General features: G+C 35.3%; 1 protein-coding gene across 6 annotated transcripts; it reads right to left on the minus strand.

The window, feature by feature from the left end:
- Window positions 1-14,967: 14,967 nt before the first annotated feature.
- On the minus strand, window positions 14,968-60,570 carry LOC119693046. 6 transcript variants are annotated; one of them, XM_038115181.2, is made up of 8 exons: window positions 60,250-60,570; window positions 30,898-31,002; window positions 22,656-22,784; window positions 22,064-22,168; window positions 21,455-21,581; window positions 20,170-20,257; window positions 18,247-18,366; window positions 14,968-16,153 (listed from the first exon to the last, which is right to left on the minus strand). In XM_038115181.2, the coding sequence occupies exons 1-8, from the start codon at window positions 60,308-60,310 to the stop codon at window positions 15,827-15,829; spliced, it is 1,062 nt and encodes a 353-aa protein (XP_037971109.2). In that variant the 5' UTR covers window positions 60,311-60,570; the 3' UTR covers window positions 14,968-15,826. The 6 variants fall into 6 exon arrangements, with proteins under 6 accessions (XP_037971109.2, XP_037971108.2, XP_037971113.2 ...); XM_038115180.2 differs by having other exon boundaries at window positions 21,455-21,578; window positions 22,647-22,784; XM_038115185.2 differs by having other exon boundaries at window positions 18,247-18,345; window positions 21,470-21,581; window positions 22,647-22,784.
- Between the last annotated feature and the right edge of the window lie 378 nt (window positions 60,571-60,948).

The raw sequence follows: 60,948 nt of genomic DNA on the forward strand, positions 1-60,948 counted from the left end.
ACAACTGAATAGCGCCATCCAATGAACGGGCTAGTGGTTCAATCAAAAAGGAGATTAAACCAGATGCCTGCGACATATATACATATATGTTTTACTAACACTAGATAGAAAAAGATAAATTGTTACTAACACGCTATAGACTATTTTGGTCTGAAATAAATTATTTATTATTATTATATATAATAATATAAAAGATTTAGTTTAAATAAATGTATAAATATGCATGTATCCTTAGGTCTAATTTTTAGGTCTAGTTTATGGCAAGCAACCCAGCGCGGTATCGCACCGGCGCACCGCAGCAATGGGTCTCCGTCCTAAGTTAGTACCGCTTTGTGTCTCTTTACCAACAGTTTTCCGATTCAGTAATTTATAACAACGACATTTTTCTTTACTAAAATTGTATTCACAAAACGCATAATTACCAAATAATAGACATTGAAATCAAAATGTGTTTTCATAATGGAATTATTGGAATGGAATAAATTAGTTTTTGTGTGAAAAAGTAAAATATAGATTGCTCAAACTGATTACTCATTTATTTTCTGATTTCACAAAACGATTTTAAGAAAAAAGTCGAGTGTTTCTCATTATTTAAGAATATGTTTTACATTTCCTACTAACTGTGAAAATAAAAATATGAAATATGATCAAATAATATTAGAAGTTTTTGGTAGCAATATCCCGTAAAACAAAGAATATGTACATAATACCTTGGTGTTAATGCAATTTTCAACTCAAAATTACTTCTTAATATGCATAAGAAATGGTTTGAAGGATCCTTAATTAAGCTCTCAGGGTTTATAACTAAAACAAATTCCTTGAGTACATAGCCATAGGTACCTAATATAAAATATTAATTAACTTTTCAGAACAAGTACATAAGAGACGTGCAGCAGCATTTAATTAAAATCTGTGACAAATTTTAATATAACTTGTACTTCGCTTCAACTTGAATATTCAGATATAATTTTGCAATGTTTCTTAGTTTTACAGTTAAACGGATGCATGCGCTTTTTTACATGGAATAAGAAAAATATTATAATTTTGTATTGCTCGATGCTTTCTTGTGTGATTTAGACTTTGCAGACCATGTTGGCAACCATAATTTATGCGAGTTCTTCTATGTTGGCAACTTCATAATTATAATGTTGAATATATCTTCAATGACGCCGCGCCGCACGAAATACAGCTAATAAAATGCATGTCAAAAACTGCGTTCAAACAAAGTTGATAAAGTGGAATTTTTGCCACGGGAACTCTCGCCTCCCGGGAAATAAGTTCAGCTTTCACCGGAAAATGTTTGTAATAAATACCTACGATGTTTCCAAAATGGATGTCGTACACATAAAATAAAATGTTCAATGTTGTGCGATGTATAACACAACATAATTTGACTTCTGTAATACGGATTTTTATAGGACGCCTTAAACAAGGGTGGATTTATGACTTTTATTATCGTAGGCACTCTTGCATGCAGTTTGTTCTAAATCCTGAAAAGAGCCTGAACATCGGTGTTTCACGGACCATGATTTTACGTAAGAATAATAATTATTAATAATATGTAGTTAACTTTCAAATCATGGCGGCTGTAAGTGGAAACGACTATAATGTATATTGTAGTTTTTTGTCTAACTGGGTAGTAGTTCATCATAGATAGATTAGTAATAATGAGAATTTCAAAGAACAATGATTGATTTCTTACCATTACATATCGACCAGAAACATCACAACTGTATTTTTTGTTAGGCTATGAAAAAATACTGTGTGATCGAGCAAGCTTTTTTACTTTCAGAACAATTTTGTCGTTTCGGGAAGCGATGTTCAATGATGTCCATTTTTCCTTTTCCGACATTTTTCAATCTTTCTTCATTTTCTCAGGACAATTCCCACTTATTTCGCCTATTTCCTTCTAAATTGAGACTCGGGACGCCTTCTGCGAAACTGAAACTGACTTTTTATTTAAATAACTGAATGAAAAGGACAGATTAAAACCATTACAGTAATTTCATTCTGTCCTTTTTTGTTTAGAGATTTGTTTGCAATGGTGTTCCTGTGCAGGAACTTTTAGTAATTATGCCACAGAACCTGCGAAGCCTTTTTGTGGCTGATTTATGAAGCACGCCGAGTACCTAGCCTTTCAAATTTGCTTATTTTTTTCAAATACCCACTGAACTTCAAACTCACACAGGGTGTACGATGGACCAGTTTCGCGGCCGTATATTTTCGTCCGGTAGTAATCATGATTAGTGGTGCCCCTCTCCGCCGCACTCTCGCCCTTGTTAGCGTGGGTCCGCAAGGGGAACGGGGTCAAAATGGGCTCTGTTCTTTTTAGGGTTCCCACTTGATTTAAGACCGCGAAGATGTTTGTTCCAAGAGTTCTGATAGATATAATATACTACTGTTATGTACCTACCTACTAACTATTAAAATGTTGTAAATTCAGAAAGACTCCAAATTTTACTTTGGATTTTAGCTGTTTGCGCGGTTGACTCTCAAAACAATAACAAATGATGTATTGATTGTAACCAGCAAGCATTATAGGTACATAGAAATAAATGTACATAATTACTGCTAAAATAAATTTGTAATTTACATATAACAAAAAAACATGACATTGGTGCATACAACACTTGACAATACACTTGTATTGACTTTTTCGGTTTGATATAAAAAATATACTTAATTCGAAAAGGAGGCACAGATAACGGAGTGGTAGGTGAATGTGTGAATTTCATTTATAATAGCTTTTCTCTATATTTTAAGTCGGCAACCTCGACTTGCGGTTTCTTTTTATTGCTTTTTTATAGACTTAGAAAAACGGTACTGAAAACTGGAAGGCGAACGAAAATAAAACCTAGCCATAAAAGCATACCAAAGCATAGGTTCACTGCTTTTTACTTGTTCTCACTAATTCACTAGGTATAAGTAGTGCCGGGGTCTTGTAAAAATGAGATAATGTTTTCAAGAAAATTAATGTTTGATGACATGCTCTTGAAAAAACGATACCATATCATCTTAACAATTGTTTCAAGCTAGTAAGTATAGATACAAAAATCAAAACTGCTGCCTACGCATTACTTCTATTTACTTCTTTAAGTTTTATTTGTATATAGCATAGAAGTATGTATATTTATTTCAGGAGCGCTGCATTCATTATTACGTTTAAATATATCTTTTTCCGAGTAAATACGTAGTCACTCATGTATTGTATGTATATAAGGAGGTACCTACTACATATTGAAGTACTCATTCAGATCGAACCTACACACTTTACTTTTTGTTGCCTCATAAAATCCGTTTACAATGATTGGAGTCCTGGGAACAGTGTGCAGAGGTAGTTTCCGGCAGGGCAAAACAGCGGAAAACTCAGAGATGTTTCCTACTAAAGTTGGATACTTAAAAAAAAATATGTACGGAATACCTACCATTTTTTTTTTCATCTTATGAAAAGAGGGATTAGGTACTTAACAATTATAGCAGGGCAGTATTTTAACACTCGAGTTCGATACAAAGTTATACCTAGCCTATGTCCTATGTGCGTAGTTTGTTACCACTTACCGTATATACAATTTAGGTACCTATCCAAATTCCATTTTCTTCCACATGGGTCTGATCACGTCTTGGGTATATATTCTTGACCGTAATTACAGCCTTAAGTAATTAGATAAAGGAATGTTATGGTCGGATCCTTTTATATTTGATACGTGCTGTAATTAATATGACCTTTATTGCATTATTGAACTTCGGTTTTGGCTACCCAGAATAAGGCTCTGTTTTACAATGTCTGGTTAGTGGCTACCTGTAAGATAAAATACATGCTGTCAATCTCTGTTATTATAATTTTTTTGACAGTGACAGTATATGTATAATTTTATCTCACAGGTAGCCACTAACCAGACATTGTGAAATAGGGCCTTATGTGACTATTTTACTGTTAGCTAAACACTAGACTGAGACTTACTGAAGCAAATGTCATCAAGTCAAATGAATCTAGGACGCAAGGGGGCTACTCTTCTGATTGAACCACGAACCCACTCGTAGGTATCTGATAACGATTGCAATTTATATCTTTAAAATCTCTACATAACTTTGTCAAGCAAGATTACACTTAATAAATTTGATCGTCAAATGTCCTAGATTTATTATCGATATGAAACATGTGAGGTATCAGAAGTACCCAACTACCCACCTCCTATAAGATTGATACATCTACCCAGTTAGATAAGCAGACTGTGTGGCTAGTCTCATTTTAGTTGAATTTATATTTGACCATATAGCTAGTAGCTAGCCGAGCAAAAAAGCGGTAAAAGAATCCTTCAGAAGGAAATTCCTCGTGTAGAGACCTCTCATTAAAAACTTTCAGGAAAAATACTTTTAACTTATAAACTTTTTACCTTCCCCGTTATTTTGTCCTACGAGTTCACAGGGTAACTTTATTTATTAGACTCGATTAAGTTACAAATGTATTGGATAAGATTGGATACAAGTTTTAACGATGCCATCGCAAATATTTTTGACTGTTGACAATAAGAATGTTTTCTACTTCATTCACCAATAAATATATAATATTCTTTTCTATTTACTCTACACGTGGAAAGATTAATTTTAATACACAAAGAATAATTTTAATACACAAAGAATAATTTTAATACACAAAGAATAATTTTAATACACAAAGAATAATTTTAATACACAAAGAATAATTTTAATACACAAAGAATAATTTTGTCAGTGAACTTCTCGAAGACACACAGTCCTCATAAATGCTGTACTTACTAAACCGTTTTCGTTAATACTTCGACTAATCTTTGATTAATTATCGCGATAGTGGACATTAATCGTAGGTGTAATTTGACAATTATACAAATAATTTGCCTGAGCGAGCGTAGCGAGAGCGCTAATAGCCCGAGCGCCTTAAAACGAAAAGTACCTTTCATCCCTTGGGTAACAATGTACTATTCCTCTCACTTGTTTTCACTTTACCGAGAGGCCTTTATCAAACCACTTAGCAGCCATTAACTTAATTTGTCCCCGTCAAAATAAGTAGCGCTGACATGTTGAGGACAATCAAGCCGACGTTATTTTACGACGTTAACAAGCCGCAGCCATCTGTCTTGACTCTTGACTGTGACTTAGGGTGACTTACACAAGACATTTAAACGTATTTAAATCTATTGCTGGCTTGCTTTGACAGTATAGTGTCAGAGAAGCAATAGATTTTAATACGTTTAAATGTCTTGTGCAAGTCACTCTTAATATCAACTGTATTTTAATAGGAACTAAATGGAGTGTCAGTGCAAAAGAAACGTCTCTACAATGACACCCTTCTTCCAAAACTGAGCCACAAATGGTCAAATTTATTTAATTCCGCATCCAGAAAATTAAGTAATTATTCTTAATATGTATAGCAGGTTTACAAGAAAACATAAGGTTATCTGAGGGTAAAAAAATATGCCTTCACTAGCATTTGCCTCTGAAATTGCATTTCGTTCAGTACGAGCATATCCCACAGATTACTTTTATCTCGATATTGGATAACCTCATTTGCATGTGCGCTGAAAAGTGGCTGTTCTAGAGAATTCAATAAAGGCTCTCAGATGGAGTGAGTGACGTCTCCGCGAGATTCCCGTCAGCCCATTGTGGGCCAGCCTTGACCTGCATGTGGGGGGATTCCACTCAGTCTATAAAATAAGTACCTATAGGTACTTACATTCAGTCACGAGCAATGAAAAAGTTCCAGTGACAACAGCACCAAATTACTCATAAACGGAAAAGGTTAAGCTTAATGACGCTGTCTGCAATATTGAAGTATATTTTACAGTGTATTTAATATTTTGCGTTAATATTTTGTCACAATATACAAAAAAAATAAAAATAGGGGCCTTTTTTGTGTCGGCGTTTTGTAAGTGGAACTTATTCATTGTTCGCGAGTGTGTATATGTTATCGTAAACGTCTTAGTGTTTGAGCTTTAGTTAACTAAAGTTCCTATACCGAATTCAAAGTTTACTTTCGGAAACAACTGAACTAACATTAACTTAGTGGAATCGAACCTCAAGCCTCGTTTGTCGAAAGGTCAGTTACATAGAAGGGTTCGAGATGAGATTGGTTCGAGGCAATATAAGTGATCAGGGATGTGATAAATACAACCCATTTATTAACCCCTGATCGAAAATGTAGAGAACAAGGTTGCTATAGTTTGACCCGCATGGGGCGGCTTATAATAACCACACTTCATATTCATATAAAACTGAAAAACCTATAAACTTTATACTTTTTAGAATTTCAAAATTTCATAAATCAAAAGTTGATCAGAATGACAATTTGGCTCACCCTCTTTCGGCTAACAATACCTCTTTAGCAAATTGCAATAACTAGTACTTACAGTAAAGTTAAGAAGAAAAAGGAAATTTTTGAATATTTATATTTTTGCTGTCCATTTTGTGTACCTCTTTTAAGTAAATTTCGTTCAAGGTTTGTTTAGTAGAAAACTTTAACAGAGGGCCAATTTTCGCTCCTTCGTCATAACTCGAGGGCTACACACAATGTTTCACTACATTTCGAGATAATAATATGTCGTGTAAAGGCATGTGTCAAAGAGTGAGCCTAGTTTATCCCCAGGTTTGGGTTTAAATCCATACTGTTCAGGTAATAATCGTCTAAAGTTATACGGGTGACATTATTTCAGTACAGTTCCGCTTCTTTTGTGTCTGCGGTTAAGTTATATTGATTTGACCTTTCTATTGATCGTCTAATGTAAGGCCTTTCAGAATGCATTTGTAATTCCGTAAACTTACATGACTGTGTTTAGCTATCGATCGATATTTAAATTATTAGTTGGTGACACTGTGTCTTTGTTTACTTTCTCATATAAAGATGGTTGTTTTTATTGTTTACTAAACTTAGTAATCAGTTAATTTTCAGTTTCAACCGAAAAACAATATCATTTACGTACGTACTTTATACTCTTCGTTAATAAAAATACGTAAGTATATCAAGTATTTATCAAGTCAAGTCTTCTATATCGTCACAAAGGTATAAAGATGGCTTTATATCTATATATATGTTTGCATATTAAGCAAGTATATTTGATTATTTGCACGATTTTTTTTTCACAGAGCTCCTAAGCATGGTAACATTAGTAGCTTTCTAATTAATAGTATCTAGGTAATCGGAGCATCTGATGGGTAAAAACTGACCCCATAATTCTTATAGATTTTTGACAATTTAAAATAGGTTTAAAAATAAAATCGACTACTAAAATTAAATACGAATTCCAACTTTTTGACTGACATAAAGAGTCGAAACTCGTGTGTTTCACAAATACATTTGTAAACCTTCTCTTAACTTAAAATACGGTCTATGAATTTGGGGGTAAGTATAAAAGCTTTTCTTCAATCCTTTGCCGTATTTTAGCCGCAAAACTGTAAACAAAAGACGCGAGAACAAAATGTGTTATAGCAACATTATGAGGAACAATCTGTTCAGCTCCGAGCCTATTGTGAGCCGACCTTGGCCTCCCCGCGACCCCGCCGGAGAGATTTCAACCACAGCCTGGATTTAACCGTATTTAGAGACTGTAAGACTTACTGAAAGTCATATTTCTGGATATTTAGTACTTTGTAGTTAGAGGAATTAATCGAATTTGATTCGTTAATGATTGAATTCTTGAATTCAAACGAGATTATGGCATAGTCATAAGAATTGCTCATGATCATTAACAATAAAGTTTTTTCAAGCTTGATAAAAAACGACCAAACGAGAACTGTCATGCAATCGGAACGTTTTAATACAACGAGATACTTAATAATAATAATATGTGGGGACATCTCACACACGACCATCCGACCCCAAATTAGGCAGAGCCTGTGATATGGGTATCGGACAGCTGATATATCTACACAAATACATAGACAGATACATATTAAATATAAATATCTATACCCAAGACCCGAGTACAAATATCTGTCTTTAACCAAATATCTGCCCCAGCCGGGAATCGAACCCAGGACCTTTGACATAGTCTCAGGGCGACTAACCACTACGCCATTCGACCGTCAGATAGAGTGGTAGTTAGCCCAGCAGCGCTCGGAAGAGAAAGAGAGTTAGAAGAGATTTTCGTGAAATAGAGTTAACTATGTCTAAACTCCGAGTGGAAATACATACATAGAAAATGGGGTTGCTTGTTAAATATTATCGCGTGCATCTTTGCCTAGTCGGTCTGGTCGTAATAAAGTTTAGTGTTTATTTTATACAATACATAGGAATTTCAGGACAAGCGGTAACACGGTCAACTAACTAACAAACCATGTCCCTTTGATGGGTTAATAAACGGGTAATTAACAGTAGGTAGGTAGCACTGTTTAAATTCGTGACATTTTTGCATGATTCAGTGACAAATTAATTTAGTGTAGTTAAAGTTTTCACTGTTTTTAAGTTTGAAGAACGACTACTTACCACTTACACGCACTTAGATTCGTATTCAAAGTTTTTATTACAAACTTAAAATCAAATCAACATCACAATGCCTGAAATTGATGTCGTATTTCCTAACGAGACACCGTCCGCTAATGATATTCAAATGTTGAGCTTTTGCTGGCAACTGGCTAAATAGCAACGCCGATTGAAAAACGCTTTTTTTATTGGCGACCTAATTCCAGCCTTAAATTATAACGTTTGACGCACATTAATTTTAGTTATCTTATAAAACGAGTCCCATAATTACCATACATAACTCTATAAAGTTCAGAATCTTACAAAAAACAAAACGAAAATCGGTTCAGCCGTTATTTAGTTACACTACCCCAGACAAACAGACATGTTAAACTTATAACACCGTGTTTCCACTTCTGGAGTTAATAAATGTCCTTGTCCGTAACCGTAGCTGTATGATTGATTACATTGTGACGGTATGGGTGGGTCGATACCCGTCTGTGAATTATTGAGCCGATGGCCGCGGCCGCATAACACACCATGTTTATTTTAATTGCTGAATCAATATGAATTCATAGGGCCGTATTGACGCAAGGGAACGACCTCAAAGACCGGCGACCTTTAGATCCTACCTCGTGGTGGCTGGTTAGGTTATCTGTGGGGTAAACACCATGCTGGCACTCAGGGAAGTTTTGTTTAGTGACAACATGAATTTTCCAAAATGGTCCACCAACCCGCACTGTCCACCAACCCGCACTAGGCCAGCGTGGTGGACTAGGCATTTATAAACCCTTCCTTCATTGGAAGGAGACCCGTGCCCCAGCAGTGGTGACGTGATGGGTCGCGATGAACATGATTTTTATCTGACTAACTTTTACGCAGTTAGAAAAGTACTTTTAACAGGCGCGTTCTAAAAACGGCAGTATTCAACCTACTTAGGTAGGCTTGGAATTAAAATATGGAATAGAATTATCCCCAGAAACGCCTTCGAGTTTAAATGAAAAAATAAATAGAAAAGGCATTCTTGTTTACACTTCTTTAATAAATCTTAAGAATTACAGATTTGAGCGACATAGAGATAGCGTAATTATTCCATCTTAGTAATTTTTGCAGTGTGATGTGCATTAACTCGGTCATTTTCTAGCATACTAGTATCTACAACGTTGTCTCGTTCTTCTTATTGTTAATATTGATAATTAAATTATTACCCTCAAATTAAACAGTTACTTTGTTTGATAGATACACTCACGGGCAATGAAAAGATTCCACTGAGTAAAACACCAAATCACTCCTAAATGGAAAAAGCTAGCTTAATGACGCTTTCTGCAACATTGAAGTACATTTAACAGAGCATCAGGATATTACCAACTAAAAACGGTAATATTTTGTTCAAAATTTAAATCAAATGTTTGAAAAATGGGGGTCGTATGGTGTTGGAATTTTGTGAGTGAAACTATTTCATTGCCCGTGAGTGTATTTTGTTCAATATTAAAATTAAATGTTTGAAAAAATCGGGGTTGTTTGGTGTCGGCATTTTGTGAGTGGAACTATTTCATTGCCCGTCAGTGTATAACCCGCAAGAATTAACTTGAGACTTGAGGATACTTTCGTCGATGGCGAGAGAAATATGAAAGCGGGGGGGGGAGGGGGGAGTTGTGAGGCTTGCTTCAAGGCTGAGTCTCAAGTTAACTCTTGTTGAATATGCCCATTAACTATATGGCACAGCAAGAAATGATAAATAAATAAAAATGTATAGTAAATTATAATGATGACGTATATCGACGTTGTCGATCCTACGGTAGACTAGATCTAAAGTTACTGGAGTGTAACCCCCTTATTCATAAAACAGTTAGTGGACGCTTTAGCTATTGAACTGTTGTGTCACTCTCTGACAGAGAATAATTTGTTCTTTGACAGAGAGGTACAAAACATTTCAATAGCTAAAGCGTCTAGTAAGTTTTTTTATGAATACTTAAGAGGGTAAGTTTCGATCATTTACGCAAATGGAGGTGACTGCATTTAAATCTGTCATCTTCTCATATCTGTATACAGTATACATCATCTGTCATTTGTTTCATCATAGTGACCACCAGAGGAGCTTTTCCGTTTGCGTATAATATCGAAACTAACACTAGAGGTACAGTTTGTATTAAATCATTACTGATATAATATCTAATTCATTATAGATTTATTATAGGTAGGTATTTATTTACATAGATTTACTTTTGCAAGTGATTAAGGTGATCACAGAGTATTATTTATAATAATAACAGTGACGTAATTGTACGTTAGTCCATCTTAGGACGGATTGAAAAGGTAGGTTTTTCTTAGAAACATACTCTTTATAAATAAGTAATGTGTTTTACTACTACAAAATTATATTACATGAATACAGTAGAAAAAGTAAGCGGCTCATATTTTAAACATCAAAAGGCATTAAATTATTATAAAAATACCACTTTTTAATCTCTAGTATAGTTGAGTTCAATAATATTTTTGCAATCGATATTTTATGACGGCCGAATGGCGTAGTGGTTAGTGACCCTGACTACTGAGCCGATGGTCCCGGGTTCGATTCCCGGCTGGGGCAGATATTTGTTTAAACACAGATATTTGTTCTCGGGTCTTGGATGTGCCCGTAAAATGGCAATAGGCCCGCCCCCTATTACATTGGGACTAACATACACTCTGGCGAAAAGTGGGTGCAGCAATGCACCTCTGCCTACCCCGCAAGGGAGTACATTAGTACAAGGCGTGAGTGCGTGTGTGTGTGTGATATTTTATGGCTCTAAGATGAATGAAGTCACTGTTAGTCATTAGTAGTCAACTAGAAGCGAAATAAGAAAGAGTATCTGTGCATATTATATTTATTTAGGTATATTATTGAACTCGAAAATACTTTCAAGTGAGGCACTGTTGATTTATTATTGAAGTTAGACATTTGATAATACAGTATCACAAAATATAATCTTACATTTAATTCCTGAATACACTTCATAGTAGGTTAGGTACCTTACTGCACACTACTCTACACAAACCTTAATTCTAATAGAAGTAGGTATATGGGGGATAAATTATTAAGTACCTATAAGGATTTAAATTCATTATATTTGATAAAAACCTACGGTTAGGACTATGTTTTTTATAATAGTTAAATTACATAATGTTATTATACCTAATAAATTATATGAGTCCTTCAGTGATATTCAGTTGTTTGAGCCCAATTGAAGCTGCTCCCCCATCACTCTGGGCATAATCAGAAAGTACAGCAATGCACTTCTGCCTACCCGTTCAAAAAAACTCTTAACAATGTATGTTAACAGCAAAAAGTTATGCATCTTTATCAGATATTACATACCTATGTAATTTCAAAACTGCTCATGCACTTAAGTAAGAAGTAGATAGGTATCAAAGAGAGAAAAGGGACAAAGCCAAGACAATACATCCATTCTCAATAAACAATCTTAATCCAGAATCTGTATATACCACACCCAGGTTTTCAACGCATTACAATCCTTAGCACTTAAAATATGGATTCAATAAGCAGAATACTTTCAAGTTTGCGGTAAAAAGGGTAAGGAACAACTGATAATAAAAGTATATAGAGATTTTAGGTTATGATTGATTTATTAAGAACAGCATCAATAGTTTCTAAGAATATATTAGAAGTAAGGTCCAAGAATGGAAAGTTAAGTAAAATTCACATAAATACTCTCAAGTTGAAATTTTATGTTCAGATGGATAGGTACTTATGTATCCATATCATATAATACGTATGTCTTATATACTCGTATAGCACACTTAATTGCCCTTCTTCTTATATAAACGAAGATAAGTTTCTGTAAACATTATATTATTTTAGAGCCACTATAATAAATATTATAATATCGCGGGCTTCATGCCAGAGGGGCGTATCTGCATCGACCCTACTTTTCAGGAGAGCAAAAAAACATCATAACTTTGTTAATAAGTAATCAAGCTTGCTAAAATTTTGCATATACCTTAATTAATTATTCTTTGTTTTTATTAAAACTCAATTTTTATAATATATATGCTTTAAGTACACTTTATGGCCTATACGCCTATCTGACTTGACGGAAATTATTGTATTGCTATACGTTTTTTTATCATATTATGTATAGGAATAATGGGCGTATAAACAAACTTTTTTATTTGTTATCCTATTATATTATTTATATTTTATTTGGTTTACACTTAAATAATTTAATATACTGATAGCAAAATATAACCAAAAATATAACTGCTTCTTTATTTTTCGAATTTCATACGCCCTTTTGCATGGCGTAATTGAGCGGATGTTCTCAATTTTATTTAAGAGACATGATACGCCTATAAAATAAATAACAATCTATTTAAGGAACTAATTAATACATGGCAAAGCTGTAAAAAAACACAGAATAATTTATTTTTAACAATAAGAGTACAAAATAAAACAAGAATGACTGTTAAAACAACATTTACTCTAAATTAAGTGAACATAAACAAAAAAAACTCCTTAAAGAAATGTGACAGAGGGCTGAAGCTGTCTGCATTGAAAAGAAGGTGGACCTAGTGCAAGCCAGACTCTGTCTCTGTCTAACGATTTCATCATCATGACTGATAAAGAGGCACATATTCAGAGATATCTCAGTGATCAATCGGTGCAATCACCGTATACTTAGAGGAACTCTGAATATCTACCTAAAGCTTGAAGAACGGTGACTGATGAAGTCCACCCTCTGACCAACTCTGCGCCAGACCACTGCAGGGTCCAAACGGTTTCATTGCTGGAGCTAAACAATATATTTGACGTATTGGAAACTACTACAGACATTGAAGAAGCCTGCAACGACGTGGTCGATGCAATACAGAAAGATGGCACTAGGTTCTGTGCAATGTAAACCACGGGAAGGAAGTCTAGGCTTTCAGGGGAGACTCTTGGACTTACGGAGACCAAACGGCTTGTGCTGGACCATTCCGTCAGAACTAGAGGCTCTCAACAAAATCTATTCAAGGCTATTCATCGTGACCTCCAGTGCTTCAACACACAGCGGATTGAAGAAGCTATTAAACAAAACCGGGGATCGAAAGTCTTTGCTAAGCAACTTGAAGGCACGCAAGGAACCCTAATGACAAAATTGTCAACCAGCCGTAGCAAAATCGACGATTCTAAGCTGGAGATACTCGCAGCGATCAAGGACTTCTATGCTCGATTGTACGCACAGAACCCCAGATGTGTATTTGTATTGTTTTTCAAAAAGGAGACAAATTGCTCTTAAAAACCTATAGACTGATCACACTCTTGACCACGTGAATAAGATGTTTATGTACATTTATAACAGTAATCACGAGACTTGATTTGATGAATTTCACCCGCTGGACCATGCCGGATTTCGTGGGGGTTATAGCACCGTAGACCACATACACACAGTTCGGCAGATAATACAGAAGAAGGAAGAATATAATCGGCCTTTGTGCCTAGCTTTCGTAGACTACGAAGAAGCTTTTGAGATCTCGGCTGTTCTGGCATCCTTGCAGATATGTCAAATAGACTGACGATACATCGAGGCACTGAAGTGCCTAATGACACTGAAACGATTACTGTCCAAGTATAGAACTAGCCACAAGATCTATACATAGGCAAAGGGGCGTGAAGCAGGAGGACGTAATATCCCCGATACTGTTCCATAATGCATTGGAAGATGTATTTAAAACTCTGGACTGGAAAGGACAAGGCATCAATATCAACAGTGAAAGCATATTCTCATTATATTTTGTTAGCAATATGCACATACGTCTATCTGACATGGCGATAATTATTTGAATGCGATCCACTGATGTTTATACGCCGTCTATACGCCTCTCTGACATGGCGAAATTATTTAAATGCGTCCTACTGATGTTTATACGCCGTCTATACGCCTTTTTGACACGACACAAAATTATTGTTACATCGTATACGCCTTTATGGTATTTATTAATATCTCAAAATATAGTTTACTGAAAATTTCAAAAAAATTACAGAACGTGTATTACTAGTATAGGAATCGATTGGCATGAAAAACGCAAAATCGATTTTTTGCGCATACGCCCCTCTGGCATGAAGCCCGCGATATTACAACCGTTACTGTACCGTTATCCCGTAAGCATAAGCTCCCCATACGTTCAGGCAGATGTGTAATAATATTTTAGTCTTATTTATGTGAATTTTACTATGATCGAAAGCTAAGGAAATGCTAGGTAAACTACTCATGCAAAATTAATTTGAAATATGTCTTTTTTTGCGATGATACGTCGCGATGATGTAGGTATATACGATACAACACTTTCATCCTAAGTATTACAGTCACTTGCTGATGATATTATAATTTCTTGCTTTTATTTGACCCTAAGTGTACACTTCTCTATCTATCTATCATGGCGAGCTGATTTTCCGCATTTAGCCTCCAAGGTGGGCCATTATGCGTGAAATACCTATGGGGTGACTAGCTATTAAGCCACCCAAGCTCACGCCAGAAAGCCAGTAGACGAAGTGTACACTTTTACAGTGTACCAAATTATTTCGAACACCGATCATTTTAAAATATTTGCAGACATTGAAATGACACGTATTGGTCCTTTGAACCGCTTTGGCTTTTAATTATTAAAACATTAATAGGTATACCCTACAATACATTTACAGTGTGAAAATTATAATTGGTCTCGTTAATTATGAGTTGTTAGTGAGGTTAGTTCCATTTTACAACTAAGTAAGTGTGTATGAATTGACGTAGTAATATCTAAAGGTCCTTAATCTAAATTGATATAAGGCTATGAATGTTAGCCTTTTTACTGGACCAATGTTATTTATTTCTGAAATTTTCAAAATAAATATAGATAAAAGTTCATTGCTTAGAGAACATGCGCAAATATTGCTTATTACTATAAAGTCATTAATAATGCAATAAATAATTTTATACATATTTTCTTAATCTACTCACTTTTTACTACTGTATCATTAGATCATTCATTCTTATTATTTACTCTTTTAAAACCGTTGCGTGTCGTGAGGAAGCTTCTCAATTTATTTTATCTTAATTATTAAAATAGTTATTTGAGTTTATAATTACATTTCTTTAAATAAGAAACATTATTACTGTGATCAAACCATTTATGGTTTTCCACAACAGATATCAATAGCAAGGATGCTTTCAGATTTCAAGTAAGTACGAATTTAAACAAATATACTTAACTAGAGATATTTAAATAGACGTTCAAAAACAACCCGATGAACAAAAATACGTTATAGAACGATTGTCTGTCTTTTGAACAACCACCTGATCTCTTCACCGTCACCAAGTACTATCAATCCACTTCGTTAAAAGTTTTACACTAAACAATTTAGTCACCAACCCACTATACGTTCGTGATAGTCAACCGGCGGGGACTGCGCGGCCTGTTGAGATTGTTCGCTGAACCCCTGACGTGCACCTGGACTGACCCTGGCGGCATGTCGACTGCGCTGTGCAGGCTGGCGGCGCGTGACGTCCGCGGCGACGGCTGGCACACCCGCAGGTCCACGGCGCTGTGGAGGCTCGCGGCCCTGGAGGCCCGGGGCGTGGGCTGGGCAGACCTGTCCCCGGGCGTCACTAGAGCTGGCAGGTCAGCAGCTGATCGGGATCTGCGAGGGGGACTCTCTGGTATGAGCGCCATTCCGCAGACGCTTCCAACGAACACTGAGTTCTGGGGAGGAGATGGGTCATGTTAATGGTGCGGTTTTATTTAAAGACGGTGTGTGAGTAATGGGAAACATGATATTTAAATGTGAGATGGTCAGTCGTTTTTTGAACCTAATTGAACCATTGTTAAGTAAAAGTCTAGAAACATTTTTTCACCTATTATCTTTCAGATAAAGTTCTTATTTCTATCTACGCGTTTATATATACGTTGTCATAGAATTACTTATTTATGCAAATTCAGGTACAACTTTTATTTTATGGCTCCCAAAAATTTGAGTGTAAAAGCTCTCACCAAACTCCGCAGGGCGAACAAATATATTTCCATTCAAACAAGTTATTTGGCGAGACATATTTTTTTCAACGCGCACAAAATTGCCGCATGAAATAAGAAAAGTCTTTTACTTGGGAAGGGTGGACCTTTACTTGTTTTCTCGTCGTGGGGTAAATTCAAATTGTTGGGAGGTCCCGAGGGACTCGCTCGATTTGTGAAACACGGACGGGTCTATACAGCCTCATGTTTGTCAGAAATGCGACCATATTTTCAAGGTCTATTAAGCTAGAGGTAAACAATAACCAAGATAAAAGCTATATTTTGCCGAGTTACAATATTATTTCGCTTCGTTTATTACGTTTACACGTAGGTAATCACGACGCTAGTTATTGTGCCTCCGATAGCAATAAGTTATAGGCTGAATTGACGCGAATTGGAATTCAATTAATGTGATATTTCTCGTGCTTGAAGTTTGTACAGAATATTAGAAGTTGTCGTTATTTTGGCCCATTTATAGTAGGGTGGTTGCAATATTTCGGATACTATAATTCGGATGCTATTTCTTAGCAATTTTTTTAAAACTTATCTTGCTTATATTGTAAACAAGCTTTTACTGTTTACCGGCATTTACCCGAGAAAACATTTTAAGGTGAAGCGAAGCTCGGGAAAAGCTAGGAAGTAATAAGTATGATATAAAATGGTACATAGCCGCCGTCTTATCATAATTCATCACTTTTTATTACGATAAGAAAGCCACGCAATGCATTTAGCTCTTAACATGAATGCTATCATGATGCCTCTTTGTATGCTAATTTCATTATCCGCATCCATTCTACGAGATAACGCAGGCTACTGATAGCACACCACGTCACGGGAAATATCATTTACACTTTACATTGTAATTTTAGCCTTCTGCCTTCACAGTTAGGGACTGAATTCAATTTCTAGTCAGCTGTGGTAAATTCCCTTAATTCCCATTGGCTATAATAATTTATTACATAGGATACCTATTATGTGCCAGGTTTACAGCGTCTCATCTATAATAGGTAGTCTTTATTGTTATTTTAAAGTTTTTCCTATACACAAAGGGAATTTCAACTTCTACAATAATGTAAACTCGCCAGCAATGAAAAGGTTTCTAACACATTTTTTTGTTTTACATTTAATTTTGAATTTAGTTAAATTTCAGTTTTATTTGGTCATTTTCAGATACGCAATCACTTCAATATTGAAGACGGCGTCATTAAGCTAGCTTTTCCGTTTAGGAGTAATTTGCTGTATTTTTCAACGTGTAGCGAAACGAAAGTTGGCTTCAAAAGTGCTAACGTAGCCTGGGTAATCAAATAGGTACCGTACAGAAACCTGCAGAATTAAATTACCGTTTCCCAGTGCGATGACTTATCTAATGATTAGCTCTAACTAGAAAAGAATTAGTCAGCACTTAGCTAATCACCAAATAGTTTTACCAAATACATAGTAAGTAGGTACACCTTTTTCTAAGCTAGGATAAGTACTTCGAAGAATTGATGAAGTTTCGATCTTATTATGCGAGTCTCGTACTCGAATAGCTAAAACGTATTTGTATTCGAAACAATATTTCCCATTTTTCTGACTATTAATCTGAATGGCTAATTCATTCACCACGGTGACAAATTCTAGTCCAGCTCTAGTTTAGTCATAATCACTCTAATAATAATGTTAAATTTCATTAGACATCATGATCGTACATGGATGGTACATAGGTCCACTCTTCAAATGATATCGTCCCTGATTGTAAACTAGACGTATGCGTAAGTCTCTGATGATGACGTCACGCTGGCACATACCTGACGCGGTCGGTGCGCGACGTAGCCGCAGGGCTGGTAGGCAGCGAAGGAGGCGCCGCAGTCGTAAGACATGTACCCTCGGGAGAGCGACGCTCGATGCTGTATGGAGAATTTGCGTGTCTGTGAATTATGCTCGCGTCAGACGAATGTAACCAGCTCTGTATGGTTTTGAGGGTTTGGAGATAACGTTTAGTTGGAAGAGGTTGCATGCTGTTGTTTGTGGATATGTAAATAGGGATTGGTGGAAGTGGTGGTTGGCGGCGCTGTGCGTAGTTTATAGAAAATAGGAACATGCTAAGCAAGGCAGGATAATACAAACGGCGATGAGAGGTACTAAGTAAACAAAATACGGCGATACTGCTCGCGACCTATCACGTACATTCAACTGTACAGCGAAAAGCGGGTTCTGATTACCCCTTCGGGGATTACAGTCGTGAGCATATGCAATGCATGCAGCATGCACCAAAATACCTATTCTTCACGACTATTGACAGATTCCACCCTTTTTTACCACAAAATATATTTATCGTAATGTACATTTAGGTACGTTAGTTTTACATTTACAGTAGGTATCGATATAAAAACCTAATCTGTGGTGGCAACAAAGGGGAACCAAAGGTAAGTAATTGTGAAATCGTTTTCCGCCGGCCGCCCGCCCTCCGGGTAATAACCTTGTTGAGGTCGACTAAGACTCAGTACATATTGCTAATGGAAAATAATAAATAAATTTATATACCTATCTATTAATTTAAATATTTTTCCGGTAAGTGGTAGGTAGTAAATTTATTTAAATATTGTTTTCTTGGATTAGTAGTCAGCCTGCTGGCACCCCCTCTGAAAACTTCTGTACCATCTGCCTACAGAAAAAAAATACTTATTAAGCTACGAACAAGGTATGGTTATTCGTTGTTATCAAGGCAACGTAAAAATTGCTATAAATGATAGAATTTGGAAGTACTGGGGTGGGTATTAAGACCAATAACGATTGTTTATTGAATCATTAACTAGGTGTACACAGGACCGGATAATAATGCCGTAACTTACTAACTAAATTTCCCTTGCAAACAATACCAGAATGTGTACAAAGTCTACTGAACAAAGCAAACAAAATTACAATTTGAAACTCCACAACATTCTTAGATATCAAAGCGAGACAAATTACAGCGCACAAACAGCCCTTACATTCTACATACAAGTTAACTACAAAGGTACAGCCTGAGCTGGGTCCATGCAATCTAAAGGATACAAAGGTGTTTTTGAATAAAACGAATGTAACTCTACCTCAAAGGCAGGTATGTGAGTAATTCTACTTAGTGAATGGTGCCGAGAAAATGTAGCGAGTAAGAGAAAGCGGAATGCACATTAAACGTGCCGTGCCGTACCGAGGATAGAAAAGTTTAGAAATTTCGCTTATAGATATAGTTACCTACCTAACATAATTTAAAAACGACATTCAAGCTTATACTTGTTTAAAAACGATATAGGTACAAACTTAATTAAATATATTTTACTATTTATATCATATAAGTATTTAACTTTTATGTGTCTAATCATAAGTGACAATAACTGATTGCCATTGTACATTGCGGCGGGTGATAAAAGTTTCACTAGCTATCTCGCTTCGCGCAGCCTCAAGTGCGAGGAGACGCAAAACTTTTGTAACTTCTTGTCGTATGAATCTTGCGACCCGTGCTTTTGTTGATACATAGCAGTACTTCTTATGAAAACGACACGGTAAAGGCAATAAGTGGCGATATTGGCACGACACGGCACGCTCCAACTAACAAATGAACGCAGGACTTTATGATGGGGCCACACTAACGGGAAATGCCAATAATGTCTTGGTACCTACATACATTTTTCATCAATTACCTCGGTAATTATTGGAATTTCCCGTTAGTGTGGCCCCAGCATTAAACTTACGTGCGGCGGAACAGTGACTGAGCTCTCAACTAGGGCGCAACTTTGCCTGTGCTGCTGTTGGAATTTCGGTTGGTATGGCTCAAGCATTCTGTGGACAAACGCATGAAGACAACGTCAGTGGTTGAGTGACCGCAGTGACGCGCTGCCAGTGCATAAGCAGCTTCAGCAGCTAGGTAGCAGCTAGGTGGCAGCTAGTGAGGGTTCTATGAAATAATGTGGGTACGGTGGACTAAAGTTATTCTTTGTATCTTGTTTAGAAACATTAAATTTATGTTATAGAGTAAAATGTGTGTACACAATTTAATATTTAAAGTCTGATTTTTTATTTGATTCAGTTGAAATCATCAATTTTGACCTTTTAAGCTTAAAAAATAGTTTCTGAATAAACATCGTTCATAAAAAATACACGTCGATATGAGTCATACCTCATGACTACTCATGAGTGGGTTGCCTCCCACACATCAAACATGATACCTACCTGTCTATAGGTATATCTAATCCATCATCATTACAACACCATACTTTATTCATTAGAAAGAACCTGCGTGTTTGGTGAAAGAACTGAAATAGCTGTACAAGAGAGATAGCTCCCTAAAACTACGTATAGCTATCTCTTTCCTTCAACCGAAGTGATACTACTACTTCGTCATACTCCTGAATGTCACCGGCTATCGATAAAGAATGTATTACAATTGGTTCGTGCTCAGGTATCATTTGTAATGCTGTGTCTTTTCAATGACACATCGTGTCTGTTAAGGTAGGTATGTAGGTACAATTCATACATAGTAGGAGGTACAACTAAATTTATCTACGAAATGCAAAATGCTGTTGCATAGTGGAAACATTCATACGAAATCAATTTTGTATTCTTACAAAATGTATTTTCACGTGAATGCTGATTCTTCAGCTTTCAAAACCATTTTTACGTCACCCTGTACATGTGAGTGTTTTTACTGTTTGATCGCATCAGTAGATACGTTGAAGTTATTGTCCTTGAATGCAGTAAATATTGAAACCCTGTAGATATTTATAGAGCAAGAATTTTACGATAGTCAGATTAAATGTAAATAAAAAATGAAGATTAAATTTTTTTTTAAGTTATCTGAGGAATACAAACATTCAGACGCGACAAGATCAGAAATATTCCCCAGATAACTTTTATCTGACCATTGGAAAATCTTCCTTACTCTTCGTAAATCTATTAAAATTTAAATCTAAGTATTAAGTATTGCTGAAGTGCCAGACATCACGAGTGCGGTCAAAGTTAATTCAAAACTCGACGTACAGTTTATAGACGCACCTGATCTTGCCCCAGCGGTTGAAGAACAGCGCGATGGCGGCCACCCACAGCAGCAGCACGAAGGCCACTATCAGAGCCTCTTCCGCCCGCACCACCACCCCGCTGCCGCCTGCTGGTGATGGGGTAATACATACATATAAATATAAATAAATATGTCAGGACAGACATCGTAGCTAGGGTTAAATCAGACTGACCGTACGACAACTACCGCATGTAGTCGCTGCGATGCAGTCAGTCTATGGTATGAACGCATCTTGGACTTCCGCCATACGTTGAGTTTAATTTTCAAGGTGGCATCAGATATTATAATAATGAGATATTATTACTAAAGGTGAACTGCTTTTGAAGACTTTTCATCAACAAATATTTATGCGTCCCTCAAGTTCAATGTTGAATATTGACGGTAAAAAAGTAAATATACCAAGAAGTATAATGAATCTAACAACATCCCATATTTCACACCAGTATACTTTAAGGATCAAATCTGCCTTTTTTTAATGAACTTGTGTTCAACAATGAAAATGAAATAATTCGTCACTAAAGCTATGAAATTCAATCAAACAGGTACACTCGGCAACACAATTCCATACTGACCAGCATTAGCCAGCGAGGAGACGTTGAGCTGCGGCGTGGCGGAGGGCGCGGGGTGCAGCCGCAGCACCACCTGCGTGAGCGGGCCGCCCGTCGCGCCGCTCCACTCTGCACACAACATTACATCGTTGAATAAAACTTCCAAGACGCATAGCCATGCAGCTGGCTACTTCATGACAGTTTGCGATAAATACATACGGAACTGTTATTGGTGGACGCATTAACCTTTTGCGTCCCGTAGTCGCGATATCGGCCGAAAGACTGTTATTTTCTATTGTATCTGATTTCAGAGGTTTTAAACACGTAAAAAATACAAGTTTGATTTGAAGTTGATAACGGACTTCAGTGAGTACTGAGTAGGTAGTTTTTCTTTAGTCTCTTGCGGAATTTAAACTGATAGCCCTACCCGTCCTAAATGGTGGTACGATGGCTGTACACATTGTTAGTAAAAAGCATCTGCTACATGCCCTGGCCGTCCCAACACCTGCATCCAAGATGACCTCCTCATGGCCAACCAGGCTAATCTGACAGTTGCCATCGACACGACAATAATTGAAGAAGTGAAAAGCTTAGCAAAGCCGTTTACCGCTCTCACCCGCGGAGACTCTAGAGGGCGCTGCGGGCGGGCGCCGCGTCGCGTCGTGTCGCGCCGCGTCGCTCCTTGTCGCCTCCGGTCGCGTGGCGTCGTCCGCGGCCGGCGTCGCTGTCACGTGCGTCGCCGTTTCTGTAGACAACACAGTCATAAGAAAATATTACAGTAGTACTTATACTTATTTGTTTAACCTCAAGTAAGCGAAGTCCAAAGATTTCTCACAGTCGATTTATTTTAATTAAATTTGCTATTTTTTGATCAGAAATAATCTCTAAGTATATTTAATATAGGTAATATAATGTCCATAGACGACCGAATGGCGTAGTGGTTAGTGACCCTGACTACTGAGCCGAAGGTCCCGGGTTCGATTCCCGGCTGGGGCAGATATTTGTTTAAACACAGATATTTGTTCTCGGGTCTTGGATGTGCCCGTAAAATGGCAATAGGCCCCTATTACATAACACTCTGGCGAAAAGTGGGTGCACCTCTGCCTACCCCGCAAGGGAGTACATTAGTACAAGGCGTGAGTGTGTGTGTGTGTGTGAAATATTCTCTTTATAGTTAATTTATCATTTTGTAATAAATCTCAGTTACCTAGCTTTGTACGTTGACTTAGGTACGTCGAAGTTATTCGTTTGTGTTTCTCTGATAACTTTTTTTTTGTTTTTATTATTAACAAAGACATTTAGGTACCTACATATTTAACAATATACAAAACCAAATAAGCCTTCAAAGGTTTGTGTGCACAAAATTGTAAAATAAACCGTTTTAAAATAAAATACTGTATTGAATACTTATTAAATAAGTAAACTGCCTCTGTGGTCTAGTGGTAGAAGATTCGCTTCATGACCCAGAGGTCCTGGGTTCGATTCCCGGGTGGGACCATCAATTTGTGTTTCTAAATTGTGGTTCTAAGTTTGGTTAGGACATAGAAGGCTGATCACCTGTTGTCCGAAACAGTGAAACGATCCATGCTGTCGGATGGGCATGTAAAGCAGTCGGTCCTGCGCCTAGCTCTCTCCAGTCGTGTCGGTCAATCCGTCCCATTGGGTTATGAGAGTGATGGAACAGAGAGTGCTCCTGTGTACTGCGCACACACTTGGGCACTATAATCCACTCCTGCGTAGATGGCTGATCTCAATTGAGATTGGCCGCCGTAGCCGAAATTCGGCTAGGAGGACATTAAATAAGTAAACTACTCTTCAAATTTTATATTTAATTGATATTACTTGAAATTAATTGTTTTTTAAGTTCAATAATATCTTAAAAAATAAGTACTTTGTTCATAAAGTAACCTGGTTTAGTTCATGTTCTTAATCACGAGAAACAAATTATGTAGTTTACGTATTTATGAGTTAAATGAAATAAAATATAAGTTAAAGTGCAAATGGGCAGTAGAGTAACTAAATACGCGTTCTCACAATAGATCTGCATTTCCGAAGCGACTTCGTCATACATTTGAACGCGTTTCTTGCTACTTGGAGCCGCGCCAATGAGTAATGGCCGAGCCATGAATCTACCGAATAGCATACTGCTGTTGGCATTATGGGGAGAGTTATGGTTTAATAAATAGTTATTAAAAATAAGTACTTCATTGTAAGAAGAAATATCTTTTGTAGCCTATATCAGAAGTAAAACACAAATGTGCAAAGGCAGATGAAATGGCCAAGAATTTGTGAAAGAGTTAATTAACACGAAGTGTTATAAAAACTGAAAACTCAAACAAGGGAATACAATGTTCATTTTCAAGACTGTTCGTTTAATTTAAAACTATAATATTATTTTTCACTCACAGCTTGAGAGAACAGAGTTGATAAAGTTTAAAGACTCAATCAAACTGAGTCCTTGGAAAACTGAGATTAATACTTAAATAGAAAAGATTCATACCTAATAAAAATTATTAAAAATGTGTGATAAAATTAATCATATTGATTGTTCCTATAAATGACGACCGACTTCCGAGCATTGGCCTTTAGTTATTGAACCTTTGAGGTTTGTACCTATTTGTATGCTGACCCGCTGACAGGGTCATATCAATAAGCCAATAAATAATTAATATTTAATAACACGCGTAAATGTTAGAGAAACATTCTGACATGGCGTGGGTTGCAAGTATTTCCATCAGTTACTAATGTGAAGCGGAATAAATACAAAGCTTTGCTTTTGACAAGGTAAGTACAAAAAAGTACTTACATATATTTTGTACTCTCGACTGTACTTCACACGGAAAGAAACGTGACCATTGAACTTTTTAAAGCAGCTTAGTTTAAATATCACATTCACCTACATACATACTGGGTCTAGTGCTAAACAGATGATAAAGATGTACTCAGACAACTCAGTGAATCTAGGATACTGGAGCGCAGGAAAACAAAAGTGACCCAGTTGTCCGAGTCCACTTGTGATCTCGCCGCAACTAATAGAGGGAACTGCGGACAGATGGGAGGTCACTCGGGCTTATTAAGGATAATGTCGGTCGTGTAACGCGAGTCTATCCAGCCAGACGACTTGTGACGCCATCACCTAGCAGCTGTTAAGTAGAATCAAGTTTAATTGTTTGATGATAGAATAAAATAACCCATTCGTACTACGCACACTAATATTTTTATTTATGTCTGATTTCGCTGGATTTATTATGTTTATTATTGCATTAAGTGTTGCATGTAGACTGTAACAGTTCAAAAATATATATTTTCCCCGTGGACTTGACCCTGGTCAAACCCTGGTTCATTTATTGTTGTCAGTAAAGATGGCAGGTTGTAAGTGAAAAGTGAAAATAAAGGAAAATAAGGATACCTATACCGTTATAGTTTTATTAATACTTATTTATAGTCAGGTAGACAGTTACATATTTTTGTTATTAGTTTTAAAAGTCAGCTCTAATCAGGTCACATGAAACCTACTTTTAAAACAGCTACAAATTTACCCTCCATTTAATACGGGAGGCTATATTTAAACAGCACATTTTGAGTGAATAAATTATTGGTAAACGACATGCCACTGTTTTGAATCGGTATATCCACTGTTGAATCGAGTTACGATATTTTGTAGCAATAACAATAACGGATTAGGTCATCGCATATTTTTATAAAATAGAAACAATGATTTATTGCAATATATTTAGACCGATAGCCGCGTTTTAGCATACGCCATGGTACGTTATGCACAAAGAGAGGAGTCAAATAAATTAAGTTCTAACTTCACCATCGGAAAATTTGTGAAAAAAAATTAATCCCCAAGGAGGCCGAGGAGAGAGCGTTGTGGAACTCCTTAGGAGCAGCTGCGTCCAGAAGACCTAGCACGGTGCGCATGACGCGCACGACGAGACGTGACAAAACTCTTTATAAAACTTTTTTATAAATAAGTACTTAGGTCGAAAATATACCTAACTTAGGTAGATAAATCATGAGTAAATAATTGCTAAATAGAAAGCCGTATTTATTCAGTAATTATTCACCACGGATAAACGGAGCTACAACCATAATTTGTCGTTTTTCAAAGAATTATTTTGTGTTTAAAGTTTGAAAACTCGTGCAGGTAATAACCTAACCTAACCTAATCGGTCATTTATGAATAATCTCTACTGTAAAAAACTCAAAATCGTCGTAAAATTATAAACTTTCAAAGATTTTACCGTCATCACGTGGTTTTAACGTAACCATACCTAATGTAAGCTAGATTATTTGTATTATGAAAACTATGTATGTAAATTAGATGAAATCGCTTAACCCAAATGTTTTATCTATACCTACCTACCTATTTGAAGCTACATTTTTTATAATAATAGTCTAGGTAAGTATGTTTCAAATAAATACATATTATTTATTTCATGGTAGCTAAGTATGTATTGGAGAAATTAACTCAAAGCCCTTTGTCCCTGCTGAGGGACGTCAGGATGGATGAATGCATGAAAGTATGTATTTGATAGCCATGTATTGAGGTACAGTGGTAGGTCAGTTGCAAATCGCAGCGGGTACCATCTGTTAAAGTATTCAAAGCAACAATGCTGCAGCTTGTTAAGTGGAAAAAGATCGATGAGGACAACAGCTACGAACACCATAGACCAGGAGGCTTACTCTATACTGATGAAAAACTAACGAACCAGAGCTGTCGTGCAATCGACATGTTTAATACAACAAGATAGAGTCGCTGCGCTCCGAAACTTAGCTTTTTGTCATATAGAGTGACCCCCTGTAATACTGCGCTTGCCGCCGCTATCATCTATAGACAAGGCATATACAATACAGAGTGTAAAAAGGTAAGTAGGTATATTAAACAAAAATGGGGAAACAGCATAGAAACTTTGTTAGTCACGTGTTTTTTTTTACACATGACTTTTTAAAGTTGTTCCAATTTACGTCCCTGAATCACCTGCTTTCGTTTTACTACCGCAATACCCTGTATAACGCATTCTTTATAAAATACAAAATTTATCAAACATTTAACATAAAATCCACCCTCGCTTCGTCAAAAATAAAATACAAAAAAATAAAACAAACAAACAAACAAAACACAACTTACTTAGCTAAATAAACCACCCCAGGACGCACCCGACCCAAAAGTCCCCATAACCTAGCGTTGCCGCGCTGCACGGCGAGGGAGATCCTCTGTGCCAGGTACGCCCCAGAGCGGTAGTCAAAACCGCGGCTCCTCAAGCGTCGCCCAATCTCCCTGACGAACTGCCTCCCCTGTTCCCCCCAAACCCCAGTGGTCTCAATGGCAAGAGGCACAAAAATATAGCCACCCGCAATCAACTGGCCGTATTTGACGCACTTCTGTCGTGCAGCCGCCTCGGCAGCCGCACCCACCGTGCCAGCAGTGTGCCCCACGTGGGACGGGGCAAATGTGCAGACGCATGTGGCGTCCCAGAGCAGGCACCGACCTTTCTCCCACGGTATCAAGGTGAGACTGTCCGGACGCCTCCCATCACTGCGAATCAACCCCGGCGGCTCAAGAACCGCCGGAATGTCAGCATAAATGAGAGCCCTCTTTATATGGATCATGCTAGACTTATTTACTTTCCCTGTTAGGTTGAGCCTTTCTAAAATAGTGTTTTTTTTTTCAATATAATATCGATACCAAACTCTTGGTCGTTTTGGTTTCCAAATTTTAACAATCAACTTCTCTATATAGTGCTTTGATTAATTCAGTTTTAATTAATATCTACGCATTCATTGGTTTCTAATTGTTCACATAATAATAACAATATCGGGAGCAAATTTGCATGAAATTGCTATTTCTATTGATATCTTTAGTTATATTTGTACTAGCTGTTCCCGCGAGCTTTGCTTCGCCTTAAAAAGTTTTCCCGTGGGAATTCCGGGATAAAAAGGAGCCTTTGTTCTTTTTCAGGGTCTAGACCATATGTATACCAAATTTCATTCAAATCCGAGAAGTAGTTTTGGCGTGAAAGAGTAACAGACAGACACAGTTACTTTCACATTTATAATATTAGTAGTAGTTAGGATAGTTAGGATATATAATTAATCTATAAGATATCTAATAAAAACTATGACCTACACGGAATACCATTCAACCTGAATCTTTCACTAAATATCAGTTGTCATAAGCTGTTGATATAATGAAATAGTTTTTTTCTGTACCTATTTTAAACAAAGTTAGTTAAATAATTCAGTTCATTTGTCATGTAAGTCTAAGAGTAGGTAACAATTAAATACTTATACAATTATATGCAAATATTTCCTCGGAGAGTTTCAACTTTCGCATCCTGTCAGTCTGTCACTAACGTTTTACAAAATAGGTCCACTCTTCAATGGGACATGGTCCCGTGGGACCCACAGCCACACACCCTTTTCCGACTAATTTCATTGGGCCTAAACACGCGTTAACCTAAATTAGTCCCAATAGGCCACAATATTATGACTATTAATAACTTTATTACAAGTTTCACGTGCTTGTTGATTAAATGGTTGATAAAACTAATTAAGGTCAATGTAGGTGCCAAAAGGTTTATACAGGATGTTACATGACGGCCAGAGTGACTTCATATACCACTATAACTGCTCTTTCTGAAAACCCTGTATATCCTCGTGGCTTTACTGTGGGTTAGGAAGGGTTCACTCCTGTAAACAATAAATTTGAGTCATAACCGCTATATAATGTAAGGTACGTACTTATTGTAACTAACAATGATCGATAAGCTTGAATTATTTTTTTCTACTTTCAATGATAAAAAAGAAAACTCAAACCTTATACACAAATGTTTCATTCAAGTGAGTCAGGTGCGAAGTATCTGTTACTACTACTCAATAAAGAAAATTATGAACCTCGTATTGATAATGCCATTGAATAGTTTTCTATGGCGTCTTGTGAGAATTGAGACCAAGAAGGTACTGATAATGACGTCATCATATTTCACCATGGTAACATATTTTTCCACTGTGTTCGTTTTCGCAGCCGTATTCAGCCAATGCTACGGAGCTACTACAGCTACGCCGCGCTACGATGCTACAACGCTACGATGCTACGACGCTACGATGCCCTTTATTAGGGAGTAGGGTCTCATAATTGTTTTGTCTGCAATAACGTGTAGCTACTAAATTAATGTAACCTATAAAACTGAATGTACACACTGATTAAATTTTATTATTTATTTTATTATTTATTATTATGCTACGATGCTACGACGCTACGATGCTACAATGCTACGATGCTACGACGCTACGATGCTACGACGCTACGATGCTACGACGCTACCATGCTACGACGTTACGATGATAGTTATAACGTTATGTTCTTATTATTTATTTATTTTTAACGTTTATGTTATAACAGTTATTTATAATTACCATAAAAATATTCATAGTATCGAAGTAAGTAAGTAGAATAATAGTGAAGATCGTTTTCATGAATCAATGGTTATGGCAGCTATAAGCTAAAAATAGGTTTACAAGAGGTTTACAAATTACGAATTTTGACTTTTTGACTGACATTAAATTCCTGTGTTTCAAAGTCATTTGAAAACGTAAGTACTCTAAACTTAAAATACGGTCTACGAATTTTGTGGTTAATTTGTTTCACCCTGTAACGGGTAATTAATTATGTATATTCAAAGATGATTTATGTTACCGTTTTCTGATCCATTACGTGCCGTATAAAAGCTTTAATGAATATTAAATGGAGATGCGATTATAGGTTATACACGGCTCCGTGAACTTGTAGTTGGAAAATAATATAATTATTGGTGGGTTTTTATAATTAATACAACCAGATTGTTTATAAACTGACATCTATCTCATTTTAATATAATTTTATTGTATCTGCATTCAAAACTACTGGGATAGATTAGTTGTTCGATACCCATATTACAGGCTCTGCCTAGTTTGGGGTCAAATGGCCCGATCCCCACATATTATTATTATTATAAATTCAATCCTAATTTTGTTTGTATACATTGAAACATTTTGTTTCCCTGAAAATCCGGTCCGCTCGTAATCGTTCAGTGCTTCAGTGTAAGACCCAATTTGGGTTAATACACAATTATTTTTATACGCAATTATCTTAACAAATATGTATTTAATAGCATAACTTTTACAAATGTTTATTTTATTTATTCATTCAGTTATGACTTCATCGGGGTAAAAATCATTCTGTTTTGGTACACCTACTGTGTATTTCTGAAACAAATTTCTTCCTGGCTGGGAATAGAATACGGCACCTTCGGCATAGCAGTCAGATTTACTAATCATTATACTCCATCCGGTAACCACTAAAGTGTTCAACTGTTCAACTATCGACCAATTTATTTTACAATTTAACTTCGAATAAACTTTTTTCAGAACTCTTTTCAATCAGATTCGCATTTGGCCGGTTTTTTATTTATTTACCGTTTATTTAGTGAACTTGTGCTCGGGTATTCAGTCAAATTAAAGTCCTTCCATCGAAAACCATCAATCGTGGGGCTTTTGACGTGAATTTTGTGATTTATGACTTACTGATAACTGATAAATGAAAATGTAGGCTTTGATGAAAAACAAACAAACGAACAACTAAAATTGACTTTGTGATAATGTAAATCTCTAAAATAGAACAGTTTTAAATGCCAAACTCTTTAAAAATGGTTTAACATGGTATCGAGTCTGAAGGCACAAAAATAAATTTTAGAGATGTCAAGTCAAGCTATAGTTTTTTTTAGTATACAACTTTTACAACACTCTGTATAAACCAGCGGATGATTGTAGTCGGATTATTAAGAATGTAAGTAAGCTGAGAAGTGGCCCCTTACCATTGAGTGTATGTCGTCTTCTCCTGGGTCTGTGTAGAGTGTACTGCAGGGATGACTCTCGTTTCGCTCGAATAGCTGCTTTCCTTCTCGCCCAATGAGCTTCATCTGTGAACAAAGTACAGTTCTTGAAATATTTTTGGACATTTAATTTATATATCTAATAAAATATCTTAAATTACAAAATATTTTTTAAAAACGTAGATAGAATTGTGGTTAGCGCAGCAAGCAGCTGCCCTTTGGAATGTTTTCGTAAACTAGAGTAAATCTTACATAATATACCATTGCATTAGTATACTTCGCACAGCACAGAAGTACCGTAAATTTCAACTTCCGGTTAAAATGTGTCAAAAAAAACAGTTGAGCGTAAGCCAGGAAACATCAAACGAACGATGCACTTTGTCCGGCCGTCGCGTGTCGCTTGCAGCCTGCACAAAGGCTTTACTCAAATGACTAAAGCTTGTTTAGACACGGAAAAACGTTGGTGCACTTTAACTGCTAATTTTGTTAACAGGCGACGATTATCCTGTATTAAAAACCTTCCGGAACTGTTGAAGAATTAGTACATAAGGGGGTAGCGTAGATTGGTAGCGAATGACATGTGACTGCAGAAAACGACGACAGTCACTGGCTGTCAAATTAATTCCATAGAAATATTTGTCTAGAAACCTACGGCCTTACAGAGACAGAAAGAGCTGCCCCTTATCCGAACGGAGAGTAATTTGTAAAAATTGACGTTCATCAGAAAATTTTATATTTGTACGATGAATAATTTTTTTTGACTTGGACTTTGACTTTGACTTTACGGCACTTCGTTTTCTGCAACCGCTACAACTTTGCACCCAAAACTCATTAAAGGCTTTATTTACATTTTTTTTCCTGAGAACTCTATCGATTAGCTATGTATGTATATCGCCTAATACTTGCATTGAAAATGGTCAATTCGTTATAGAGCTATGTCGATTTCAATACCTATAATAGTAATTATTCTAGTACACTTGTCCATATCCACCACACGTTTCGTCAAGTTAATGATTGGTAGTAAAACAAAAAAAAATGTGTGCCATATTCTATATATAGTGTGCGAGATATCTTCAATAGTGTGCGAGCTAATGATCAGCACTTGGTATATCTATTGCAATTAAAATATTAATATTTCTCAATAAAGTTAGGTCCAGATGTTGACTTTGAGATTGACTTGCAAGTCGCGACAACCACAGTAGAAGTTTTAAGGCAATGCAAAGTTTTCCGGCTGCTGTTTAATTACCTTCAACTGAAGCTTCAATTATGACGAGATTATAAAAGCCCCATTCAATTATGAAAATTGAGCATACATTTTTAAACTGTGCCCATTTACATGAAACGAAGCTAGCCATATTACATGAATCAAGACCTGATTTCTTCTGATGTATTTAACTATGCTTATTTTGGTGGTAAAAAGTTCCACTTACAAAAAGCCAAATGGCCCAATTTTTTTAAACATTTGATTTCCAATTTTTGTTTTTACTTAGTAAGAATATTCTGATGCGCGGTTAAATGTACTTCAATATATTGCATACAGTGTCATTAAGCTAGCCTTTTAAATTTAGGAGAAATTAGGTGGTACTCGTAATTGTCACTGGAACTTTTTCATTGCTCTTGTGTATAAAAGTAATATTAGCTTTTGTTAGGCTTCAAAATAATATCAGCGCAGCGGCAGCGCTGCAGTGAGCATGTTCATTAATATGCGGCTCGTTTGGTGCATGTCCGACATGGAACCCACATACACGAATCATCCTTATTTAGTTTAAATTATTGGTTTTCACAGTAAACGAAGTGAAGAAATACATAATATCATCATAAATAAAGTTGGATGTGAGCTATTGATATTCATTTGAATTTTAAATATTATACATTGTACACGTACAGCCATTTTGATAATTATAGCCATTGAAGTACCTACAGCTGTAGCGTGTAACGGAACATAGTCCGTCCGTAGCAGACTTATACATTATTACAATATTTATGTATAGATTGGCGAAATTTTTATTATAAGCAAAATAAGACTATACGCTGGTTGGAAAACACAACCATACCGCGATGTAGAAATGCCACACTAGTGCCATCTATTGGGTTAGACTCGATGACGCATTTCCTTATATGGTAATGTTCGGGGGGTGTTGTGTCGTTCGAATCGACAGATACCTAGAATAAGTACAAGTCTTATTGTTGACGCTTAGAGTTTAAAGAGATATCATACTAGATTCGGTTATATTATGTTTCAACCGTTTATACGGCTCTGTTAATTATTGTTTGATTATTGAAATGAATGACGCCGTAGTGATAAGTTATTATTATGAGGATCAGATTTGCACAACACTAATTTACGCGACACTTTACGTACTACGCCTCCTTGACGCTCAACTGAGTATCTTTTAGTTCTAATTAATTGAATCAGGACTTAAAATTAGTAAATACTAGTTAAATAATAACAATATTAATTATCAATAATTATAGAACAATAGTTCATCGGTTTATTACCTTAAAAATATTTAATAGTTGTGTTATTGTCTAGCTCAGTGGCGCCACCGGTAGTCTAGGATCTTAGGGATGGAGTGGAATCGATAAAGTTCGATGGATGAACCGAAAAAAAAAAAGAAAAAGAAAAGAGAGTCGATGGTCAGGAAAGGCTATAAATAGGATTCGGGAAGAAAACTCGCCCTTGGTCTTCTCGTGGAGTTTCGGGTGATAGGATGGAGCGTTTGCATATGGGAGTGATACTTAGTGGAAGTGTATTTTATGGCGGGGTGGTTTTGCAGCTTCGACCGGCCGGCGGCGGCGCCTCAGGATCCTCAGCTAAGTGTCGATAATATTTTGTCATAACCACTATTTAGAGGTATCACAGCATATCTATATTTCACCCCTTTCTTTATATTAGAATATCTATCTACTTACTTTGTTCTGGTTTCAAAATTAGAATATTTTTCATAACCTAAAAATCCAATTGTTCCCCATTATTTATTGTTAAGCTTCTTGGCCATTTTGAAATTGTAGACTGCTAGGGTACCTAGGCTTATTAGGAGAGACCCAAGGAAACCACCTTTTACTTCATCAATCAGCCTTAAAGATTCTATCACATAAAACAATCAATTTACAAGTATAAGTACATTCCAACTATGGGAAAATTACCCCACTTGTTTCATCAAGCTATGTTTGTTTACCTGGAAGGAATAAACTTAGTTACTTAAGTATATCAATATATTACAGATATTGAATAGTATGTTCTATTGAGATGATAACTAATGACTCAAGTATTTAAGTATGTTACTTTTACTCACAGCATTCTATCTACCTGAAATTGTTTCACCCAGCAATCTTTGTCTACCCAGTAAAGAACAGTAATTAGGAAAATACAGACCATTAGGTGTACCTATGTTTCATTGTGGTGGATCATAACCAATGTTCCAACATATTTGGTTTACAAACTTACTAGGCCTACACAACAATCTGAATAAGTACCTGAGTATTAATAATGGATGATTCATCAGATATATAACATAATTATGTGGAATACTATTCAGTGATAAGTACTTGCAATCTAAGTAAATCTATTAGGTAACTTATTAGATCATTCTGAAATTATTTAGGCTACAAGGAATTCATATTCCTAGGTAGTTGGTACTTATTTACTTATCTCCTGAGATACACAATATAAACATATTTCTACCAACTCCATCTAGTTCTCATGTAAGCATGTACTTATCTATTCAGTCTTGAAACCAGAATGAAGAATATGCTTCAGGTTATTCATACTAAACTATGAATCCATTTAGCAAAATTGTATTCTTATTTGAATGAGCATTTCTATTATGTACTTAATTAATTAAAAAATCTTACAGCTAGCTCAATGTACTTTGATTCTCTAAGAGTGGTTATTATAAACATTACTTATTACTTGTATTCTTAATATTTGAAATGATTTTAAACATTTTCCACCGGGATAAAAATGGGCCGAACCATATTTTCATAAAATACTATGTTTCTACTTGAATAATTACTGTGTGTACTTGTGTGATTCACTACTTTAATGATTCTCTATGGTTTTATTATGGGTTTAGCTACACTTGGTAAATTCAAGTATTTTGAAGTATTGATCATCATAAAAAAAAAAAAAACATACTTTAACAATTAGGCAGCAACAAAACTAACATACATTTAAAGGACACCAGTGTGGTATTGTTTGCAAAACAAATCTACTTTCAAAACATTAGTTCAGAACTAAGAAACCCAGATTCTAAATTTATACTTACTTACTAGGTATTTGATACTAGGTACATTGTGTAAAATGTGGGTTTTATAAAATGCATTTCATCTTCAAACCAGTTAGATGCTAAGCAGGTAGGTTTAGTCTGTGGGAGCGTAGGTTATTGAATTGAAAACCATGCTATCCTTTTGTATCTCATGTGTGGTGAATGTTATTGATGTATAGTTAGTGGATCTAGGCCTCTTACTCATTGATGTGATAGATATGATTTTGGTATTTACTTACCCACCTAAGTATGTAAAGTTTGCTTTATTGGAATTCAATAAGTATTTACTTCAGTACCTCAATTACTAGTTATGTATCAGAAAACAGAATAGAATTCATGTAATTTAGTAAGTAAGTGGTTATATTGGCCATAACTTGTACCTGACTGACTGTGACTAAGACAATTCTTATATATTCAGCAAGTTAATGATAATTTATGATACTTAAAAACCTACATTATACCCTTTTATTAATATAAATAAAGATTGATTTTGCTTTGGAAAAGATGTTAAGAATATTAAACAAAATTAATAAATAATAGGGTCAATGAGTCAGTTGCCGACCTAGTTGAGCACCAACTTTACTTTTACTAAAGTTATCTACTTGTCTGATTCAATTAGATACTTATACCCGTAGGGTCAATGTGTTGGATGGCGGCCATAGGAGCACTAACACTATTTTAAGTTAACTGAAATATTTGGTAAAGATAAAATAAATATTTCCATAGTGAATATTCATGCAATTTTACTTTTGAAGGTTAAATGGATATCATTGGCTATATATTATTGACTGTGACCATGACAACTTTTACATATTAAGTGGTTAGTAATAATTTATTATACTTATTATTCTCCTTTAATTCTGCTAATATAAATAATTATTGATTTGGGTTTGGATAAGATGTTGATAATATTTAACAAAATTTATAATTAGGGTCATTGAGGCGATTGGCGACCATAAGAGTTTCAACTGTATTCTATTCTAAATAAAATTTACTAAGTTTTGAATAAGATAGGAAAATATTTTTCATAGTACATGAGTTACTTACTACCGATAAATAAATTGAAATGACTTCTTATCAGCTTGGGTAAAGGAAAGCAGTTGCTGAATTGGATTCTTCTTACAAACTGACCAATATACATACTATATACAGGAGGAGATGATGACAGTTAGTTATTAATAAGTAATGTTGAGCTTGACTGTGATGAAGTTAATTAGAGGCAGGGAAACCACCTCGAACAACTTGTAGGTACCATGGTAGACACAAGCCAGCATCGATAAAATATTAATTGTCACATAACTCTGAGATCTACAATAAATAGAGATACATTTGAGTGATTGCTCTTGACACAAGCTGAAATGGGAGATAGTAATTATATTCTAATTATGTCCATTATTGGAAGACATTGTACTGTGACGATACACATGAGTAGACTCAGGAAATATCCGTGTCGAATAAATGTATAAGTAGACTCAGGGAATATCCGTGTCGAAAATACAAGAGTAGGCTCAGGAAATATCCGTGCCGAATAACTATTACACATTATTGATATATAAGTAGACTCAGGGAATATCCGTGTCGAAAATACAAGAGTAGGCTCAGGAAATATCCGTGCCGAATAATTATTGCATATTATGGATACAGAAGTAGGCTCAGGAACTATCCGTGCCGAATAACTATTACACATTATTGATACATTAAGTAGACTCAGGAAGTGTCCGTGTCGAATAAATGCATAAGTAGACTCAGGAAATATCCGTGTCGAATAAATACTTAAGTAGGCTCAGGAGATATCTGTGCTGAATTGTGAAGCTGAATAAAATATTATTAACATCATCTGGATCCCAATCAATAGATCCTTTCCTAGGGACAGACTGACAAAAAAAAAAACAGTTTGAATAGAGCCAGTGGGCTAGAGAAGGTAGATGGGTCTGGTGGACGGATCTGGTCGTCCTTCATAGGGTGTGCGAGGCGGGGCGCACCTTCTATTCAAATTAAAAACCCTTTTTTATAGATAATTTTGTATATATTTAAATTACTTTGTTTAATTAAATCATGTATGTTTTAAGAAATAACTATTGCTTGAGCTTTGTTCTGTTGCCCTAACAAATAGATAAACTAGGGATTATGAACTAGGGTTCTAGGGATTAGTGCTAGGGTAGGGATTCTCTCAACCTCCTAAAAGAACTTGAGTTACTTCGGAAATGTAGAGTCCTAACCGCTAGTCTAGACGATCACGTATTGGCCAAACGAATAATGCAAAACACGTATACCGTTACAAAACTTCTCTTCAGTTCCGTTCCAATTTATGTAGGGCGAAAAATACGTCTTAAATAGGTAGGTTAGAGTTCGAAGCGGCACTACAGGGGGGGGTATATTACAATTGATATGCCGTAGACCAGGATAGGGTGATCAGAATTATTAGAAACAGGATCGGGTTATTAGGAACGTTATTTTATTTGTGTGTTGCATTATTCAAAAACTTAAAAGGCTTTTAGCCTACAATTGTTGCCGTGAAACGGAAGGAGATTAAGAGAAAACGTTAATAGAAAAATCATATGTGTAGGCGTACAATAAAATAGGCATTTAGAGAAAAAAAAATAATAATAATATAATGTGTACACTTAGGTAATACATTTTGTTTGAACCATTGAAAAGGTCAATAACTGGTAACTTTACCCTTTACATAAAAAAAAAAAAAAAAAACTTAGCATAATATTTGTATACTTGTATACATTTTGCTTGAAACATTTGAAGTGCCGATATGTGGTACTTTTACCCTATTGTATACAAATTGTTGCATTCAAACTTAGTGTGCTTAAAATACGTGTAGGTTGCCTACAAATGCATTAGTAAAACAATCAAATAGGTTATAGGTAGCGTCCTGTTATTATTATTTTGGTAAAGACATGACATTGTGATTTAGAAGCTGCGCACACTTTACATGGTTCATTTATACCGATCTTACCATGGTGCACTTGAAACTGGTAGGTTTGGCGCATGGATGTTGCGTCATTTTCTGTAATTATTTCATTAAATTAATAAAGGAAAAGGGGTACCTATAGTAAAATAAAGTAGGTACCTACTAAGTAAACGAGGATAAACTAGTAAGGTCAAAGACCGTTCGAAGTTAGCGTGGTAGGTAGCTATAACTAACAGATGTTTTGGTGAATGCAAACTTTAGTAAGTACCTAAGTACTTGTTTACCTATTTAATTTTTTCTACGACTACGATTGTCTAGGGAATAGATTTTTTGTTATTTATACATACATATACACATATTATAGGTAGATAGTAGACACATTTTAATAAGTGTCAGTTTCACAGCGGCGGATGAGATATATCTACTCATGGCAAATTTATTTTGATTGTGTGCATCCGATTTTAGGTTTAATTCCAAGTGTACTGTCTGTCTACTGTTATTTTATACTTCTACTTACCTTTAAATAAAAGGTAAATAAGGATACAACAGGAAGAAGTTAGCTAGCTGTATTTGATGTTCGAACCTGATTACCTGTAGATATCAATGATTAATTGCAGTTCAAGAGTTTTAACACAGGTGGCGCTGGTATACATATTAAAATATTTTGCATTGTATAATTTTATTTTCTTACTCATTTATTTAGGTAGTCCGTTATGTGGGTTTAATTAAACCATAAAGGAAGAGTGTTGTTATAGGTTTGGTGTATGTTTATATGCTGATATATTTATACTTTCAACGCTAGAGAAAGGGGGTGTAATGAGAATTAGTTATGTATGACAAATAAATTTTGCCAGCATAGGAAAGATAGGATTAGTGTTGGGTCTTATGTCAAGGTGACTTTTACCCACGATAGAAGGGGATTGGTGTCATGAATTTGGTATGGATGTAGGTGAGTTCTAGATACCTGACGTGTAGGTACCTTACGGACAAAGGAAAGGGCTGTTATAAGTTTAGCGAATATTATTGTTATGAGTTTTGTGGATTTTAGTAATAGTATATTCAGCTTTCGTGGGGTTAACTGAATATGTATATAGTTACCGCATTCGTGTCGACAAAATTAAAGACTGTTTTGTACAGGTTCAATGACCTTCATGTATGTACCTATTTAATTAGGCAATGATAGGTAATGTTACTTCTTATTATAATGTCAGTGACAAACAGCTGTCCAGCTCCAGTGATTGTCACTAAGGTGTTTGTCACCGTGGTTAAAAGATTATGTAGTGGGATCAGTTGTCGGTGGCTGTTTGCCGATGCCGAAGGCACTGTTCGTGTGTTGGGTACAGTGGATATGTCACTCCTTTCGTTGTACCTACTTCAATGGCATGTATGTAGTAGGTATGCGTTTTGCTAATACGCAGGTATAGGTAATTAGGTATATAATTGGAACTAGGAGGGGAAATCGATACCTAGCATGTGGAGAAAGAGAGGTTATGATATTATGATCTTATGTTTCTACATGTATGTAAATACTTAGCTGGCTACACTACCGAATGTTGTGGTGGATAGTGACCTTGACTACTGTCTCGAGTTCGATCCTCGGGTTTTTGGTGTTCAATGTGTGTTGTGGTGTTAAATTTATGTGCATGGAGATTGTGGAGGTGGCTCTCTGTTGTTGGGGAATTGGAGGAGGTTCGTGTCCTGCAGTGTATACCTAAATACAGGCTGCGCGTGAGTGCGTGCTAGCTACATATAGTATAGGTACTGGATTGCTAATTGCGTGTAGGTGCGATTGAGTATGGATTGATATTGTGAATAATGTGCACGACATTAGGGATATTATGAGATAGAGGAATGATAAGATTACGGTGTAAATAAAATGAGCTAGTGAAGGAAACTATGTTCGTATTTACATACTTACTTATATCTGATTTTATCAATGTGTTAAATTAGGGTGGCTTGGGTTCATCATCATCATCGGCCGTAACATCATTAGATTAAAAGTTACACACAAATAGGTATTCATAGGGTTACTTCAATGTCGTCATCACATATAGGGGGTGTTTAGGACTGTTCCCAGGAGAGGAAGCTGGAAGGCATAAGATAGTGGGGGTGAGCCTAGTGAATGTATGTCACAGTTCTTTAAAAATAGCTTGATTAGAATGACAGCTGTCAAATCCATACATTTTATTTGTCACTTCTTCGCTTTCAAGGGAAACCCAACTTTATTTAGCAGGCATAAGTCAAAGTCAAATGGTTTCATCATCAGCCAATAATCGTCCACTACTGGACATAGGCCTCTCCCAAGGAGCGCCACAACACTCGGTCCTCGGCCTTCCTCATCCAACCACTACCCGCCACCCGCCTAGGTTCGTCGGTCCGGCGGGCAGGAGGGCGTCCTACGCTGCGATTGCCTGTTCGTGGTCTCCACTTGAGAACTCGTCTACCCCAACGGTTATCGGTTCTTCGGCAGATATGACCAGCCCACTGCCACTTCAGCTTGCATATTTTGACAGCTATGTCGGTAATCAAATGGTTTAGTCGACGTAAAATTTTACAATTATTTGTCGATAGTCATCTACCAGGAAGATCTGTCAATCAAACGTGGTATATTTTAAAGGGCTCATGCTATATTTTATAAACTATAATATGTGTATTAGATTATAATGATGTGTTAGATTATGATGGCCAAGATTCATAATCATCGGGCGGTTCAACATAATATTAGGTAAATGTCACAGAATAGGTATCCTTAGGGCTGCTCCGATTTTATAATCATCATCATCATCATCAGTAGGGGGTGTTTACGAATAGGTGACATAAGAGAGTGGGGGTGTCTCTTAAAGTGAGTAAATATGGGCTGCTCCAATTTTATAATCATCATCATCATCATCATCCATAGGGGGTGTTTACGAATATGTGACATAAGAGAGTGGGGGTGTCGCTTAAAGTGAGTAAATATGGACTGCTCCAATTTTATAATAATAATAATAATCATCATCATCATCAGTAGGGTGTGTTTAGGAATAGGTGACATATGAGAGTGGGGGTGTGTCTTAAAATTAGTAAATATGGTTTAAAAATGTAGGAATGTTTATGAATGAGAGTGTAGTGAGGTGATTGAATTGAGTCAATCAATACTATAAAATAGAAAAGACGGTTGTGATGTGAATGTGGGTTAAGTATTGTTCTGTTGTTACACACGTGGGGGTGAGAGTATTCATCTACAGAAATAGATAAGAGCTTAGGTTATTTGACAATTTGAATGCATTTTAAATTTGACTGTCTTGGAGTGAACGAATGTGCCTAATTTACTTAAGTATTTCATCAACATAGATAAATATTTTAGAGTTGTTTAATTTTGGGGGTGATAGACCATTTAAATCATTGGTATTCAACCTTTTTATGTAAGGGCCACAAACACGTTTAAGTCATGGTACGCGGGCCGCAGGTTGAGTATAGCTGATTTAAATTCTCATTGCACTCCTTTAAATAACTAATTGATTTTGTAAAGGATTTTGGGTTAAACTAAAAGTTATGGATTGGAATAGGATTATTGTTATTATGATTAGTGATTAGGATAGTGGATAAATTCTTAAATCAAGGGGGTATGTTGTGTACTTACACAAGAGGGATAGTAGGTCAATAAGTTTCTACTTGGATTTAAGTTTAGGTACAGGTTATATGAAGGTACAGTGATGATGGTCACACCGTGTAACCGTGTCATTTATTCATTGGCCCTGTAAATTTTATACTTTTGGGCGCGCTAATGTCGGTGACTATACTTTGGTATGGTAATGAAATGGAATGTAGTTTTGGAGTACTTCTTCCTATACTTAATAACTTTACAGTGATAGATTACATTTTATAATATATAGTTTTTTGTGAAGGTGAAAAGTGATGGTTTTAAATTCATACCTACTGCTGAACAATTCGGATAAACTACTGATAGGCATATAAGACATTTGCCGAGCTTCTATAAGGAGCTATCAAATGAGTTATCTAGTAGCATTGCTTATTGGATAATGATATCTTTGTCGTTTTTATTGTCTCGACCGACTAAGACTTTCTGCGATGGTCTACAGTGCGGGCTTTCAACGATCTCATATTTGAGAAGGGAATAGTGTGACTTTGGATCTCAACTCAAATATTTTCATTAATGAGTTATTATTGATTTGCATAAATCACAAGGACATTGAGGAGGAACTAATTTAAATGTCACTCAATGCGCCGATCGTTCTAAGAAAGTACTATGAGACATATAGAGCGTCTGGTGAGCTTCTATAAGGGGGCTATCAGATGAGTTATTCATTAGGCTAAAAATACAAGCCTCTTGAATAATGATACTTTTGTCGCCTTCGCGGGAGTGCTGGTTTGGTGGGGCGATATTAATCTGCAGTGGGGGATTCGAAGTTGTTCCGTGTTCGAGGTAGCGAAGGGCACAACGACTGTTATCTCGAATACTTTGTTTACGCTTACCACTGGTTACAATTTTAGTGTGCCGTAATTTATTAATTAATATTTACGTAACTAAGCTATAATTAAGAAGTACTTCCAGAGATGCATTTCTTTTCGTTAAAAGTTTCGTTCAGTTATTTGTTTTTCTTATAAACTTTTATCCTGTTGTCACTATAGCTTACAGGTTTACATAAAGCTAGGTAGGTTTAGTAAATGCTGAAGGTGATAAGACCCAGGGATTCTTAAATTTACCTTACAAAATTCTGTTGATAAAAGTGTTGTGAAGGTGTTGAAGTGGAGTTAATTCAAGTAGAAAAGTAAAACGATTCGGGTAAACCACTGATAGGCACATAGGGCATTTGGTGAGCTTCTATAAGGGGGCTATCGAATGAGTTGTTCAACAGGACTACTGATAGTGTAAGCCTATTGGATAATGATACCTGTGTCGTAGATGGTGTCTGCTTGACTGGACATTCGGTGAGGATCTACAGTGAGGGCTCTAATCGATCACATATTTGAGAGGGGATATGGGTCTCAACTCAAGTATTTAGTTTAACCTTGTTACTTAGTTTCTTTTCTTAATTGCAAAGACATTGGGAAGAAAACAGTAAGCAATTCACCCAATGCATCGATCGTATGGAGAAATCACTGAGAAACATATAGGGCGTTTGATGAATTCTTATAAGAGAGTTATCAAATGAGTTACCTGATAGGATTGATTATGTGCACGCCTGTCGGGTAATGACACCTTTGTTGTCCTCATTGGGTGCGCTGGCCGAGTGGGTGGCATCTATCTGCAGTAGGGGGCCTCGAACTCGTTGCATATTCGAGATAGCGAAGGGTACAGCGACTGTTATCTCGAATATTCTGGTTTTAATATTACTAAGTGACAATAAAACACTGGTTACAATACTATGAATTAAGTAAATTTAATATGAGAGTATTGGGGTTTATCACCTTCACTAAGATATAGAGTTATCATTGTCTATCAAGTTAAGTAGGTAAATTTTTATCCAATTGCATTTCCTAAAAATTTAGGGGGTGGTTGTAACGAGACTTATTTGTATTGTAAGGTTCTGATATTAGTTTGTTATTTTCATGTACCGTTATTCATGTATAATGTATAAGTCTTAGATAGGTAAATTTTTATCCAATTGCATTTCCTAAAAATTTAGGGGGTGGTTGTAACGGAACATAGTCCGTCCGTAGCAGACTTATACATTATTACAATATTTATGTATAGATTGGCGAAATTTTTATTATAAGCAAAATAAGACTATACGCTGGTTGGAAAACACAACCATACCGCGATGTAGAAATGCCACACTAGTGCCATCTATTGGGTTAGACTCGATGACGCATTTCCTTATATGGTAATGTTCGGGGGGTGTTGTGTCGTTCGAATCGACAGATACCTAGAATAAGTACAAGTCTTATTGTTGACGCTTAGAGTTTAAAGAGATATCATACTAGATTCGGTTATATTATGTTTCAACCGTTTATACGGCTCTGTTAATTATTGTTTGATTATTGAAATGAATGACGCCGTAGTGATAAGTTATTATTATGAGGATCAGATTTGCACAACACTAATTTACGCGACACTTTACGTACTACGCCTCCTTGACGCTCAACTGAGTATCTTTTAGTTCTAATTAATTGAATCAGGACTTAAAATTAGTAAATACTAGTTAAATAATAACAATATTAATTATCAATAATTATAGAACAATAGTTCATCGGTTTATTACCTTAAAAATATTTAATAGTTGTGTTATTGTCTAGCTCAGTGGCGCCACCGGTAGTCTAGGATCTTAGGGATGGAGTGGAATCGATAAAGTTCGATGGATGAACCGAAAAAAAAAAAGAAAAAGAAAAGAGAGTCGATGGTCAGGAAAGGCTATAAATAGGATTCGGGAAGAAAACTCGCCCTTGGTCTTCTCGTGGAGTTTCGGGTGATAGGATGGAGCGTTTGCATATGGGAGTGATACTTAGTGGAAGTGTATTTTATGGCGGGGTGGTTTTGCAGCTTCGACCGGCCGGCGGCGGCGCCTCAGGATCCTCAGCTAAGTGTCGATAATATTTTGTCATAACCACTATTTAGAGGTATCACAGCATATCTATATTTCACCCCTTTCTTTATATTAGAATATCTATCTACTTACTTTGTTCTGGTTTCAAAATTAGAATATTTTTCATAACCTAAAAATCCAATTGTTCCCCATTATTTATTGTTAAGCTTCTTGGCCATTTTGAAATTGTAGACTGCTAGGGTACCTAGGCTTATTAGGAGAGACCCAAGGAAACCACCTTTTACTTCATCAATCAGCCTTAAAGATTCTATCACATAAAACAATCAATTTACAAGTATAAGTACATTCCAACTATGGGAAAATTACCCCACTTGTTTCATCAAGCTATGTTTGTTTACCTGGAAGGAATAAACTTAGTTACTTAAGTATATCAATATATTACAGATATTGAATAGTATGTTCTATTGAGATGATAACTAATGACTCAAGTATTTAAGTATGTTACTTTTACTCACAGCATTCTATCTACCTGAAATTGTTTCACCCAGCAATCTTTGTCTACCCAGTAAAGAACAGTAATTAGGAAAATACAGACCATTAGGTGTACCTATGTTTCATTGTGGTGGATCATAACCAATGTTCCAACATATTTGGTTTACAAACTTACTAGGCCTACACAACAATCTGAATAAGTACCTGAGTATTAATAATGGATGATTCATCAGATATATAACATAATTATGTGGAATACTATTCAGTGATAAGTACTTGCAATCTAAGTAAATCTATTAGGTAACTTATTAGATCATTCTGAAATTATTTAGGCTACAAGGAATTCATATTCCTAGGTAGTTGGTACTTATTTACTTATCTCCTGAGATACACAATATAAACATATTTCTACCAACTCCATCTAGTTCTCATGTAAGCATGTACTTATCTATTCAGTCTTGAAACCAGAATGAAGAATATGCTTCAGGTTATTCATACTAAACTATGAATCCATTTAGCAAAATTGTATTCTTATTTGAATGAGCATTTCTATTATGTACTTAATTAATTAAAAAATCTTACAGCTAGCTCAATGTACTTTGATTCTCTAAGAGTGGTTATTATAAACATTACTTATTACTTGTATTCTTAATATTTGAAATGATTTTAAACATTTTCCACCGGGATAAAAATGGGCCGAACCATATTTTCATAAAATACTATGTTTCTACTTGAATAATTACTGTGTGTACTTGTGTGATTCACTACTTTAATGATTCTCTATGGTTTTATTATGGGTTTAGCTACACTTGGTAAATTCAAGTATTTTGAAGTATTGATCATCATAAAAAAAAAAAAAAACATACTTTAACAATTAGGCAGCAACAAAACTAACATACATTTAAAGGACACCAGTGTGGTATTGTTTGCAAAACAAATCTACTTTCAAAACATTAGTTCAGAACTAAGAAACCCAGATTCTAAATTTATACTTACTTACTAGGTATTTGATACTAGGTACATTGTGTAAAATGTGGGTTTTATAAAATGCATTTCATCTTCAAACCAGTTAGATGCTAAGCAGGTAGGTTTAGTCTGTGGGAGCGTAGGTTATTGAATTGAAAACCATGCTATCCTTTTGTATCTCATGTGTGGTGAATGTTATTGATGTATAGTTAGTGGATCTAGGCCTCTTACTCATTGATGTGATAGATATGATTTTGGTATTTACTTACCCACCTAAGTATGTAAAGTTTGCTTTATTGGAATTCAATAAGTATTTACTTCAGTACCTCAATTACTAGTTATGTATCAGAAAACAGAATAGAATTCATGTAATTTAGTAAGTAAGTGGTTATATTGGCCATAACTTGTACCTGACTGACTGTGACTAAGACAATTCTTATATATTCAGCAAGTTAATGATAATTTATGATACTTAAAAACCTACATTATACCCTTTTATTAATATAAATAAAGATTGATTTTGCTTTGGAAAAGATGTTAAGAATATTAAACAAAATTAATAAATAATAGGGTCAATGAGTCAGTTGCCGACCTAGTTGAGCACCAACTTTACTTTTACTAAAGTTATCTACTTGTCTGATTCAATTAGATACTTATACCCGTAGGGTCAATGTGTTGGATGGCGGCCATAGGAGCACTAACACTATTTTAAGTTAACTGAAATATTTGGTAAAGATAAAATAAATATTTCCATAGTGAATATTCATGCAATTTTACTTTTGAAGGTTAAATGGATATCATTGGCTATATATTATTGACTGTGACCATGACAACTTTTACATATTAAGTGGTTAGTAATAATTTATTATACTTATTATTCTCCTTTAATTCTGCTAATATAAATAATTATTGATTTGGGTTTGGATAAGATGTTGATAATATTTAACAAAATTTATAATTAGGGTCATTGAGGCGATTGGCGACCATAAGAGTTTCAACTGTATTCTATTCTAAATAAAATTTACTAAGTTTTGAATAAGATAGGAAAATATTTTTCATAGTACATGAGTTACTTACTACCGATAAATAAATTGAAATGACTTCTTATCAGCTTGGGTAAAGGAAAGCAGTTGCTGAATTGGATTCTTCTTACAAACTGACCAATATACATACTATATACAGGAGGAGATGATGACAGTTAGTTATTAATAAGTAATGTTGAGCTTGACTGTGATGAAGTTAATTAGAGGCAGGGAAACCACCTCGAACAACTTGTAGGTACCATGGTAGACACAAGCCAGCATCGATAAAATATTAATTGTCACATAACTCTGAGATCTACAATAAATAGAGATACATTTGAGTGATTGCTCTTGACACAAGCTGAAATGGGAGATAGTAATTATATTCTAATTATGTCCATTATTGGAAGACATTGTACTGTGACGATACACATGAGTAGACTCAGGAAATATCCGTGTCGAATAAATGTATAAGTAGACTCAGGGAATATCCGTGTCGAAAATACAAGAGTAGGCTCAGGAAATATCCGTGCCGAATAACTATTACACATTATTGATATATAAGTAGACTCAGGGAATATCCGTGTCGAAAATACAAGAGTAGGCTCAGGAAATATCCGTGCCGAATAATTATTGCATATTATGGATACAGAAGTAGGCTCAGGAACTATCCGTGCCGAATAACTATTACACATTATTGATACATTAAGTAGACTCAGGAAGTGTCCGTGTCGAATAAATGCATAAGTAGACTCAGGAAATATCCGTGTCGAATAAATACTTAAGTAGGCTCAGGAGATATCTGTGCTGAATTGTGAAGCTGAATAAAATATTATTAACATCATCTGGATCCCAATCAATAGATCCTTTCCTAGGGACAGACTGACAAAAAAAAAAACAGTTTGAATAGAGCCAGTGGGCTAGAGAAGGTAGATGGGTCTGGTGGACGGATCTGGTCGTCCTTCATAGGGTGTGCGAGGCGGGGCGCACCTTCTATTCAAATTAAAAACCCTTTTTTATAGATAATTTTGTATATATTTAAATTACTTTGTTTAATTAAATCATGTATGTTTTAAGAAATAACTATTGCTTGAGCTTTGTTCTGTTGCCCTAACAAATAGATAAACTAGGGATTATGAACTAGGGTTCTAGGGATTAGTGCTAGGGTAGGGATTCTCTCAACCTCCTAAAAGAACTTGAGTTACTTCGGAAATGTAGAGTCCTAACCGCTAGTCTAGACGATCACGTATTGGCCAAACGAATAATGCAAAACACGTATACCGTTACAAAACTTCTCTTCAGTTCCGTTCCAATTTATGTAGGGCGAAAAATACGTCTTAAATAGGTAGGTTAGAGTTCGAAGCGGCACTACAGGGGGGGGTATATTACAAGCGTACTCAAATTTTCAGTTTAAACTTGAAAATACAATATATTTTCATCAGTTTAAATTAAATGGGTGGTTCTGGTAGTGTTGCGTTATTTATTTGTCATTGCGAGCACGCATCAAATTAAATTGTGCGAATACATAGTTTTTATAAATAAAGTGAATAGCATATACTATAGCGGACGGCCGAATGGCGTAGTGGTTAGTGACCCTGACTACTGAGCCGATGGTCCCGGGTTCGATTCCCGGCTGGGGCAGATATTTGTTTAAACACAGATATTTGTTCTCGGGTCTTGGATGTGCCCGTTAAATGGCAATAGGCCCGCCCCCTATTACATTGGGACTAACATAACACTCTGGCGAAAAGTGGGTGCAGCAATGCACCTCTGCCTACCCCACAAGGGAGTACATTAGTACAAGGCGTGAGTGCGTGTTTTTTTTTTTTTTTTTTTTTTTTGAATAGCATATAAAAAAATCAGAAATTGGAACAGATTTTCAGTATCGGACGAATTACGTTTATCTATTTTTTTATGAAAAAATATATAACAATATTTTTAACTTTTTAGGGCCTTACCTAACTTAGATACATGTTAAACGCTGTAAGGTGGCTGTCAAACGCCTTACAAATAAGCTAAATTTTAATTTAAACACCCATTAAACAAGGATTTACTTTATTTGATGTAACACAGTTTTAGTCCACTGTACGGAGCGAGAAGCGCTCCAGAAGTGCTACTCCACTAGGAAAACCACGCTATTTACATTTATGCATTCGCCACAATAATAAAATATTTTATTAACAAAGAGTTCTATTGAAACAGACATGTTTATTCAATGCCGAAACTGAGTGATTGAACACAAAAGAGCCTACTGTTTTTATAGTTATAACATAAAAATGTATTTTTACCAAAGGCACAAATGATCAGAAGTATATACTTCGATTACGCTTTATGCCATTGATTTTATGGTTCAAGGAAATTTAGGTATTTTCAGAACTACCAACGGATTGGTAAGATAAATAAATACGTCATTCACCGTGTAGAAATTTTAACTAATCACGCCGAAATTGCGAGTAATCTTTCTTAGTATTTCCAAAGATTACAAAACAAGAATCAGAATAGACTGAAATTTAATCTTCACATCAACAACGCTACCTACGCTTCCTACCTCACATGACATAATTGATTCTTCAGCCGGCTCTTGATATATTTTCATGGATACATCCTTTAGCATTTTATCACAATAGGCGAGCGAGAGCTTCCCTCGTATCTCCACAAAGTATTGTGTGTTCGGAAACGAAACGCCTCGATTTCATCCCTTAGGATGTTATATGTTTTTTCACAATAATAAATTGTGGCAGCATCGCATTTATTTTAGTAGATTAACTCACAGTGGGAGTAGATAAATAACGAATAGTTAAGTCAGTGCCAAATCTTGCATATGGAAAGCTACATGCACATGTAATATATGAATAGCTGTGTACCCTCAAGTACTGAACTTTTGTAATGAGGTGTGTAAATATTTTTACATTAAAATAAACACATGCAAGATTGTTCGAACGACTTGTGCAGCTAGAAGTTTAATATTTTATCTGATTTAAAAGTATTCGCACAACTTGCCTTTAAATGTACGGCACAAGTTTATACAGAGATGAAAACTTGAAGCCGGCTCACACAGTGTCTTTCATTTTAAATTCTATTATAGAGGCAAGCTCACATACGCCAGTGCTTACATTTCATCCAACATTTCCATTATGTTGGGTTCAACATTTTCTCAAGACCACTAATAAGCTTTCTAGCTAACCAGGAGAACAAAACTCCTTGATCTTGAAAGTTTTTTGAGCTCCGTTGCTTGTTATCTGTCCTGTCGTCTGTGTAAACTGAGATACGGTTCTGTGATTCCCTTAAAATATAAAATTGAAATTGTATCTGTATGTGGACAAGCAAATCTGCGACGCTGCGATTTTATTGTAAGGTGCATTGAAGGAAAAACTAGAAGAGCGAAACAAGTTTGACAAAAGACGTGTCAAACTGCCGCCGTGATATGATTTTAACTTTTTAGTGGTAACGCGGTGTTTACTGACGTTGTTTTCCAACGCTAGGAGTGGTGGGATAATATGCCTTTCCTAGATACACATGCTTAGAGTTTCAATCTAGCCCGAGGACGGTGCGAAGTGGTTACATGGGGTGTTTTGTTACTAACTAATTAACCCCAGAGCTCGCTTCATTTCTGTTACTATTTTATAACATAACCACGGTTAACTTACGTTTGCAATCTTCATGGTACAGAAGGTTTAAAGTTTTCATAGTAAGGTAAAATATTGAGCTCTATTGCTCATTTGCTCTAAACAGGGTGTTAAAAAGTGTAGGTATCGTAAACCAAAACAAGAAATCATTCTGAACAAACAAGACATTAAAAAAAAAGAATATTTGTGCTTCTACATAAAATTACAAGACCTTGTCACGTGACGTCTTATGAGGACTAGTGAACAAAAGATGTTCAGACTGAGAGGATGAGTGACCACCACCTTCGACCACCACCACTAATTACTATAGCACCAGCATACTTTTAATCTCACATGAAATGACTTCCAGTAACACAGGGTATAAAGTCCGCCAGTGTCGGGTTACATGTGACTTGCAAGTCATTGTTTCCAGGAAGCTTAATGAAAACGTTGTTCGGGAGAGTCGCTCGAGACAATTAGTGCCACGTGTCTTATTAATTACTAGCTTTGTTGTTATACGATTTCGTAGAGATTACTAGTATACATACTATACATATACAATTATACATATTATAAAAATACAATCAGGCGAATTGAGAACCTTTTTTTTTTTAAGTCGGTTATAAAATATTTAGTATGAGGTAATGACTTATCATTACCTCATACTAAATGAACGAGGGATATTAATAAATATTTGTTCAAGTAGATAGTTAGTACCTATTTACAACTTTAGCCAATCAGACGCCGCTTCTGATACAAGTTCTGATTAACTTAACGCCCATTAATATTTCAGATTCTTATCCATGATGGCCTAAGGTAAGCGTCCACCTTTGGCATCGTACTTAACGGACGCATCACATTCAGTATTCCTTTTTATAGAAATTTACATACGTACGTCCACTTCATAATCATTGCCGACGTCTACGAAAATCCATTTGGTCCGATACGTACGATACCGATAGCCCACCTATCATACCTTTAAGAAGTAATAATTTTTCGTAGTAGCCCGAACCCAACTGAACAGTAGACCCCCGCAATGTGGTCCCCATTATTCTGAATCGGTTCACACTCTCGGAAAGGTTGTGAACAATACCCTGCTAAATGTAATTCCTTGTTTCCCATTTGTCTTGGACCCACAAGCCCTTACAATGTACACCTGCGTACAAATCAGTACAGGTGAACGATTCACCCCATTATGTCGGCAAATTGTTTTATAGAACGACTTCACGTAATTGAATTGTAACTTAGTCATGTGTTTTTTCGGTTACAGCGTAAGTTATGTAGATTATACAGTCAGGATAGGCTTTTTGTTTGTTAAACATAGCATTAGCTTGGTATATAATACACTCCCCGGCAATGAAATAGTTCTACAAGATACGTCACTGCTTTTTAATTCCTCGTTTGTGTAATATTATCTTTGGGTAGACTATGTTACCTCATCATGTGATTGTGCTGCCTTTACGTGTATTTAAAGTATTCTGTAGTAGTCGGGTTTTAGTTTTAGAACATACATATAAATGTGTTCATATTATTGTCCAAATGTTTACCCAAACTCGTATTCCATGTGGCTGTTCCATTATTTCTATCAATATTTTGCCATTCTGTAACAACATTTCAAGTAGCTTTTTCGCTAATAATGTTGCTATGTTTTCTTTGCTAACATCTTGGAGTAGTATTTATACAAATAACCAATAGTAATGGAGAAGAGCTAAAGTTCAATTCAGTTTCATTCCGTGCTAGTTTTAATAGACTGTGGTACGAAAAAATACTCAGATTGAATAAGAAGAAAGAGTATAACAATAATTGACCTTTACTTAATGTACAGCCTGTAAAAGATATAATTATGTATGCCACCCCAGCGTAAACAGTTTGATCCTATGACTCATTGGTGAAAGAAGGATGAATGTGATAATATTCTATCGATACATAATCATACAAAAAAAATCTATATGTAGATTAAGTTTTTTTAATGTCACGTATCACCAGGTCATAAAATTAAAGTGGGTATACTAGTAGTAGGTAGGCGTTGGAGTGAAATATTAATTTATTTTCCTGACTGTACCTACAGATCAGACAGATCTATCTGAAACCGCTTAGAAATCTAAATCAGACAATGCCACCGAAGCTATCATTAAATCAAATTGAATCTAAAGTGGAATAAACCACAACAACAACGCAACTCATTTGGGCTAATAAACCGGAATTGTTTTGATTTTGGCCGAATAAATAAACCATTCGAATCCGGACTCTAATCGGAATAAATTATGATTCCGATTTATACGTCAGGTAGGTATTATCAAGAAGATCTATGTACGATTTTTATTATTTCATTTTCGCAGGTAAAAAACCTGTCTTCCTGAGCGACTTTCATTACGTACAGGACCAACACTGAAATCGCCAAAAAAAATGTTCCATACATACTAATTGTACCTGAACACTGAACAGGTATTCGTGTAATGGGGACTGTAACTCACAAAACGCCACCAGTCCAGTCCAGTCTAGTATCGGGGATTCGGCTAGCGTTTAAAGATTTCCCCAATAGTACCTCCTACATCTGAACAAGCTAGCCAGTAGGCGTAGCATAGGTGGTACCCGTATGATAAGGTTTGATTATGTTAGGTATAAGCCACAATAATGCGGGCGAAATCTTGTACTGTTTGTACTACAGCATTGCGATTCTATAAAGCTAATTGTCAAAACTCCATTCTGAATCCGGAGTGAGTTTTGAAATTAACATTCTGTAATTTCCAGAGATTTTGACAAATAATGTATGGGATGACATACGTGAAGTGAAAGGTGAAGGGAGAGTGAAGATCGAAGTGAGATGTCTGATTTTACAGAATTGCAATGCAGAAGTGAAAGGTGAAGGGAGAGTGAAGATCGAAGTGAGATGTCTGATTTTACAGAATTGCAATGCAGAATTGATAGTATACTACATTGTGCTGTATGCAATCGATAATTCTATATTCTTTGTATTAATATTACTGTAACATAACTGAAACTTACACAACACATAGCACTTGTACTAACTTTAAAACTTATTTTATTAATGAAACAATATACCTAATCGATGATATAGGTGCGCACATGTTTAGGTACATATGTATACATGCATACATATTTTGGACATGGGTACTATAGTGATTATTGTATAGTATGATTGGCAAAATCCTAACAAGTTACATTCCCCACCACCCAAAGTCAACAACATAAAAGCGTTCACTCTATCAAGTAGCTCCTCGTACATTGTACCTAAACATAAACTCCAACTCACGAGTTCACGTTTGTAGCTTCGGACACAGTGTTCTCAGCTAATCTACGAGATAGCCCGGGGCCAGACGATGCTAATAAGTTTTAGGGACATCTTGTTATGCAAAGCTTGCGGTTTCAGCGAACCGCAGGGTCCTCGCACAAATAGCAAAGTTATGTGAAACACAGAGCAAGACCTGTTCCTAGGTCTTAGACATTTTGTAGTTTTTGGTGGTTGTAAAAACAGCCAAACTTAGCTCCTGATGAACTGTACGGTGTACGTCTAGTACAGGTTTGATAGTTTATCGAAAACTATAAAAGTTTACGTTTTCTCGCATACAAAGTGTAGCGGAAACTATCATTAAACTTTTGACAGATAATGTATGCGATGACAGTAGAAAATCTAAACATTTTTCGTTTTCAAAAATTGCAAATCTTGTTTTACACGCTCTTATCCAGTTTTCGCGCAAAACAAATGATATATTATTTTGATTCAGAATAGCTCACTGAACTCGACCTAATTAGCATAATAATGATATCGATTCTGAAGGCAGAAATTTTAAATTTAGCGATGTCAAAACCTTAATTTCTTTGTTTAAAATTCGACTCTATGATTGTTTCCGTAAATGTCATTTTATGCTAGCAATTTTTTTAGTTTGACAGCGTTAAAATTAGAATTTCTGCCTTCAGAATCAACATCAATATTACGCTTGCCAGGTAACTGAAATTAAACGGTCCACGTACGTTACCTATGTTTACAAAGTATGTTTTGTTGAATATACAAAATTCTATCAATTTCTGCCAATAACATAATTAAAGACGATTTCACCTGATGGACCTCCTTAATAGTTTACTGACAGATAATATGATTAATAATCATAGGTGGGGACATCTCACACACGGCCATCCGACTCGGATTCCCAAACGAGACAGAGCCTAATATGTCTTCACAGATACATAGATAGATACATATTATGTACATATTAACACCCCAGACCCGATTACAAATCTGTCTTTATACGAGATTGCCCTAGCCGGGATCTTTGACATAGGAGTCTTAAGGAGGAGACTAACCACTACACCACGATCATCAATGATTGATGACAGATAAATAGTAAGTAAAGTATAATATATTTTGAGTCCTTCCAGATATAATATTACTTTTATATATGCAGCTTACATTGTGTGCCTAAACTAATTTAGTCAATTTAATCACATTACAACGCTGATGGATTTTAACTGCCGGAGGTTTTAAGTAAACAATGATACCTACATAAACGGGAACACCCAAATATTCCGAAAAACTTTTTTCCGAATTTGATAACACCGAATATGTAATTTACGAAATATTGCAATACCGATTTTTTAAAATATCGAATTATAAAAATTACGATAATTATAATTTCGAATATTATAATCACGAATATTGTTATTACGATTGTTAAATATACGAACGTTAAATAATACGAATACTTTAATATACGAAAAATAAAATACCTATTTATTAAAATCACGAAAAATTAAAATCCCGATCGGAAATATGATAATTCGTGATTTTGACAAAAATTCATCATATAATATGCCATTTATTTCCAAACTAAAGTGACTTAATTATTAATTTTATATAGTTTTACATTTTACAATTTAACATTCTATATCAAAATTTTATCAATTATCTTAAATTCACTATGATGCATTATTAATTATTAACTTTACTAAATTGATTACATTTCTATAACTAAGTATACATTATTTATTAATTTAACCAATTAATATCAGTACTTACTCTATTTTTATTACATTATTAATTTAAATTAAGATAATTTCATTATTAATTTTACTAAATTGATTACATTTGACAAAAATACATAAACGTCTTTAAAACTTCAGAACCAAAACCAAAAGATAGGTGCGACGACGAGCAAAGCGAGGAGGAGCGTGTTAGGTGCACATAGATATCGAAAAACAAAGCGGAGCGCAGCGAAGCGGAGCGGAGCGTTTCAAATATAGAGTAAAATTTTTGTTATACAGTAAAATATTTGTAGTATTTGTTGTTAAGTTACAGAACAAAGCCAATATAATATAAATATAATATAATACAATTGGTCGGATTTTTACGGTGGTTAACCTTAAAAAGTTTAGGACTCAAACCTAAAGATAGGTGCGACGACGAGCAAAGCGAGGAGGAGCGTGTTAGGTGCACATAGATATCGAAAAACAAAGCGGAGCGCAGCGAAGCGGAGCGGAGCGTTTCAAATATAGAGTAAAATTTTTGTTATACAGTAAAATATTTGTTGTATTTGTTGTTAAGTTACAGAACAAAGCCAATATAATATAAATATAATATAATACAATTGCTCGGATTTTTACGGTGGTTAACCTTAAAAAGCTTAGGACCCAAACCTAAAGATAGGTGCGACGACGAGCAAAGCGAGGAGGAGCGTGTTAGGTGCACATAGATATCGAAAAACAAAGCGGAGCGCAGCGGAGCGTTTCATATAATACAGCTTAATAAATATTGTTTGTATACGGATTATGCTGTTAATAAACATACTCGTACAATTCCTAATATATGACTATTTCTTGTTCACTAAAAACATTCGGGAATTTGTATTTTCGGAATATAAAAAATTCGGAATTCGTAATTTTAACAATTCGATATAATAAATAATCGTACTTTTGAAACATCGAAATTATAATATTCGGAAATATGACTTTCGTCATTTTAATTAATCTGTGGTATGAAATTTCGTTTATTATACTATTCGTGATTTTCGCTATTCGGAAACTTAAAATTCGGGATTGTGAATTATTCGGAACTATGAAATTCGTAATTATGAAAATCGTTATTTTCATATTCGTAAAAAAGTAATTCGAAATTCTGTAGTGTACCCCTACATAAACATGTATATGCCGTGACAACCTACCATATTGCCCATTGATCGTTAAATGTCTAGCTTCACTACAATTATCCAGTTTATCGGTTAATGCATGTTATAATAATAGCATTTATATTATATATTAAATATCTAAAGCGTTGTCTTATAAAATATTTTTATTTTACGCTCGTGCAGAATGGGTGTGTGATTATGTCTTATAGGTAATGGTTACGTATATACTAGTAGGTACGTTTTTCTTCTATTTTTTTATAATAACTTAAAAGTACTTACTGTTCCTTTAATTATAACAAAGAGGGTAACCTAAGAAATTATGTGAAAAACGTAAAACTTAAGGAAATATTACACTTTGAATTTGCAACAAGTTTACAAAGCTTTAATCAAATATCCTTGCGCTATAATTTGTTAAGCTTAGGCCAGATTACAGAGTAAAGATACTTAATTGTTTTAAGCCATTACAAATTATTATCCCGGAGTTTACTGGGGCCTAATGTTACTGAATCCAAGGACATTGTTAATATCGACACAACTTTGTAATTAATTTTATTAAAACAACTATAAGGAAAATTAAATAAAATCAATCAAGGTCAAGTATCTATTGTATTCTGAGTAACATAACGAGGCACTACCAAAATTATAGTATACTAGCATTTTTGCAACATACACTCACAGGCAATGAAATAGCCGACACCAAACGACCCCAATTTTTTCAAATATTTAATTTAAAATTTGCTCAAAATATTACCGTTTTTAGTTGGTAATATACTGATGCTTTTTAAATGTACTTTAATGTTGCAGAAGGCGTTATAAAGCTAGCTAGCTTTTTCCGTTTATAAAATAGTTCAGGAGTAATTTGCTGTTTTTCTCAGTGGAACCTTTTCATTGCCCGTGAGTGTATAAAGAAAAAAACCATCAAAACAAAATACTGCGGCACGGTTACGCGGTTCATTAACATTGCAAAATTTTCAATTATTCTTTGACGCAGTCGAATTTCTCCGAAAGCACTAACTTAATGGCAGGTACTAATATAACGGAATGTTTGCGTGGCGACCTAGATTACGATGTAAATCTGAGGGCTTCCTTTCTCCAGCAGTAGGTACCTAACTAGCGAAGGTTCTATGGGTTGCGTCTCGCGATTGCTCGATTTCTGGCATCGTAAAAATGTGCGCAAATGTAATAAACTCTTTGATTCAAGGCTGGCATCCCACGAACTTTAGGTTCTAAGCAGCTACCACTGTTCTAAATTAAGCTAGGTTTAGGGTTCTATTTTACAGTATTATTATCGGTATTATCTGTATCTCAGTGCCTGGTACTAGTTCACGTATTTTGTCATCCTTTTCTCACCACACCGTCCACCACGGGTTGTGGGTTCACACTCTAGATACGATATATCTAGATTTGATGTCACGGAGATGGTAAAGTTGTAAAATTCTTACTGCCGGATGAACTCCATGCACAGGAAAATATTTCAAGGCGAAACTAAATTCGCGGGCAACAGTTAAGTATAAGTTTAATGAACCATTAATTTTTAATGAAATGGCTATGAGATTATGAATACTATTTTCGAATTGTAAATAATTTCAAGTGTAATTAAATAATTTTATGTATGTTTCAGCTTATAATTTAAATAAATTATAGCAGTACTTCTCAAAACACATATAACGGTTCAAATCCCGGCAGTAACATGCACAGAATTTATGACTCTTATATCAAAATCCAGGTTGAATTTGTCCTGCAATGGATTGATAATGCCTAATAGTAATTCTGTGATGTTATGGTTATTAGTTACTTAGTAAGTATAATGCTAAGTGAAAACAAATTGCTGTGCTCCTGGATGGCACTCAAAACTTGGTGTCAGGTCAGCGAGGTTACTTTTGATTTCACAGTAAGTAAGTAATTTATTTAATTTAGGGGCGGTTTCATCATCACTTTAATTTGTAATTAAAGTATTGGATATAAATTTTACTGTAAATACCTACTAAAAATTTAATAAACCATAACTTGAGTTAGTTATGGATACTGGAGCTTCTTTAGACATAGGATAGCGTCGGGAAGCCTTGAAATTATTTGAAAAGTCCGTAAAATATTTAGGGACTGTTTAAGCATCTATTTTTAGAAAGATCCCGTCTTAAGGAACTTAATTGAGTCTTGCATCTTTTATTCTTCCTTTTGAGACCTTTGAAGTGACTGTGGGTAATAAATTTAGTGCTTTATAATTTTGTTAGAGCGGGCTGTAACCAAAGTACCGTCCTTTTAACGGAATTTATCAATAGTTGTTATTATTATGTAAACAGACAAAATAGTAGACCAGACTAGTTATCATGTCTAGATGTGCTAAATCTAGGTGTGGGTAGGTTTCCTTGTGATGTTTTGATTATTTATCATAACTAATATTATAAATGCGAAAGTAACTGTGTCTGTTTGTTACTCTTTCACGCCAAAACTACTGAACGGATTTGAATGAAATTTGGTTTACAGATGGTCTAGACCCTAGGAAAGAACATAGGCTATTTTTTGTCCCGGAATTCCCACAGGAAAACTTTTTAAGGCGAAGCAAAGCTCGCGGGAACCACTAGTGTATAATAAAACTAAAAATCGATATTAGAAAAAAAACAACGGCAGTATTTGAACCCATGGCCTCACGAATAGAAGGACGAGATCTTATCCGTTCCACGGCTTCTTAGATACGAATATACTTAGTAGATTTTATTAAAATAAGTATTTACTTATTTTTTAAAATATTTATACAGTGTTTTATATGAGCACTAAACTAGTAAAAACTATATTTCAGGAGTCAATTCCCTTCCATCTAGGTTCAGTTAGCATGGTGATACAAAGCAAAATATACTAAAATACATTTAGGGAATAAATATCTAATAAATAAAATTAAGGAAATATTATTATTAGGTAGTAGTTAAAAATTATGAAGTTAATTATCATCGCATCGTTACCAAATAATAAACAATAAATATACCTATAAAACCTGCTGGCTTTAGAGCCACGGTTATACTAAAAACAAAAGATAATGATGTTGAAGTAACTGTGTTGTCTCACGAATATAACAAGGTTACTGTAATTTTATTTTCTTGTTTTTGTATCATAATGTTGACTTTTGTTTTAAGGATTAATTAATTTAACTAGTACAGGTACAAAAAGAGGGTGTTTATATTATAGTGATTAATGCTAATTTCAATCATTTTGATTAAATAAATCTTGCTTAGATACAAGTCTTCGTGAAATAAAAAAAAAACATTTACTGTACCTACGTATTGTAGTTTATATCATTATAGCAAACAAAAAAATAAAAATATAATTTACTAGCTTACGATAATAAATAAAATAAAAATTACTGCTACATAACAATTTCTTCAAATATATAACAGATAAATTTACTAATTCTAAATATAATTTACAGTACACTAACCTGAATGAAGATGTGAAGTTTTATTTCCTTGTTTTGAAAAGTTCAAAATCTCCACACTCATTTTAGTTTCAAGCACTTTCAAACTTACTTGTCCACAACCTTTTGCTTACTAGAGTTCTCGCTAAGTGCAACACTTTGGTCTTCTATTCATAATTATTGGAAATTTTGATATGTCAAAGTTTCATATTCAAATTGACGTCCACTGTACTAAGATATGATGCAAACTTTTTCTTGATACGTTTTAAGAATTTGAATTCCTAACAAGTCACTTTCTCGTATTAGCGGCCAGCGCGACGCTACGCGAGCGTAGTGCTACGCCGAGCTACGCCGTAGTACTGGCGTAGTACTGGTAGGTACCGTAGCAGCTACACAATCCTCGTAGCAGAGATCTGAAGTTTTGTATGAAAATATAATGAATTTTTGAATATATAGTATTAAAATAAATAAAATACTGTTTTATTTGTCTTGTGCGTTAACGAAGAGTCCAATTTAGTATTGTTCAAATTTTTACTAATTTTATCGCGTGTTTCGTTTCGTATTCTAACTATTCTGCAGGGCTATAAAAACTAGACTCTGTTTATACGGAAATAACCTAAAAAAATAATTCTAGTTAAGATTACGGAATCAGTAATCACCTTAAATAAATTACCGTAAGTACCGCTTCAGGTATTAAACTAAGCAGTAACATATATTTAGTTC

The sequence above is a fragment of the Plutella xylostella genome, chromosome 8 (assembly GCF_932276165.1).
Source record: "Plutella xylostella chromosome 8, ilPluXylo3.1, whole genome shotgun sequence".
NCBI classification, from domain to species: Eukaryota; Metazoa; Arthropoda; class Insecta; order Lepidoptera; family Plutellidae; genus Plutella; species Plutella xylostella.

Excerpts from the sequence above, each read along its gene's own strand:
- LOC119693046 (XM_038115179.2), bottom strand. The coding sequence starts at position 60,310 with ATGAGTGTGGAGATTTTGAACTTTTCAAAACAAGGAAATAAAACTTCA. Across the intron at positions 22,785-30,897 it reads AAGACGACATACACTCAATG|AAACGGCGACGCACGTGACA; the intron begins GTAAGGGGCCAC and ends TGTTGTCTACAG. Across the intron at positions 21,582-22,063 it reads CTCCTCGCTGGCTAATGCTG|CAGGCGGCAGCGGGGTGGTG; the intron begins GTCAGTATGGAA and ends CCCCATCACCAG.